Genomic DNA, 72,089 nt, shown 5'->3' with positions numbered 1-72,089 from the left:
TCTTGCTGTTTGACAGAAGAACATTAGGGAAAATGTGGAATTTTTCAGTGGAACTTCAGGGGATGTTAAAAGACACATGATTATACACTTATGACTCAATTATATTACAAAAAATCAACTAATACATAATAGATTCCTTTTGTGTAGGGTCCCGAACTATGTTCTGCTGGATAAAAATATTTAATTTAATATATTACAAAAAATCAACTATATATAATAGATTTTTTTTGTAGGGTCCCAAACTATGTGCTGCTGGATAAAAATAGTTAATTTAACATGATTTTATTCCATTAATTTAAGAAATAATGCAATAATTCAGCAAATGCACTTCTTTTAAAACAGACGTAGGAAGAGATCCCTTTTGAAAAATAGGGTTTTTTTGGTTTTTTTTTTTTTTCTGGAGTTTTGTAGGTACTACCGATGGTATTGGCAATATTATCGATTACATCAGCGATATTAGCAAATGTATCAACAATACAGTGTATTTATTTCAGAGGGTTGCCATCGATATCACAAATATCAGCAATATTATTGATAATATCAACTGAAGCAGTATTTTTTCCTGTATTACTAACCTGCAATACAAAAAATATCAGCAATACTATTTCATCAACCAGCATGATGAATGCACATGTAATCCGACCTGAAACAGTGGGAGTTTGCCTATTATTTTCAGCATCTGATCATGGGTTTAGATGTTGTACATAGGGATGGCAGTTTGGCTATCATTTTTGAATTGCATGTGTCAGGCAAATTGCGGGCGTAGTCAAAATTCTTCATTTGCTTGGCCTGGCACTGGCCCGTTGCCATTGCCTTTCTGTAAAATGACTGTGTTGTTTTTTGACTAAGCATTTGAGGACATGGGATAATCAAGTTCCATGATCTTCCTTGTCAAACCATCTGACTATCTGTATTATATGGTCAACATTCCGTTGAAGCGAACGAGGAGGCCGATGAGATGATAGGTGAGATGTTGTGAATGTCAACAACTGAAGCACAAAGATAGCATCTTCACATATTAGTAAGGACATCAGAACCTACTCTAATATCACATCCTAAAAATTAGCTTTTAAATGCTTGTGGGATTGATATGAATTTACATAAATCTCAAAAAATGCCTTTCAAGATGGTGGTCTTTGTTACTGTGAGAAGTTAGGTGGAGAAACAAAATTGCTCAAGTACAATAAATAACAACACAGATGAAAAAGATGACTCCTGCTAACATGAGGTGGTGTCAATATAGCCATTCTGTAGGCTGATAGCTCCATCCAATTCTCCTCGCATAGCAATCTGCCTCATTTCTGACTGATTTTCATCTAAAATATGCAGGTAGATCAAAGGTACAAGTGTTGTATGCTCCCCGCGATTTTCGAATTGAGGGAATGTCTGCTCCTGAGTGGAACGAAGCAACGGTGAAGTCAAGCACTGAGGTTCAGTTTCAGCCTATAGGTTCAAAGAAAACCGAAAAGATCAAGCTCTCCTCAATAGTTTCGATGTCTTTGAGTGCCTGAGAATCTCTCCCCTACACCCTACCGTGTTGGTATGTGAACTCCAACTGCTATGGAAGATGTTCTGTTTTTTCATATTGCCTTGAGATTATTTTTGTCATTATATGTGGGGAAATTTAGACCTATATGTATTGCAAAACATATTACCCAGAAAGAAAATATATCTGTACGACGTATACACTGCTGCAACAATGGAATTTTGGTCCCGAATCAAGTAAGATTTGAAGGCCATCTGTTGCAGATTTTAAGGTGTCCAGAATGGCCTTTCATAGTCTCTTAACTTGATTGCTGTTGGTTTCTCTGTTCGTCTATCTTCAACAAGGTGTTCTGTATCCGTTACGATACGCCCGTAAAGGTTAATATGTATAGGTAACGGTCATGACCATGATGTGATACGGGGTAGTTGATTTTTTGGGACCGTATCGGCCTTTACGGTGGACGTAAAGGCTGTTACGGGGCATAATGACCATTACCCTTGTAGCGGTCGAAAAACAGCCACTTTTTTTTTCTCCTACTCAAATCTATTTTCTCCCCTTTTTTATACTTTTCTCATTTCAAAAACTCTCCTAAATCATTTTACAATAGATTTTGACCACTCTTACTATAGTTTTAAATATTAAAATCGTAGATTGAAGTGATTTGGGCGAATAGAAGCTCCAATGGCCTTTTTTAAAAAAAAAATTTGAAAAAATAGTATTTATGCAATTTTTCTTATTTCTAGTTTTAATGCTTGATTGTGATGTGTAAACATTAGATACATATAATCATGTTTACAAATTCACTAGACAGCCCGATACAACAGTCCCACCAAAGAGTGGACCGTTACACTACCATAAACATGTTCCATACAAAAAATGAATACATATTTGTAATATTTACATTATTCTTGATTTTCTAAATATTTTTTCAGAATTTTTCGGGCAAAAGAAAATTTTCAACCATTATAGTGGTCGTAACAGTCATTACGCTCCCATATCGGCCGTTACAGCCGATACCCATATCAGTAATGGTGGTGACCGTTACAGCCACCGTTACGGATACGAAATACCTTGATCTTCAACCACATATATTTGTGATTTTGCCCTCAGAACTGTGTTCCTTTTGTTCTCAACTGTTGATTAGATAGTGTCACTGTCTGTGACTGGTGACGAGTTTCATTTCTGTTGTCAAATATTTCATGCTTATTTCACATTCAAAACACACGATTTTCCTTCTTTTTTTCCTGCTCCTTTAAACGTAGTATCTGCTCCCTCCGTCAATGATTGGATTGAGCATTGCTGGCAACTGCTCTCTCATAGCTGTTGATGAATATCTTGTCATGCTTTCAAGTTTGCTATCCACCCAGGTTCTGTCTTTCTCCTTTTCGTTTTCTTTTTTGTCGGATTTTGTGGAATTAATGGGGAGAAAAAGCGGAACATCAGATAATTATTTTCAGACTAGCTTTTTTGGGACACTGGGACACCACATCTCTCAAACAAGAGCCCACTACCTATGGCTGCAAGTACACCTTAATTCCTCTGATTAAGAAAATGAAGAACAGAAAATCGTATAGGACGTCACACTCATTTAACTAAGTTATCAAGCTCTACCTCAGCTACATGTTGCATTTATGTATGTGATCAACATCATCCATCTGTGGACCGGGGAACTACTGACATCTTAACACCCACACCCACACCACACATACTCATACACCACATGGGCACTCGATCCCATGATCTCAGTGTTGAAACAGTCTGTCTACCATTGAGCCATGAAGCCGGACCACACAACATAACCAGTTGTAGATGAAAAATGTGCAACTAGCTACTTGGGCCCCACCATGTTGTATGCATGCCATCCAATCCATCTAGTAATGTTGTCCCACCTAGAAAATGGAATGCCCAAAAATTCATTCCGATTGATGGTGGGATTGGCGTGATTTTTGAGCATTCTATTCTCATTATGGGGCATCCCTCTTGGACCGATTAAATGTTATAAATAACGGGGGAGGGCTACACCACAAATTGTTGCACTTGCAACTATTTGCAAGTGAGACATTCCAATTTTCTATATTTCCTTTTTTGCATCTCGTGGCTGAAAACACGGTACAGGTGTCTGTAGGTGATTTATGGGCGATCAGTCCTCCCAATTAACGGGTACAATGGTTAGAAAAACCCTGTAGCAAAAATAGTGGCATAGTATAGGTGTCCGTATGTGATCAGTTACCCTCTAAATTTGAGTCCTTAGGCTCATTGTAATTACCATCAATAAGCTTTTTTTTTTCCTAATTACTTTTGACAATACAAGGTGTGGCCCACTTGAGTTTTGGATCGGACCAAATTTTAAAATCAAGAAGAAAAACAGAGGGTGGTGCACCTGATGGACGTGGTGGATCTCATGCCTTACCCAAATAAATGGTGGTCATGACCTGATGCCCTGCGAGTTACACTAGCTTTTTCTAGGTTATATTGATACCATGCAGTAGTTGGACCATAAAAACTACCAAGTTGGGTGAACGCCGTCTTAAAACATTTTTTTTTTTTTTAAAAAAAGGCTTGAAACCCTCCCATTTGGTAGTTTTTTATGCAGAGCCATTACTCGCATCTTATCAACGTTTGGATGACTGAGTAATTGTCCCAATTGTACAATATTTCCCATATTTTAAATTGGGTCCATCAGGTTCAATATACTTGTTGAGGCCGGATCCTCTGCAACGTTTGTAAAATAAGGGTGGGCCCAGTTCAGTGTCGGTTGCATCAAACCTGTCCGAAAGGGTCACTAAGCGTATAAGTGGGACACCACAAAAATCAGACCAATACTATCACGATGCCAACATGAAGTCAAGTTAATAGGTTTTTGGATGATTGTGCATAGTTTTCTATGTACCCACCTAATGATCGTATGGTCATTATTATTTTAGGAATCCGATCATCATTGTGGGGCCTAGTTCATGTTTGGCCCACATTTCAAAATCCGTGAACTGTACCCCTATTGATGAGTGAAGGTGAGCCCCACTATTATAAAGGAACCCACTCAAACTCAAAAGCCATTTTGAAATTTAGGCGGGCCACAAAAATATATACTAGGTTTGGGCGTGATTGTGCTTTCTTCCTTGATGCCTTCCGCGAAAGCTTTTCGTAAGGATGGTTCTTGGGATGTTTGGTGATCATCAGGTGGCGCACGAGATGTATGCTTAGGATTGGATACGGATTGGGTGCTACCACCCCCCCCCTTTCTCACCTCGGAACAGGCTGGGCCTATGAAGGGCCCACCGTGATGTATGCGTTTATCCACACCGTCCATCCATTTTTCCATCTCATTTTAGATATGGCCCAAAAATTCGAAAAATGAGGTGGATCTGAGGCTCAACTGCACCACACAATGGGGATTAAGCTCCCACTTTGAGGGCTGCAAAAGCTCCGGATCAAGCTGATATTTGTGTTTTGCCTTCATGCAGGTCCATGTGACCTTATGGACCGGTTGGATGACAAATAAACATACGGTGGGCTCTGGGAAGGTTTCAACAGTGGGCATCATTATCACCACTGCTTCCTGTGGTGTGGTCCATTAGAGCCTTGGATCTGCCTCATTTTTTGGGTTTATACCATCAAATGATATGGAAAAATGGATGAACAGTGTAAATAAACCCATATACCATGGTGGGCTTCTCAACGCCCCTGCTGGTCCCCAGCTCGAGACAGGCGAGTGTAGTACCCAATCTGCGTCCCTTTGGGTCCATGTATACATAATGGGCGAGCCTCACAAAGCTCCAAGGGATCAAAGCGAGCCCCACACAGCTTTTGGACATTCAAGTAGCCATCTTATGGGGGTAAAATAGTAGAAAAATCGCTACAAACATAACTAAATAGTATTATTTTTTGAGTTAGCAGATATTTAAAAGTATGTTCTGACGTATCAATAGTAAAAAATAAATAAATAAAAAAAGCGGCAACGGTTTTGTAGAAAAAATCTATTTTCTTTTATTATTATTATTTTTAAAATTCGACAATATATTGGTAGTGTTTCTTCATATCAAGACTAGAAAAAAAGGGTCATCTTTGTTTACAAAATTTTAAAAAAGAAAAGGAAAATAAAAAAACAGAAGAAGCTGTAACCATCAACGCCTATCTGCTCGGGGCGCGGATTAGCTACTGACAGGTTGAGCAGCGAGACTTGCTACTGAAGTGAAGTCACGAAGTTCCGTGGGCCCCACCATGATGTATGTTTTGTATCCACACCTGCCGACCATTTGAAGAGATCATTTTAGGACAATATCTAAAGGCTGAGTTAAATCCAAAGCTCCAATGAATCCCAGCACAGGAAACAGTATGGATAGTGACACCCACCATTAAAAACTTCTAAAGGCCACAAAAGTTTTAGATCAAGCTGGTATTTATGTTTTCACTTATTTAATGTCTTTTTGAACTTTTGAAAAGGTTGGATTTCAAATAAACATTATGGTGGGCCTTGGGATAGTTTCAAGGGTGTGAATCACTCACACCCACTGTTTTCTGTGGTGGAGTACATTACAGACTTTTACCTGACTCATTCTTTGGTCATGTCTTAGAATGATATCTCAAAATGTACGGATACAACACATACATTATAGTAGGGCCCACAGAACTTGGTGACGTTACTTCAGTAGCCGACTCGCTACGCAACCTGTCAGTATAAAATCCGCATCCATCTGCTCGTGGGTGTACTGAATGCTTATGGCCAGCTGGATAATGTGTTGGAATATTTGGTTGAATTAAATAGACTATTAAAAATCGAGAATCAAAAAAGGAAAATAAATTTTGAGAAAGAAGAACTTATTGAATTGAGTCGAGGCGTGACTGAATCACTCGGCTTGAAATCGAATTTGCTCCCCTTGGACAGCGTCCCAAGTGCAACAGGTTTCCAGAGCAATCGACCTCCAGGATACAACAACTATGACCCGGTCCCAGCGGTGCACTCACTGTACACGGGCTCGAACCACTTGCAGTTTAATCCGAAAGTGCTGAGTTGACTCAGCGATGAACTCAGTAGAAAATGCTTAAAACCGAATATCAGAGAGCGTTTTATAAGAGAAGAATTTTTCGTATATATAAAACTGGAATCGGTTGTCTTTATATAGACTCCGAAGTGGTGCATAAGCACCCTTTTCAAAAGGTTAGGTCCGTTGGGTTTAAACCCAACAGAGGCGACCAACCGGAAGGGACGCATCTCTCTGGTTTAAAACGAAAAGGCGCAAGTGCGAGTACACTCCCGCACATACAATTCTGCGAGTATCCATACACACACCCACACGAGTACACACATCGCACCGCACGCATCGCGCCATGCCCCCGCCTGGCCCGTCTCGTCTCTCGGCTCGGCATGCGCACGGACACGGACTCGGCTCGGCTCGGCATGGCACGACATGGCACGGCTCAGCTCGGCAAAGCTCGGCGCGCGCGCGCGTGTGTGGTTAATGGCATAGATTAGAGCTATTGGCATAGCCCCCCTACAGGACCAAATTCACATGCCCTCTGAAAGGGGCTCAAGCCCTAGGCAAAAAGACTATCTTATAAACAAGATAGTTTACTTTTTCAAATCCGATGTGGGACAAAACCCACAACACAAAAGTACTACAACTTTTCAAAATTGGAGGAAAATTACCAAAAATTTGAAAATTCAAATTTTAATGTTATTTTAAAACAAAATACAACAATCCCCCACATGTTTTAAAATAAAACCCTTTCGGATTAAAGCGTAATAGTTGTGCAATGGTGCCGGTGTCACCATAGACTTGAACCGACATTAGAGTAAGCAAGACAGGTCTACAGGAATTAGGTGACACCATAGTCTTGAACCTGAATCCTTTTAATGTAGATCGCAAGTACATGCCACTCACACAACTCTTCCTCTGCAAGTGATTCTGCGGTTCGGTGCGTTTCGGCCATACACCATTACCTGGATTTCATGAGTACTCTAGAGAATTCGCCTAGATTCTCATAGGAAGCGGCCTCCACCTCCACACCCATATAGGTAAATTCCATCAAGTGTATGCAGCAACTGTATACACCACTAAATATATGGCTTATTGATTCATTAAGAGTTCTAACAACTCATCCTTCTACGTTGCTGCTCGCACTGTACACCATAGAAGGGGCTCATACAACTCAGTGCAATCGTCTACCTCGTGTCTTGTTGTTTACCCATTGAACCTATCTCATGGGATCTCCACTTGTATAGGTTGGGTTGCCGACACTGGCAGCTCATATATTAGGCTCAGCCCCATTCCCTTCGATGTATCATTGACTAACCTTTTAGATAGTCCTTTGGTCAGAGGATCTGCTAGATTCTTTTCTGACCTCATATAGTCAACAGATATGACTCCATCACGCAACATATGTTTCAAGTCCGCACCTTAAGCGAGGAAAGAATAGCCGAACTGATTTAGACGAGTTGCCTTCGTCAACGGCGCAAGAATACCCTAAAATAAGGATAGAAATGAGATACAACAACACCAAGTCTAATCTAAGCTCTAACACAGGTTAGGGTTAGGTTAACTTACCCCAAAAGAACTCAGAATCGTCAGAGGAACGAGTCAAAGTGAAGATTCAAAGGTGAAGAAGAACAAGGAAGAATCAAGGTGATTCACCAACCAATCTCTCTCACTTCCTCTCTCTTTTCCACTCTCTTTCCAAGCTAGGGTTAGAGAAAATTCGTATGGAAATGAGAGCTAGGGTTTAAGGACTATATATAGGCCTTAAAATGATGGAAATAACCCCAGGGTCAAGGTATACTTAGGTTATAACCAAAGTACGCCTTTCTCGATCCAACGAAACACTTCTGGTGGGCCTATAACCACGAAAGGTCGGACTTAAGCTCACTGACCATGGATCTAGGTCAGGCTGAGTTTTCGTAGGCTCTTCAGATCACCCGTGGCGGACCACACTCAATTCAACGGTCCCCGAAATCGATCAAGTCCACAAGCACTAGGATATGCCTGGGCCAACCATCCGTTCGAGGGTGAAATTGGGTCGAAATCCAACGGATAGATTGCTCAGCGCAAGCGACACGACTCAATTTCATAAAAAGCTTATTAAATTCCAACCGTTCTCACACTCTTCACTCGAACTCAACCAAATCGACCAAGTCCGATCGACTTGATTTTTGAGGTGAAGACCAAGCCCAACTCGGTGACGCAACAACTTAAGATCATCGCCATCGGACTTTCGACGCGCGGTCAGTCCGATCCAGATCTTCCAAAAATTCCCGAGACCACCTGGATTTAGCGATGGATCCCGGATCTGAGTAACGTAGCGCTCACTAATCGCACGTTTAGAGCCATGCAGATACAATTTAAAGTGATTGATGCGAATTTCACAAGCAATCAAATAAAGCGCTAATTACCCCAAAAACAACTACTTAAGGAAAGATTAGCACAAAATTCCAAGGTCGTTACAATCTACCCCCTAAAGAAAATTTCGTCCTCGAAATTCATACCTTCATATAATCCTCGAGGATCGGAGGGTAGGTCTTCCTGACCTTCAGATTCTCAAGTAGCCTCTTCTACGCCATGATGCGACCATAACACCTTCACGAGAGGGATAACCTTGCTACGCAGTACCTGCTCCTTCCTATCCAGAATACGCGTCGGTCGCAGTACATAAGTGGCATCCTCACTTAACTGCACTTGCTCCCAACTGATAATATGCGAAGGATCAGGAACGTACTTCTTCAGATAGAGATATGAAATACGTTATGCACGCCCGCAAGAGGTGTGGGCAAAGCAAGGCGTAGCTACCGCTCCCACTCGATCCAAAACTTGAAATGGACCAATAAATCTCGGCGTCGTTTCCTTCTTACCGAACCGCAAAACTCCCTTCATAGGAGAGACCTTCGAAAAACATGATCTCCCACTACGAACTCAAGCGGTCGACGCCTCGTATCGGCATAACTCTTCTGCTGCTGCTGCCGCTAGAAGTCGACGCCGAATGATGTCAACCTTCTCTCAAGTCACCTGCACCAACTCGGGGCCAAGCAAACTACGCTCACCAATTTCCCAACAATGTGGTGCTCGCACGGCGACCATACAACGCCTCGAAGGGAGCCATGCCGATACTCGCCTGGAAACTATTATTATACGCGAACTCGACATACTGGAGACCATCCCAACCGTCTTTGAAATCCAAAACACAAGCTCGCAACATATCCTCCAGACTTGATTCACGCGCTCCGTCCGCCCATCTGTTTGCGGATGAAACGCGATGCTGAACTCCACACCCATCGCTTCCTGGATACGAGTCCGGAAGATAGATGTAAAACGCGTGTCTCTATCGACACAATCTCCAGGGGAATCCATGTCGACGCACTATCTCCTTGATATACAACCTAGCCAACTCGTCGCAGAGTAAGTGACTCGATCGGTAAGAAATGCGCCGACTTCGTTAATCGATCGACGATCACCCAAATAGAGTCAAATCCCTTCTCGTCCTCGGCAACCCATAAATAAAATCCATAGAGATGAAATCCCACTTCCATTCGGCTATGGGCATGGGTAGCAACCCAGAGGTCGGCGATGCTCTGCCTGACCTGCCGGCACGTGAGACAACGAGAAACAAATTCAGCAATCTGACCTTCATATTGTCCCACCAATAAGACCTCTTCATATCCCGATACATCTTCGTGCTACTGGATGCATCGCAAGCTTAGAACTATGGGCTAACTCGAGAACCTCACGCCTCAAGTCAGGGATGTTAGGAACACATAACCGCCACGAAAACGTAGGCCCCCATCGGAACTAACACTCCAGTCGGAGTTCCCATCTGTACCAACCCGCCGCCTCATCTTCACCAAAAGCTCATCATCCTGTCCTGAGCCGCAACGATCCTCTCGTCGATAACGGCCGTACACGAATGTGTGCGATAACCTCATACGGCTCAACCACCGTAAGCTTCGCTCAAAATCGCGCACGAACTCCAACATCTCCCACTCTGCTATCATCAGCGGAGCCGCAAACTCCAAAGCCTTCTTGCGACTCAACGCATCTGCCACAAGGTTTGCCTTACCAGGATGGTAAGAAACATCGAACTTGAAGTCCTTCAATGTTTCCATCCATCTGCGCTGCCTCATATTCAAATCACGCTGCGTGAAAATATACTTAAGGCTCTTGTGGTCGCAAAAGAGCTCGAACTCCTCACCATAAAGGTAATGTCTCCAAAGCTTTAATGCGAAGATGACAGCTGCCAATTCCAGGTCGTGCGTAGGGTAATTCTCTTCGTGTTTCCTTAACTGACGCGAAGCATAAGCAATCACCCTGTCCTTCTGCATAAGGACACAACCCAGGCCAACGCGAGAGGCGTCAGTATATATAATATACTTAACCCCTTGCTCTGGCAATACTAGCACAGGGGCGGACGTCAACTTATCCTTTAGCTCCTGAAAAGCTAACTCCGCCTGCTCACTCCAAGCAAACTTCAAATCCTTCCGTGTCAGCTGCGACAACGGTCTGGCAATCTTCGAGAAGTCCTGAATAAAGCGTCGATAATATCCTGCAAGGCCAAGAAAACTCCTCACCTCAGTAACTGAACCAGGCTGCTTCCAGTCCTGCACTGCAGCTACCTTGGCAAGGTCGACGGCTATACCTTCCTTGGACACCACATGTCCCAGGAACTTGACTTCCTCTTTCCAGAAATCACACTTCTTGAACTGTGCGAAAAGCTGATGCTCCCTAAGAGTACCCAAAACCGCTCTTAAGTGCTCCTCGTGCTCGGCCCGGCTCGCCGAATAAATCAAGATGTCATCAATAAATACAATGACGAATCGAAACAGAAAGGCCGAAATACCCTGTTCATCGATCCATGAACACGGCCGGTGCGTTCGTACGACCGAACGACATCACAAGGAACTCATAATGACCGGAGCTAGTCCTGAGCGGTCTTCTGCACGTCCCCATCCTCGACGCGCAATGATGATACCTCGATCGCAGATCAACCTTCGAAAAGTACCTGCCCCCTTCAATCGATCAAACAGATCATCAATCCTGGGCAAGGGGTACTTATTCTTCACAGTTACCAAATTCAACCTGCGATAATCAATACACAATCGCAAGGAACCATCCTTCTTCTTCACAAACAAAACAGGTGCTCCCCAAGGAGACACACTGGGCCGAATAAAACCCAATTCTAGCAAACCATCTATCTGCTTCCTCAACTCCTCCATTTCACTCGGAGGCATCCGATAGGTGGGTAAAGAAATGGGCGCCGCACCAGGCATAAGATCGATAGCAAAATCAATCTCACGCTGAGGAGGTAATCCAGGAATCGACTCAAACACATCTTCAAACTCCTGAACTACCGGCGTACTAACCAACGCCGACTCGGCCGAACTCTCCAACAGAGAAGAATAAAAATCAATACGAATAGGGTAACTGACCTGAACTGGGAAAGTAACAATCTCGCCCTCAGGTCCATGGATCGTCACTGATCTAGCTTCACAATCAATCTCAGCTCGCATCCTCGTGAGCCAATCCATACCCATAATAACATCGTAGTGATAAAGCGGTGCGACTAGCAAATCAACACGGATCGATCCACTTCCCAGATCGACCAAACAATCCATACAACGCTTGCCCAAGGCAGAGGACATCCCCGTAGCGGTAGTAAGCGTCACTCCATGTATAGGAACAGATCTCAAACCCAAACGCCTAACTGCCGCATAAGAAATAAGAGAAGTAGTGGACCCTGTATCCACTAGCACAGAAACGGGAATACCTTCTATATGCGCTGTCACCTCAAAGGACCTCGGCACCAAGTCAGACATGGCGCTTCTGCCGAAAGCGCATGAACACGAGCTGCTGCTAACGATTCGGCGGAGGAACCATGGGCCGCCGAGGTGGCCTGAAACCAGAACTGCAGGTCCGAAGGATGGATGAGCTGGCGCCGATCGAAGAGGAGGAGGAGAAATAACCGGAGGCATCGGACGGCTAACCCTCTGCGGTGGAGTAAAACCACCGGCTCGCATAGGGAAAACCGAAACGGTCCAAGTGCCCAACCTTTCCACAATAAGAACATCTCAGATCGGCTCTCATCTGCTGAGCGGGCGCCGCGCCCAGGAGGAGAATCAACACGCGGCCTCTTGCCAAGGAAAGGTGCACCCGAAATCCGGTCTCGGCCTAGGAGGCATCGGTGCTCGCATGCGGGACGCCCTATCCCCGTCCTGCTTCGCTCGCAAGGACATGCTCACTAGCTCCGCATATGAAGAATGCTGGCACAGCAAATCTTCGATCGGATCTCAGGTCGCAGCCCCTCATAAAAACGCCGCATCCTCATCGGCTGATCACCCAGGATCAAAGGAACATACCGACATAGCTCAGTGAACCGGTTCTCATACTCCGTCACCAACAACCCTCCTGGCGGAGGCGAAGGAACTCACTCTCCTTCTCATGTCGGTACGTAACCGGGAAATACTTCTCGTGGAAGCGCGCCTCAAACGCCTGCCACGACCACACGAAGTCCTCCTCGACAGTGCGAAGCACACTGTCCCACCACAAACCGGCCTCCTTCTCAAACATGAAGGTGGCAAGCTCAACTTGCTCGACCTCAGAGTGAAGCGGCCTCAAGATCTTAGAGATGCGGTCAATCCAATACTCGGCCTCCTAGGAGGTCTCAAGCCTGGAATCGCTCGAATGTGCCGCTGGCATAACACTGGCACTGGCACTCCCGGATGGAGGCATAGGTGAAACAGTTGGAGTCGCCCCTACACTGAGCAAAGATGCCGGCCATGGAGGAGAGGAACTCCTGCGCGCTGCTGCCGCTGCCGATCTGCTGCAACAATCGCCGCATTGCATCAACAACATCATCTCGCTCAAACCTATCAACAGTGAAGCGTGAAGAAGGTGCATGGCTCGGCTCGGGAACCGAGGGTGTGACCGGAGGAGCCATAGGTGTCGACTCCAACACCAAAGACGAGATGGACCCGCTGCGGATCTGAATGGCTATCGCTCAAGGGAGGAACCCCCTCAAGTGACTCAATCAGAGAAAGACGGGCCGAAGTCTTCGAACCCTTAGGAGGCATCCCTACATTAAATCAAAGGATGCAACATGTCAGATTCTAAGTCACATAATCCATCCACACAACAACAACACTGCACATCACCAAAACAAACCACATGCCTTCCATTAACCAAAATCGTCGCAATACAAGTAGTGCAGAGCAATACATGAATCACGACTAGGACACCATGAAAACAACACCAACTACCACATCAAACACCCACAACACCTACAACCACTAACACCTACCACACTACAACAACTCCAACTATAAGCCAACAACGGCTACACACGTAAAGAAACACCAAACAAAGCAAAGACGGCCACGACGATGCTACTCGTCGAGTCGGAGACGGAGGCGGAGCACCCTTATCCTCCAAGCAACACAGGATAGACTTCAAAGTCCGGACATCTTCTTGAACTTGTGCTTAACCAAGCCTCGAAGATCCACCATCTCTTGGCGTAAAGCGGCTTGCCCTTCTTCAAGCCGTGTAAGACGGGCATCTCTCGCAATCTGCTCTGCGGCTCTCGCACCACAGGAGGAGAGCGATCACTCGAATCTTGTGCCCCAATCTCTTCCTCGACTTGCACAGCATCTTCCACAAACTCCGCACCACCTACACCATAACTCAAATCATCACTCTCAGACCGGCCTCACCCGAAGAGGCAAGCCGACTAGAACCAACCTCCATCAGCTTAAGGGTCCTCAAGTTGATATAGCGAACAGGGACCGGCTTCTCAGCTCCAAGCCTATAGCCAAACTCATGTGCGATCTTGCAAATGAGGCGGCCAAAGGGAAGAGACTCGGTCCGTCTACTCGAACGAGCGATGAGAATAATCTGACGCAGGACGTACGTCGGCACACACAACTTCGCATCCTGCCCCACCTGATATAGAAAATCTACCATCAGGCGCGTACACTCGCTGCGGTTGCTCCACCTGGGATACACATTGAACGTAAAGATGTGGTGAAGCAAACGGAAGTCGTCCGTCATGTGAGAAGCCAAAAGACTCCTATTCGGCTGCCATTCGACCAGACGACCACACAAGGATCGGGTGCGACGATCCCTCTCGCGCACACTGTCCACATTCTTCTCGCTGGCATGCACTTCCCCAAGTGGCACCTTCAAGAGTCGGGATATCAAAGCAACATTGACAATTCCAACTCGACCGCTACCACAGGGAATCTTGAACTGCAGAGGATCCAGCGAAGGCTCCAGAATGTTGGCATAGAAGGCCCGAACAGTGCTAGCATTCGCGCGATACTCGCCTTCGAACAAGGGACCCCAACCAGCCCCTTCTAGGCGCTCCAACAAAAAGAACTCACCAAAGAGCCGCGGATCAACATGAGCCTCAAAAAGGACTCTACGCCCCTCATAGACTCCATGCGACAATTCCGCCAACAAGGTCCTACTGACAGGAGCTCGAGGATCGAGGTCCCGCTTCGTCTGGAACTCGCGCGTGGCGGACGTGCTAGCGGCGGCACCTCTCGGCCTCCGTGCACGGGTTGGGCGGCTCGGCCCGGCTTCATCCACGGGCGCTCTCTTCTTCCCCATCAAGGAAAGAAGGGAAGAAATGGAAAAGATGGCCGTCACAATCTCAAAGAGGGCCATGAGAAATGAGAGAAAGAGAGAAATAGGAAGATGGTGAAGCTTCCACACAACTATGAGCCAAAAAAGGAATGAAAGGGCTCAAATGAGAGGGAAAAAATGGAGAAATCAGCAATGGAATAGAAGATTTGAGAATGGGGTGATGGGTTTGCACGAAAATGGAAGGAAGATGAAGATTTGGGAGAGATTTGAGAGAGTTTGGAGAGGTTGTTGAAGAAAAGGAGAGCTTGGAAGAGGGTTTTGTAAAGGAAATAGGTAAAAGGAGTGGTTTTAAAGTGAAACCCGTGGAGGGGTGGGCCACACAAGCCTCATGGACGATCGGCCCGCGTCGGCCCGGCCCGCCGACCGGCGATCCCTCGCCGAACCGGCGATGGCATCGCCGGTCTCTGGACATATCGGCGATGCCTCGCCGATTTGGCGAGGTCCTCCTGGTCCTCCTTGGTCCAAATGATGTGGTTCCCCCGGGTCCCACGGAAAATGCCCCGATTGGCCCCTTGTGTAATTTGAAGTTTATCGGGTCATTCTGACAGAAATCTGATACAAACAGCGATTTCTGGAAGGTTTAAAAATGAATAATGGGAGGGTAGACCATCTACACTCATTAATAGAGGGTCTAGAACAGGTTTCGGGTCGCTGTGTGTGATCAGGTAAGGGTACAGACTCGATCTCGGCAAAGGTTTTCAGGAAACTTTCGCCGATAGAAACTACGGAGCACAAACACAAAGCGATGATAGACCCGCACCCAATTACACTATAGTGGTGACAACGTGCGGTGTGTGACCATAACCCAGGTCCGGTTTAATCCAGATCATGATGATTACCTTTTGTAACGCCCTGAAATTCGGGGTCGAGCATAACTCAGCTCCCGAGTTCCAAAACATCACTTATGCAACATAATTAATGAATGATGTATGTTGACTGTATTAGCACAAAAACATGGGATAGATTAAGCCAAAACGCAGATATGATTCAGGGGTAAGTGAATAAAGCAAGCGAAAGACTTATAGTAAAATATGTGTACAAGTGTAAGTCCCTGAATTACATATACAACCAGATCGTGTAAAAGTGTTATTTATCAAAATTATAAGTACAAGTTACATCTTTTTAGATCCCAAAATAGTAATCCCATAGGTCCTGCAATCGGACCGAGGCTCGAGAACCCGTCAAACGCATATAGGAGAAGCGGCCTCGTCGTCATCCGGCCTCGCTCGCCTCGGCGTCGCATCCACATCTGCAACATCGGGGCCTAAGACAGTCTGGTGGGTGTGAAACACCGCCCGAAACGTGGGAGTGAGTGATCAACTCGGTGGAACAATAAGGCATTTGGTTAACATGCTTATCGATTCAATCAAACAAGAATGATAAAGCAGACAATTAAATAAATCCTAAGTACTCTTGTTAATGCAGTATGAATGCAATATGATGCGTGCCCTCACGCGTACACCCTCAGCGTCTTCATCTTACGTTACGCATGACATCGCCTCAAAGTGCGCCACATCTACAAAGCACATGCAAATGCGGTGCATGGATATGATTACCAAGTTGTTATTAGTCCAATTCATACAGGAGGATTGGGAAGCTAAGATACCTTCCTCATATCACCATCCAACAGTGATCCATACTAGGGTCGTCAATCCTAGACATCTCATACGATCATATAGTTGAGGTCGTAGCAAAGGGCTCGTCACCAATCAATGCACGCCTTTCATGCCCTTACTACCACAGATCGGCTCGTCACCTCCTTGCGGTATCCAGGTATACTCGAGGTCACTCAAAAGGGCTCGTCACCAATCAATGTAGGCCGACAACAGCACGAATATAGTGTCCCATACCACCATAATCGGCTCACGAGTTTAGTTGCTCACCGGTCACTACGGGAAGGCCCGTCACCCAGCGTAGGCCGAGCTAGACCACGGTGTCCCATACCACCATGTCCGGCTCATGAGTCTTAGCGGATCGTGTACCATGGTTATTAGGATTTCACTGGTAAGTTCGGTACCCTAGATTCAAGCGGTAGCGTCCATACATGGTTAACATACACTGGACAATCGGGTTAGTTGACGAACTCGACTAGCACGAGCGCACGTTGAATTGAACGACATAGAGTGCGCAAACACTCCGCGTGGCCAAACCACTGCCGCCAACTCTAATACGACTCGGGTTCGTCTAATGCGTCTCACGTGGCGAAAGCAATCTCAACCACGACCAAAGGGTCAATTACCGATTTCCTGGACTAAGGCATAGTCCCAAACATCCTACACTACGACAAATATTCATATGGAATGTAAAACAGTAATGGAACAACCACTCAAATCATGGTGCATACACATCTGAAGAATATCAATTTAACATAAATGTAAGCATAGGAATGCTTGAATTTAAATAACTTGGAATGTAAATGCATAAGGGAAATCATGCGCATCCATAGAAGTATTGAGAATCACTTCTCAACGCCTGCACTTAGTGTAATCAGTTACACGTAGGTCATTCATGCATCTCTACAAACACTTAGCATCCATGGAACAACATACATGACGCATGTTGAAATACATGCACTTAGACAATTCCTTCTTCCAAGGAGTTGTCATACATGCATCTAGCATACATACATGACCAAAAATCATGGCAAACATAGGTGCGTATTTTATACGTATACGGTACTTTATAAATACACTTAGAATACACAAATCTCAACATAGCACATGCATATCAAGAAAGCAATGTAAACATAACATTTGACATGTGAAATCTCATCCATAACAAGAATAAATCACTATCTGGGATTGAAAGCCTTGAAAACCATAACCTATACACTTAAAGTCCGCACCTTAAGCGAGGAAAGAATAGCCGAACTGATTTAGACGAGTTGTCTTCGTCAACGGCGCAAGAATACCCTAAAATAAGGATAGAAATGAGATACAACAACACCAAGTCTAATCTAAGCTCTAACACAGGTTAGGGTTAGGTTAACTTACCCCAAAAGAACTCAGAATCGTCAGAGGAACGATTCAAAGTGAAGATTCAAAGGTGAAGAAGAACAAGGAAGAATCAAGGTGATTCACCAACCAATCTCTCTCACTTCCTCTCTCTTTTCCACTCTCTTTCCAAGCTAGGGTTAGAGAAAATTCGTATGGAAATGAGAGCTAGGGTTTAAGGACTATATATAGGCCTTAAAATGATGGAAATAACCCCAGGTCAAGGTATACTTAGGTTATAACCAAAGTACGCCTTTCTCGATCCAACGAAGCACTTCTGGTGGGCCTATAACCACGAAAGGTCAGACTTAAGCTCACTGACCATGGATCTAGGTCAGGCTGAGTTTTCACGATCGGATTTACAGATCACCGTGGCGGACCACACTCAATTCAACGGTCACAAAATCATCAAGTCCACAAGCACTAGGATATGCCTGGGCCAACCATCCCGATCGAGGGTGAAATTGGGTCGAATCCAACGGTCGATAGCTTAAAATCGTCCGCAAGCGACACGACTCAGATTTCATAAAAAGCTTATTAAATTCCAACCGTTCTCACACTCTTCACTCCGAACTCAACCAAATCGACCCAGAACATCAGATCGACTTGATTTTCGAGGTGAAGACCAAGCCCAACTCAGTGACCGCAACAGCCTAAGATCATCACCATCGGACTTTCGACGCGCGGTCTAGGTCCGATCCAGATCTTCCAAAAATTCCCCAGAACAACTGGATTTAGCGATGGATCCTAGATTTCAGAGTAACATAGCGCTCACTAATCTACACGTTTAGAGCCATGCAGATACAATTTAAAGTGATTGATGCGAATTTCACAAGCAATCAAGTAAAGCGCTAATTACCCCAAAAACAACTACTTAAGGAAAGATTAGCACAAAAATTCCAAGGTCGTTACAACTACATATACTCCACTATTGTCTATGATTAGGTGGCTATACATACATCAAATACCCACATGAATAATGGGCCAAACAGGTATCTCACACCCTCACACCACAAGAGATTTTTAAGCCACTCGGCTTCTGATCCAGCCTTTTCTAAGGCAATAAACTCGGATTCCATAGTAGACCGAGCGATACATGTCTGCTTGGTAGACTTCCAAGAGTGTGCGTCTCCACCTAAAGTGAAGACATATCCACTCGTGGATTTTGTCTCATCTGAATCACTGATCCAGTTAGCATCACTGTATCCTTCTAATACAGCAGGAAAACCACTATAATGTAAACCATAGGCTATATTGCCTTTTAGGTATCTCAAAATCCTAGATAAAGCATTTCAATGCTCTTTTCCAAGGTTATGTGTATATCTACTTAGCCTTCCTACTGCAAAAGCTATGTCTGGTCTAGTGCAGTTTGTTAGATACATAAGGCTACCAATTATTCTGGAATACTCCAATTGAGACACACTATTTTCTGTATTCTTCATGAGAGTCACACTATAATCATAAGGAGTACTGACAGGTAAACAGTCAAAATGGTTAAACTTTCTCAATATCTTCTCAATATAATGAGATTGAGATAATATAATAACATCATTTTTCCTGGTTACTTCAATACCCAAGATTACACTAGCCTCTCCTAAGTCTTTCATGTCAAACTTAGATGACAAGAATTTCTTAGTTGTATTAACTAATTTAATATTAGTTCCAAAAATAAGCATGTCATCAACATAAAGGCATATAATAACATAATCATTTTTAAAAATTTTACTATATACACACCTATCTATATCATTTATATGATAACCATTTGATTTTAAAATACCATTAAATTTTCATGTCATTGTTTAGGAGCTTGTTTTAAACCATATAGTGATTTAATTGGTTTACATATTTTATCTTCTTTACTTAATATCTTATAACCCTCATGTTGCTCCATATATATTTCTTTTTCTAAGTCTCCATTTAGGAAAGCCATCTTAACGTCCATCTGGTGTACCATTAATTTATATATGAAGACTATTGTTATTAAGACCCTAATAGTTGTAATCCCAGTTAAAGAAGAATATATATCAAAGTAATCTATTCCTTCTTTTTGTTTAAAGCCTTTCGCTACCAACCTAGCCTTAAACTTATCAATAGTCCCATCTGGTTTTAGTTTCTTTCTAAACACCCATTTACAACCTATTGGTTTATTTTCAGGTGGTAGGTCTACAATTTCCCAAGTGTTATTAGATATAATAGATTCTAATTCATCATTTATTGCTTCCTTCCAAAAGGTTGCATCTGGAGAGTTAATTGCTTCTATATAGGTTGTAGGATCATCTTCTACTAAGAAAGTGAAAAAACCATCTCCTAGGTTAGTTTCTCTTCTAACCCTAGTACTTTTTCTTGGTTGTATCTCTTCTACTATTTTCTCGTATGCATTTTTACTAGTAGATGCAATATCTGATTCACTGACTTCCTCTATTCCTATAGATTTAGATTTCATAGAGAATATGTTCTCAAAGAACTCTGCATCCCTAGCTTCTATAATTGTATTAGGATCTAGAATATTATCTTTAGTTTTTAAAACTAGAAACCTATAGGCCGCACTGTTTTGTGCGTAACCTATAAATGCACAGTCAGTCGTTTTAGGACCTAACTTTCTTTTCTTAGTTTCAGGTAATCCTACTTTAGCAAGACACCCCCACACTTTAATATATTTGTAACTAGGAACATGATTCTTCCATAGTTCATATGGTGTTTGTTCAGAAGATTTAGAAGGAATCCTATTTAGAATATAACAAGCAGATAGAATTGCTTCTCCCCACATATTTGAGGGTAAGCCAGAACTATTTAACATATCATTCATCATCTCTTTTAGAGTTCTATTCTTATGTTCTGCTATTCCATTCTGTTCTGGTGTATAAGGAGCTGTAGTTTCGTGAACTATTCCATTCTTTTCACATAATTTTCTAAATTGAGAAGATTCATATTCACCTCCTCTATCTGTTCTAAGTCTTTTAATTTTTATATTTAACTGATTTTCAACTTCAATTTTGTATTTAGAAAAAACATCTAAAGCTTCGTCTTTGTTCCTTAACAGATAGACTCTAGTGAACCTAGAGTAATCATCTACAAAAGTTATGTAATATCTTTTTCCACCTCTAGACATGTGATTTCTAAAATCACCTAAGTCACTGTGTATTAACTCTAATAGAACAGATGATCTTTCTATTTGTTTAAAGGGTTTTCTAATGAATTTTGATTCGACACATGTTTCACATTTGTCAAATTCTTCATTAGATATATTAGGTAATAAACCTAATCTTTTCATTTTCTTCAAAGATGTTATATTCACATGACCTAATCTACTATGCCATAGATAACAAGGTTCAACGGTATAAACAGAACTGAATGTCTTCTTATTATTATCATTGGATACATTTATAATGAATAAGCCATCGCTACAGTACCCCTTACTAACAAAAATTCTATTCTTAGTCATTACAAGCTTATCTGAATCAAATACTAACTTAATACCAGCCTTATTGAAGAGTGAACCAGAGACCAAGTTTCTTCTAATGTCGGGCACATGTAGGACATCATTCAACATCAGAGTCTTTCCAGAAGTGAGTTTCAGAAGTACTTTTCCTTTCCCTACAACTGGAGACGTTCTAGCATTACCCATGAACACCTGTTCATCATCTCCTAATACTTGATAGGAGGTAAACATGCTACGATCCTTACACACGTGCCTAGTTGCACCAGTGTCTAGTACCCACTCCAAGTTGTTTACAAGGAAGACTTCTGACACCACAGCTACTATCATGTCAGACTCATTGCCTGTTTCTGTAAGATTAGCCTGCGGCTTATCTTTGTTTTTCTTAAGCCTGCAGGTTTTGACATGATGCCCAGACTTTCCACAGTTGTAGCAGTTTCCCTTTTTCTTGAATTGATTGTTTGCATTCTTCTTTTTGAGCCTGCATTCATTTACATAATGTCCAGGTTTGCCACAGTTATGACAGTTGCCATTTTTCTTATTATTTGCCCGACTTGATTCCACAAGATTCGCCTTTGAATCTATCTCATTTTTATTTTCTTTTTGGTCCCTGATTCTATTGGCCTCCTCTATTCGTATGTGTACGATAGTGGTTTCCAAAGAAACACCATTCTTTTTATGTTTCATTCTATTCTAATATTCTTTCCAGGAGGGCGGTAACTTTTCTATTAGTGCTCCTGACAGAAATACTTCATCCAACTTAATTCCTTCTGTCGATAGTTCATGAACTAGACTTTGAAAATCATGAATCTGATTTGTGACAGGTATATCGTCTGTCATTTCATAATGAAGGAAATTAGCAATTGCATGTTTCTTAGCGTTTGCATCTTCTAATATGTATTTCTTTTCCAAAGCAGTCCATATGTCTTTAGCAGACACGTAAGAAGCATACACGTCATATAGTTCGTTGGATAAAGAATTTAGAATATAATTTTTACAATTATTTTCATCACATTCTTCAATTTGATTTCTTGGATCTATAGTAAATGATTCGAGATAATATGTATGAAACTTTCGGGGTGGTCAGAGCGAACATTTCTGTTTCCACCGTTTAAATGATTGTCAAGTAACGGTTCGATTTTGGCTAACTCGGTAGAAGCATTTACACTATAGCCATAGTCTATGTAATTCAACAATTTCGATTTCAAGATTGTTGGAATATTTGGTTGAATTAAATAGACTATTAAAAATCGAGAACCAAAAAAGGAAAATAAATTTTGAGAAAGAAGAACTTATTGAATTGAGTCGAGGCGTGACTGAGTCACTCGGCTTGAAATCGAATTTGCTCCTCGACGGCGTCCCAAGTGCAACAGTTTTCAGAGCAATTGACCTCCAGGATACAACGACTATGACCAGGTCCCCAGCGGTGCACTCACCGTACACGGGCTCGAACCACTTGCGGTTTAATCCAATTTTATCGAGTTGACTCAGCGATGAACTCAGTAGAAAATGCTTAAAACCGAATATCAGAGAGCGTTTTATAAGAGAAGAATTTTTCGTATATATAAAACTGGAATCGGTTGTCTTTATATAGACTCCGAAGTGGTGCATAAGCACCCTTTTCAAAAGGTTAGGTCCGTTGGGTTTAAACCCAACAGAGGCGACCAACCGGAAGGGACGCATCTCTCTGGTTTAAAACGAAAAGGTGCAAGTGCGAGTACACTCCCGCACATACAGTCCTGCGAGTATCCATACACACACCCACGCGAGTACACACACATCGCACCGGCACCCGTACCCGCGCCCATGCCCAGTCCAGCCCAGCCCGTCCCGTCCCGTCCAGTCCCGTCCAGTCGCGTCGCGCACGGACACGGACTCGGACTCGGCTCGGCTCGGCACGGCACGGCACGGCTTGGCTCGGCTCGGCTCGGCGCGCGCGTGCATGTGTGGTTAATGACATAGATTAGAGCTATTGGCATAGCCCCCCACAGGACCAAATTCACATGCCCGAAGGCAAAAGGCAGCAAAAAGACTATCTTATAAACAAGATAATTTACTTTTTCAAATTCGATGTGGGACAAAACCCACAACACAAAAGTACTACAACTTTTCAAAATTAGAAGGAAATTATCAAAAATTTGAAAATTCAAAATTTAATGTTATTTTAAAACAAAATACAACATAATGCTGTTGCCGGTCAACGTCCGTAGCAACTGCCGCCAATATCGAACGTGTTGATTTTTTTTAAGCAAAAGGACCAACCTTACATGTTACTACTGAAGCCACGTGGCAAGCAATTGTCTCGCCACGTGGACGGATGCCAACAGCTTGGTATAGGCATCTTGGCCACCACCAATTTTACATGGACAAAGAAAAGACATCGCATGCGAAAAAGATCTAGATGACGTGTCAGCTCCATCGCTCCTCGTGTTGAAGATGTTTGATGGACGGCAGCTATTGCTCCACCTTAGCTCCGCTTGCGAAATTCACCATCAGTTTATTCAGTTTCTTATTGCTGATTCGTTGCTCGAAAATCCTTGAATCCTCACAGCTGAAACATAATAATTATAAATTATTTATTAGTATTTTATTAAAATAATCATTTCCTTTGAAAACGCCTGGCCCTTGTTTTAGAGATCCAGACCGTTGATGTGATGGGATCCACCTTCTAATAAACATCCGATCTACGGAAACTTTTCCGATTCTTCTCTATTTTATTCTCAGTCGTCTGCTTATAGGCCAGCGATCGAGGAGCTAAGATCATTCAAGGGGCTAAGCAATCACAGGTGTATTTTAACAATTTCGTAGGGAAACAGGGAGTTTATGTGGTGAGTGAATGGGCGGAAGTAATGGTACCTGGGGGGATAGGGCGTCACAGCTGTTAACATCTGAGCGAGTTTAATGGCGGCTTCGGGACGGTTGATGACATTGTTAAAGCAGAGATAACGGCCGTAAGTTGACGGATCCTCGAATACGCAGATGTGAGCGTCGACGAGGAACTTGACGTCTACCGTTACGAACACGCCGTCCTCGTACATCTCCGCCGCTCCCTTCAGATACGCGTTCGCGATCGAGAGATCCGGACCCGTCATCAGCCCCGCGTTAATCGACACCATGTTGATGCCTCTGTCCATGGCCAGAGCCCATGCTGTTTTCTCCGCTAGCGTCTTTGACAGCGCGTGCCATAGCTGTAGTTAAAAATTTTAAAAGGAAAAAAGTAAATTTTCTGCCATGTGGGCAAATGAATGAATCGGGAGACCCGTTAGTGGGCTGGGGCCAAGCTAAATCCGCAGGGCGTCCAACTTGGGTTAGAAATGCTATGTTATCCGTTTTAAGTAAACGGGTCCGGCCCAACCATAGAGCTAATCAATGGGATGGGCCAGATGATCTGCGCAACCCAAAATCCAAAACAAGTTAATACATATGATTCATGTATGTTTGTCTGCATGTATTTACTAATTGGGCCGGGCTTCTATTCTTAGACCTAATTGCTCATGCGGGGTCGGGTCTGTCAAGCCCGGCCTAACTGGAATTAAACGGGTAAAGCGTGGGCTGAACGAATTACCCCTGCTAAATGTCGAAATTAACCCTGAATTTATCAACATGGTAAATACCTTGAAGTTTGTACAGAAAATGGGTTCGCTCCAATTTCTCTCGTCAAAATCGACAGTTTGTTTGCGATTTTCTCTCCAAATGACGGCCGTCACGGAGGACGTGAAAACGACCTTTGCCACCGTCTCTGTCCGCGCGCACGCTTCCAAGACGTTGTGCGCTGCTCTAACTTCCACCTCCGCCATGTATTCCTGCATCCGTATTAGTATTAGTTACGTTGCGCCTGCAGCGTAATACGCATCACCCATGCTTTCGTACTAAAACTTGAAGCTTGCACATGACACGTTCCAAAGAGCACTGCGCTCAGTTTTCTGTCAGACTCGTGTCACAGAAACAGCTAAGGCTGCCAAGATGGTCCTTTTTGTACGGCAGCACTAATATTGCCGATTTTTTTACTTTAAAAAAAAAAACCTCAGTCGCGAGTCGGGTTCGTCGACATTTCTCGCGGCATCGCGGGCCACATGATAAGATGGACAGATGACTTGGACCGTCCATCTTCTTTGCACTATCAAAAGTAAGCCATGTTTCCATGATCACGCTCCAGTTGTGATCCTGTCCTCTGACTTGTCAGGTTAAATCTGGGCAACTTAAATGGTGGTCATGAATCATCAGCTTTTAGTAAGCTTTTTTTTTATAATGATGATCAGAGTATCATAGGTCCAAAACATAGGTGGTCCCGATCAATGGACCATCTCAACATGTGGGCCCGTGATGGTAAATCTGAGCCGTCCCACAGGCAAACCAGACTTGTTTCTAACCTACAAGTGCCTAGATTAGGCGGTGAAGGTTTACCACGCTAGCAGTGGTATGGTAACGCGGGCTAACTTTGATTGGTGGGCTGTTTGCTCTCAGAGATGTGCTGAATAGCCTCATCTTTAACATCATACGAATCCACCAATCAAATCTCGCTACACCACCACTAAGGTGGACCAACCATCACGTGATCCTCTGAAATGGCCTCGTGTTCTGTTCTCGATAGCACTAAAGTGTTACTAGTTGGATGGGTATACATGGATGGTTCCATCAATTAATCTCACCGGTCCATTGAGTACAAAACACTACTCATAGTTAGCCATGTGAAAATTGAACTGATCCAATCATCCAATTGATATTGAATTGGCTTTAATTTTGTTTTTCTAGCCACTCTTTCCAAGTCATCGATAGTTTGGATGGCTAGGATCGGCTAACAAAGCAATTCTTTAAAACAATCCATGAAAAGCTCTAACAAATAGATAAATTAAATTATGGGTCGTTACTCTTGCTCTGGCAGACTCCGAGGAGTTGCAACACCTGGTTAAGGGTTTGAGTATCCACAGGTGATGAAATCCCGCTAAGGTGTTGAGTGTGTGCGTGTGTTAAAAAAAAAAGAAGAAGTTAAATTAAATTATATATTGTACTTATTTTTGCATAAACAATCTCGACCTTTCATATTAAGGGCTATTGATCAGACGTTTAATAATTCAGAAGCTTGAATGGTAATCAAGGAAATATGCAGTGGCCCTGATGAACAGTCTAGATCAATGGATGTACTGTCCTGTGTCGCAATCCGACCAGGAACACAATACTTATAGTAGCAATATTCTTAATAGAGATAACGAATGCTTACGTCGTAGCTTGATTGGTATTTGGGAGGCTCGAACGTGTAGAACAGACCCGAGCAGCCCTTTATGGCATCCATGATACTCTGATAATCAAAGGGATCCGAATGGAAGACCCGAAGGCTCTTGTTGTCAGACGAAAGTCCCTTGAACAGCTGCAAATCCCCTACACACCCATGTATAAAAATCACATAAGAGTGGGCCAGAATATCAATACCATGAACATGTATGGGCAAGAGAACCAAATAAAAATTAAAATTTAAAAAAGAAAGAAAAAAAAAAAAAGAGCCAATAAAAGGGCAGGAAGGAGAGATGGTATTGCTAACCATGGTTTTGGACCGCTGCATGGACGGTGTAGCCTCTTTGTAGCAGCTTCTCCACAAGGCACGTGCCCAAGCGGCCCGATGCATCCATCACACAAACGGTTTTTGGGTTTTCATGGGGAGAAGCTTCTGGTGCCATGAGAGAGAGAGAGAGAGAGAGAGAGAGAGAGTGTTGGGGTTGGGGTTGGATGAGTTAGGAGAGAGTGTTTGTATTTAAAAGAGGCTGAGAGAGAGGTAGCATTGAAAGAGCGTGTGAGTAGACGGGTGGGAGGTGGTTGTTAGCGAGAGGAAGGTAGGAATTATTTGATCCAGGGGTCGAGGATTTAGGTAGCATCATCCACCCTAATCTTTGTACTTTTGACAAGTGGAGCCCATGGGTCAATGATCCAATCCGTTGATCTGAATTTCCTTACTTTGGACTATTGACCCCACAAAATCTCGCAGATTGAACCATCTTAATCCTTGTATCGGTGGTTTGTAAATAGAACGGTTAACAAGAAAGGTTCACATTCAATTTAGAAAAGTCAAAGATCGTATGTACATGAGCTTCTAATCTGGGAGGGTTTTCGGAATCAACGGTCTTGATAACCGTGTCATGGGGCCCATCTGTCCCTATTCAAGGCTGGAGGATTATTGTGGATGTCCTCGGGTCGAGGGTCTGATAATTCGACGAGGGGAAGGTAAGAGCGTGCATTCAATCGAAGAGGTTTTGGTAAGAGCATGTGTTGGTTAGAATAGTCGCATTGTTATAGTACCCCCACACAAGGGAAACGGATTGGCTACTCCCTCTGGCTGCTGGTCGATGCTCTGTGGGCTCCACCATGAGGTATATGTTTCATCCATGCCGTCCATCTGTTTTTATAGATCATTTTATGGTATGTGAAAAAAAATGAGATATATCTCAACATCAAGTGGACCACATTACAGGAAACAGTGTTAAATGAACGTTGACCATTAAAAATATTTTGGGGGCCATAAAAGTTTTGGATAAAGCTGATATTATTTTTTCCCTTCATCTGGGTCTTTATGACCTAATCAACAGATTGGATGTCAAATAAACAGTACAGTGGGCCTTATGAGGATTTTAATGGTAGATATCCAATCATTATTGTTTTCCTGTGGTGTGGTCCACCTAAGATTTATATCCTTATTATTTTTTGTACCAATATTAAAATGATCCGTAAAAATGGATGAACGGAATGGATGAAACACATACATCATGGTGGCGCCCACAGAGCACCGACCATCGGCCACGGGGCTGGTGTAAGGGGAAGTAGCGAATCCGTCTCCCAACAGAAGGCTCAAGTGGGCCCCATCTTCTGCCTATGAGTGAACAGCGGCTACCCTTTTCTTTTCTTTGAGTGGGGCCCACTTAAAAGATCCTTTTCTTGCAATGCTCCCCTCACGCACTTAGCTGGCCGTTCACATTCCCGCTCAACAAGATCCGTTGCCTGTTGAGGCATACGCCCATACTTATTCTTATGATCTGAACCATTCATTGTTTATCTGCCACCGTGGATAGGAGATTACATAAATATTCTGCTGAATCGTTGATTATAACCTTAGATATTTTACTCTTGCATGATGACTGTTAAAAGAAAATTGTCAATGGTTGAAGATCAAATTAACAAATCATTTGTCAGAATCATCTTTTCAGCTTGAACAGCTGATCACAGCCCATCATGGGTATATTCCAGAAGATGAACGGTGTTGATCGTCCAAATATTTGTGCATGTGGGCCTCATGAGGAGATGAATCCAGGTAGCCTATGAGAAGCGACTTACACAAAACAAGATTGCATCGAAACACATTAATGGTGCATCCGTCTAGGAGCAAACAGGGCATTTTATTGGTACAGCTGCAGATTAATCAACCGCAACCAATTTCTTAACAGATGATGGGACCCACAATCAAATGCATTGAAGAAAAAAAAACAGAAGTTTTACTCAAATACATCCAGACGTATTACAACACCATACGTCATGACTTTGATCTTTGAATCTGGGTCATCTTCCAATAATCCAAACCGTTTATACGACAAGTTTCACTTTTTAAGTTGGAAAATCAACAAATAAAAGCTATCAGCTGGATGATTTGAACCTTTGATGAGTTGGTTCATTTGATTTGAACATGAACGGTCATCGTAAAGTTCGTATGATCAATCGATCGAAATACAGTCTGAGAGTTTTCTTGAGCATCCACCATGCAAGGGGATCGCTATAAAATGAACGGCTTTTGCCATCGATAAAGATCAAAATTCAACGGCTACAGTCCGATGTAGGTTGGGATATATTCGAGCAAACCGCAAGAGAAAAACCAAAATAGTTGACATTGTTCTTGGACTTTTCTTAGGATTAGCTGAAAGAGAAATACCGTGATACTCCGGCAGACTATGATGGATGATATGCAGGCAGTTCGAAAATACTCGGAAATTGCTTATTTCGCATGTAAATCATTCAAAATGAACCGTCCAGATTATGGGCAGTTGTTAGTTGTATATGGGAAAAAAAAAAAAGTACGGTTATTTCTTTACTGAAATATTAGATTGCTGGACATTTACCAACCGTTAGAAAGGACAAATATCCAATAGGCTTGTTTCAAAAAAAAAAAAGTGTACATGAATCAGAGGTTAGAATTATTTTTTTAAAAAAAAAACCTTAATTTTATATTTTGAATTTAATACAGTGTGTTCCAAAATTTAGACTGTTTAGTTTGGGTTAAAATATTCCATGTGTTCCATATCTCAGTGCCTGCGTATCAAGCGTCATACCCAACCAGAGTATCAAAAACTCCCCTTGCTGAAATTTCGCTATTTGGACGGACGCAGATTCCTTGCGCAAGCCTTTTGCAAGTCGGTTCGAATCCGTCGCATTCTTTTCTCCACTGTTTCATCTTCTCGTATGGCCCACTTGAGTTTTGCAACCTCCTTGTTTTCGGTAGCATGCCCTAAAATGAGCTAAAAAATGGATGTACGGATTAGATTTCTCATAAACATCACGGTAGACCCCACCTTGCATAGCGTCCCTGATATAGTACATAACAAAAAATGAAGGGGTACGGAATATGTCCACGTGGCACGCATGTGCAGGCCCGCCATGAGCTCCCCTCACCACAAAAACCAAGGTGGGCCACTCATCGCTTGAGCCGCACATCAAGTTTTAAAGGATTGCCAGCTCTCACACACCCTCTCCACCTGCCAAGGCTCTTCATGTTACACCCACCCAATGAATGGTTGGGATCGCACGCTAGTGTCCTGTGTGGGCCCGCTCTGAGTAGCCTTTTCCATCTCTGTTTGCGCGCCTCCCGTAGCATAAAGTACTTCAGTTTGAGAACATCATCAGGTGGTCCATCATGGATGGCTAGTAGCAAAGAATATGATAGTTAGGATAGCTGTGACCGTCCAATCCCAGTCATAGATGGCCAGTAACGAAAACTATGATAGATCGGATAATTTTGACCGTCCAATCCTCAACTACACGAAGGAAAAAAATAATCCGACCTGCCGGATTCGAACCAGCGACCTAAGGATAATCTGCATGATTTTACAACTACAGTCCTCCGCTCTACCAACTGAGCTAAGGTCGGGAGTTGATCACCTACGTTTTCTATATTATAAATTAGTGATTGTCTCCTGCCATTAAGATCATCTGAATTCACTGAATAGTCGGGGTTCAGAGGCGAAATTTTTATTCGATAAGAGCGCTTAGTTCCATGGTCCATCTACAGCATGGCCCACCACTTGGACTGTCTAGATTCAGAATTAAAAATCTAATTCGATCAGAGGACCATCTACAATATGCCCCACCACTTGGATGGTCCGGATTGGTTGATCGTGTAACCCGATTACTGCTGATTGACCACATAACACAAGACTGTTTGGCTGCGCAGCAAACTCATTTAAAATTCCATTGACTAAAACAGAGAAAGAAATTTAATAACATCACATTTAATTCGATTGGATATGTATCGAAACTTTATGTTATGTAAGTCTACCTAAGTTGTTAGAGAGATTTATATCGCATTCTAAAGTCTACCAAGTGGCTGAGGTGCATGGGCGTGCCTATCTATACCATTCATTAGATGGGACATCTCTTGGATTGACTATGGCCAATAAATCACATAAAGGAAATGATCCTAACCACTCACTTAATTTGCTCCACTTTCGTCTATATTAAAAGTCCATAACACATTTCCATGACAGACGATCGTATGCCAGGATGTATGTTGACTTTACATCCAACAATTTTATTTTACACGGATGTATCAGTGCATAACAACATCCAATCTGTGCAAAAGATGGGTCACATCATAAAGTTTACTTGGGATAAAAACAATTTCAATCGGACGGTCTGACATGATGCAAATGTGTGGCCCATTTGATGTCCGTGGATTGTTACAACTTCCCCTCCAGTTGTTCATTGTACGGTCCATTACTTTCACAGCTCAGGTGTTTGTTGTAGCGACAGACAGGTGGAAATTAATAACGTTGCTGAGGTACGAAGTTGCATGTGGTTATGTCACTAGTTATATATATTTTACGGAAGCGGATTGGCTGCTGTAGCACACACCACCAACCATAGCACACACCACCAACCTGGTTGGTGTGTGTACGTGCCGTTTGAAGGCTGTTTGAACGGTTCAAAGGAGATCAAAGTTACATGGGTACCATGTTTTTATCATATCCTCACCGTTCATCTATTTGGAGAGATCATTTTAGAACATAAGTCTAAAATACTCGTATCAAAAGCTCAAGTGGCACACACCACTAATAGCGGACAATGATTCATCGATCGTTTAGACATCCATAGGGCTCACTATAACATTTATTTTCCATCCAATCTGTTCATAAGGTCACACATATATCAATGAATAGGAAAAACAAATATCATATTGATCCAAAAATTCTGTGACCCAAAAGTTTTTCAATGGTAGATGTTCAATCCTCCACTTCTTTTTTCAGTGTGGTCAACTTGATATTTGGATCTGTTTTATTTTTCCGCTCAATCCTTACAATGATCTCTCCAAATGGACAGACGGTTTGGATATACAACATACCTCACGGTGGGACCTGGCTGATGACATTAACACACCAGCCAGGTCGGTAGTTTGTGGTACCCCCAGCCAATCCGCTTCCATAATTTGCAAGCAGACTGTAAGCCATTCAAATGACAAGATACCAATTAACGGTCCAAGTCAATGAAAAAATGCACTGATTATGAAGACAAGGCATCTTGTCATCATTATATTTAGGGTAAATGGACATCGAACCTGGACGTCCCTTCCATAGGCAGCCTTTTGGAATGGCCCACAAATAAGGAATCACATAGCTTGAATCTGTATGACTTCTATTAAGTGGGTCCCAAATAATTATCGATTTTGATCTGATTGCTAAGTTACTTGAATTGTGTATACCCATTTTGGCCCCTTAGGTAGTTGTGATGAATATAGGGAAATTTGGAGTGGTACAATGAAACCATGCTATCTATGTAAAGTAATTAAGAAGGACATGGATTCTACCTAACCTTTGTTTGGGTTTTGTTTTTTTAGGTTTACAATGTAAATATTTTGTGAATGAATATTAATTATTTACTCTTGTAATTCTCATTAATTAACTTCTTTCACTTGTGTTGATAGCTATTGTATTGGTTGAAAGGCTGTGATGTTAAAATTAAAGAAATGATCAAACCAATTCACTAAAATATGTAGGAGCCAAAAAAATAGGATATGTTTAGTAGTGAGTAATTACTTCTAGTTATGTCCACCTTTGATATGGACAGCCCATCATGTGGGTCCCACTTTCAATGTGGGTCGCCCATCATACAGGGCTCACTTTGGATGTGGAACATTCTGTTGGGATTTGATCTGTGAAATTACACAAATATTGATCTAGCATAACAATTCAAGAGCACCAAGCAATCATAAGAGAACACAAAGATTTAATGTGGAAAACCCTTTCGGGAAAAAACCATGGTACAAAGCGATAGAAATTTATTATGAAAGCATAAATTACAAAGAGAGAGGACTTACCGATTCGAACAACCTCGAATCCCACCCTTGCTATACCCTTTAATACCCTGGAACTCCTTCTAGAAATCCTTAGGGCCAGTTTGAGTAGCTAGCTTAATCGGTATTACGATGGATGGGATTCTCTAGTCCTTGATGTGGCGAATGGAGTGGTGTTTGGATGGCATCCGTCTCTCGGCGTATTAAGAAGAATTGGCACGTGCGATGGAGTTTGTGGGATTTTGAAATCCCACCGAGATACGCGGGTTATCGATTTAAGATGTTTTTTCCTGTACTGGGGCACACAGCGAATGTATGCGGCTTATCCACGCCGTCCATCTATTTTTCCAGCTAATTTGAGGCATTGAGTCGAAACTTGAAGCATATTAAAAGCTCTACGGGACCATACCATAGGAAAGAATGGGAATAATGATTCCCACCGTTGAATTCTTCCTAGGACCCAGAGTGAGATTTATTTGTCATCCAAAGCATTCGTAAGATCTCAAAGACATAAAAGAAGGGGAAAAAAATACATATTAAATAGATCAAAAACTTCTGTACCCAAAAAAAAAAAAAATTCAACGGGAGAAGTTCAATTCATACTGCTTCATGTGGTGTGGTTCACTTAAACTTTGGGTGTGCTTCAATTTTGGGTTGAGCACATAAAATTATCTAATAAAATGGATGGACGGAGCGGATAAAAGACATAAATCATGGTGGGTCCCACACAGTTATCCATACATTGGGTGAAGTTGAAAGGAGTGACGCCATTTCCGATATCCCGCAAAACCCAAACAGTTCACCGGTAGCGCATGGGATAGAAGTGTGCACCAAATGCAACCGACAATCCGCTGCAAGTCATAAATGATGGGATGGCTGTAATTTCATCCCATGTAATCTACCATAATTCACGCGGCTAAACAGGCCCCTAGAATACCTTTAGAATACCTTTTGAAAGCCTTATAATACTTTAAAAAGGCCCTAGGGACTCCTATTTATAGATGGGGAAACCCCACTTACACACCTCCCTAGAAACTGCCTCAAATTTACGCAGTCCGCGCACAAACCGCGCACCGTCTGCATAACCCTCGACTAGTTGAATGAGGGCTTCAACCAGTCGAAGAGACCTTCGACTAGTCGAGGCAGTCCCTCGACTGGTCGAGCACCTCATACCAGATTTAAGACATCTGTTTTAACAATAATCTCCACCAAGTCTTTAATCTTTAAATGTGTACCTTCTTGACCTCTTCTTTTATCTCCGTGTCAAATCATAGCTTCAATTAAAGCTTCTCGTGCACACTCTATCCTTCTTTTACGCCATTGTCAAGCCCAGAAAAGTTGCACAGAACTTGAAATTCTCCATATGAATAACCTTGGTGAGCATGTCTACTGGATTTACGCTGGTATGAATCTTCTCCAGTGTTATACCTCATTCCTTAAACACCTGTCGGATAAAATGGTCATTCAACTAATTACTTTACCCGCTAGTACAAACGAGTAACTTGAATTTGACTTCCTGGAATCCATACTACTTGCATAATCTGAATCCATATAACCAACCAACTTTGTCCCTGTCTTCCCAAAAGTAAAGACGTAGTCTTCTTACCTCGAATGTATCAAAGTAACCATCTCACCACCATCTAATGTTGCTTGCCGGGGTATTTACTTACAACACTGATTACTTGTAAAATAACCGGTCTAATATAGACCATGGCATGCATTGCCAACCGCATTTGAATAAGGGTCATGAAGCATATGTTGCTTTTCCTCATCTGTTTTGGGACATGTCCCGAGGAAAACTTGAAGTGAGCCGCGTAAAGAACGCTCACCGAATTTGCCTGGTCCATCACATACCTACTCAAGGTATTCTACCTGTGATTACTAAAGCATACTCCTCTTCCAGTCTCTATGAATATCACCGCCAAGAACCTTCTTTGCAGCCCCCCCAATCCTTCATCCTGAATGTCCCACTTAACCGAGTCTTTAGTACATTTATTTCGGATAAGTCATGATTGACGATCTACATGTCGTCAACATACAATACCTGACTCACCATAAGCCTGTGTAATCTGAATCCACATACCCAACCAACTTTGTCCCTATCTTCCCAAAAGTAAAGACGTAGTCTTCTTGCTTCTAATGTAACAAAGTAACCATCTCACCGCCATCTAATGTTGTTTGTCGGGGTATTTGCTTACAACACCGATTGCTTGTAAAATAACTGGTCTAATATAGACTATGGTATGCATTATCAACCGCATTTGAATAAGGCTCATGAACCATATGTTGCTTTTCCTCATCTGTTTTGGGATATGTCCTGAGGAAAATTTGAAGTGAGCCGCGTAGGAAATGCTCACCGGATTTGCCTGGTCCATCACATACCTACTCAAGGTATTCTACCTGTGATTACTAAAGCCTGCTCCTCTTCCAGTCTCTATGAATATCACCGCCAAGAACCTTCTTTGCAGCCCCCCTGATCCTTCATCCTGAATGTCCCACTTAACTGAGTCTTTAATACATTTATTTCGGACAAGTCACAATTGGCGATCTACATGTCGTCAACATACAATACCTGACTCACCATGAATGAATCAAATTTTATACCACTGCCTAGGTAACAAGTCGTGCCACCACCTCCTGCAAACTCTTTTTCTCAGACCCTTTAACTTCGAATCGATTTGGTTGCTTCACGAAGAACAACTCTTCCAATTTCCCATGCATAAGTGCAGTCTCCTCATCCATCCTTTTTAGCTCGAGATCGCATTAGGCAACCAGCGCCAATATGAATCTAATAGACACTTGTTATACCACAGGTGCAAATATCTTTGAGAAGCTGATCCATTTTCTTAAAACATAACACTCCACTATCAGCCTTGCTCTGTATCCATGTTGTATTCTCCTGAAGATCCACCTGTATCCAACCGCTTCCTGGCCCACTGAAAGTTCCACCAGAATCTGGTACAATGAGTCTATTACATCATTCATAGTCACCTTCCACTTCTCAACATCATGCTCACCTAGATCCATCTGAATTATTCTCCTGAAGATCCACCTGTATCCAACCACTTCCTGACCCACTAAAAGTTCCACCAAAATCTGGTACAATGAGTCTATCACATCGTTCATAGTCACCTTCCACTTCTCAACATCAGGCTCACTTAGATCCATCTGAATAGTAGACGGATCCCCATCACCTGCAACGAGAACATATGCGATATTGGAGTTGTCCATGTACCTCGTCGATATACTACGATTATGCTTTGTGACTTCTCACATGTGACTGCTCCACCAGCTCTATATCTTTGTCCGCACGTCTCAGCCTTCATACCCTGCCTGCTCATGTGGTCATGCCCAACATGCCACACAAGCGCCCTCTCATGGTGCCCGTTAGGCCCTGCTACCCCTGCTTCACCGCTCGACCTTGCATGCAGTCGTTGCGCTTTTATGATTACCCGTGCCCCCTTAAATACTTTAAGAGCACCATCAATACCTGTGAACTTGCAGCCCATCAAATTCTTCTTTAAATCAGGAATGTGCCGGACATTAGTCAAGGTACGCTCCACCCCATCAAACATCTTAATGTGCACTGTACCAACAGCCATAACATTGCAGGCACTGTCATTACCCATAAACGCTTGTCCACCATCATACTCCTTGTAGCTGACGAACTAACTCTGATGAGGAGTCATGTGAAAGGATGCCCCTGTGTCTAGAATCCACTCACCTCTACGATCATCGTATGACCGTCTGATCATAGACACATACAAAACATCATCATCACATCCACTCGATCCATCTGACGTGGCAGCATTGACCTCCCTGTATGAAGCCTCAGATTCTTCTCTCTTAGATTTAGAATTTGTACAATCTTTCTTCATGTGTCCTTCCATCTCAAAGTTCCAGCACTCTAACTTACTTTTGCCCTTACCCTTGGATTTGGATCTAAAACTTAAAGATCCTGTACTTTGTTCAAAATTTCTGTCTCTCGTAAACAGTGCATCAAAAGATGTCCCTATGTCACCGTTAAGCTTTCTCATGGCTTTCCCTTGAAGGGCTGAGATAACGGTGTTTACACTCAGGGTTTTATTCGTGGTGCACATTGTGTCCTTGAATGACTCATATGATGCCGGAAGAGAATTCAACAACATACATGCTTGTTCCTCATCTTTTATCATTTCCTTCATATTCAGCAATTTGTAAGCCAATTTATTAAAGTTGTTGATGTGAGCCTTCAGATCTCCACCCTCTGCTATCTTAAAGTTATACTACTGACGCTTCAAGTGTAGGCGATTTTCTGAGAATTTTTTCGCATAGACATCCTCTAACTTCACCCATAATTTAGCTTTAGTTTTTTCTCTCATGACATTGTAGAGAACATCATTCGTGAAACATAAACGGATAGAGGATAAGGCTTTTTTATCAAGAGTATTGCAATTATCATCAGTCATAGTAGACTTTCGCTCTTCAAGAGCACCATCTTCGCCTTATTTGATTAAGGAACTAATTATCTTGATATTTTATAACTCAAAGTTATTTTTCCCTGAGTACTTCTCACTATCATAACTAGTGCTTACCATTATTGCTTATCCTTCAGATTTAGATCTGTGCCCCAACGATAGCTCTGATACCACTTGTTGGGATTTGGTCCGCAGAATCACACATATATGGATCTAGGATAGCAATCCAAGAGCACCAAGCAATCAAAAGAGAACACAAAGATTTAACGTGGAAAACCCTTTAGGGAAAAAACCACGGCACAAAGCAACAGAAATTCACTACAAAAGCATAAATTACAAAGAGAGAGGACTTACCCGATTTGAACAACCTCTCGAATCCCACCCTTGCTATATCCTTTGATACCCTAGAACCCCTTCTAGAAACCTTTAAAATACCTTTAAAAAACCTTAAAATACTTTAGAAAGGCCCTATGGACTCCTATTTATAGATGGGGAAACTCCATTTATGCACATATCTAGAAACTGCCTCAAATTTACGCAGTCAGCGCACAAACCAAGCACCGTCTGCGTAACCCTTGACTAGTCGAAGGGACCTTCGACTAGTCGAGGCAGTCCCTCGACTGGTCGAGCACCTCGAACTAAATTTAAGACATCTATTTTAACAACACATTCATCGTTAAGGGACGACATTTAATGTGGATTTTCCATCATGTGTGGCCACCTCGATTTAAGCCATCAATCATGTAGGTCTCAACTTCAATGTCTACTACCAATCATGTGGTGCCTGCCTTTAATGTGAATAGTCTATCATGTGGACTCCACTTTTAAAGTGGGTCGTTCGTCATACTGGCCCATTTTGGATGTGGGCTATTTATCATTAGGAACGACATTTGATGTAGACCATCTATTAAGAGGGCCTATGTTAATATGAGTGATCCATCATTTAGATCATCCTTTGAGTTTTGACCGACTCATGGATAAAATCAGGTTTTTCTCGACCCATGGTGAAATTATAGTCAAGCCCTGGTCAACTAGGTTTACTTCGAGACCTTTTTTTTTTTTTTTTTTTTTTTTTTAGCGTTTAACTACGTTTTAAATGAGAACCATTGATGTACATGACCTAGATGTGCAATTTTGGCCCACTTATCTACTTGTGGCTTGTTGTTCTTGATTTATTTTTAGTATATAGTGTGTACTGGTATGTTAGAATTGATTGTGCAGCTCGATTCAAATAGAACAATTTGACTTCTAAGTTAAGATAGGCATATATGTCAAGTGCGAATCGATTACCTATTTAGTTACTCACAAAATAGTTATTAAAAATATTATGCATTTATCGAAGATTTGGGTTCTTCCTTTGAAGATAGGTTGTACTTTACCTTATGTGCAAAAGAACTTTTATAAATGCAAAAAGCCAAACAAGAAAAATAAAAATACTTACAGGTGATCACGGAAAACAATTATAAAATAACTTTTTAAAAATTGAAGTGATTGCATTGATACCAAAAATAATCCAACCCAAAAGTGTAAACTTAAATTACCTTCCGTATCTTCACGTCTCTCTAACAACTTTTGTCAGTGTCCTCTTTAGCATGCTACTTCTTTCCGCAGTGATATGCATGCGTTCCTGATTAGTTATTTCGGGAATTCAGAAATAAGATACAATACCGCCACTTTAATTCTAAGCTGAACATGCCCTTTTCAGATTTCGGGGGCCCACCATCATATTCTCAATTTCTTCCACGTACGGTAACTATCAACTAATAAGAATGGTACGTTTTGCCTAATGCAGAGACTCTCACGGGACGTCACATGTCGCCCCACGGCCATGCAAGGATGGCCCAGTGAAAGTGATCTTCATATCTTGGATCGTTTTCCATCTTCACATAAGTCATCCAACCCAATGAAAGGATATGGTCCAATAATCATGATGGAAGAATATCCTGACCATTAATTTGTGGACATGAGTGTGCGCAACTGAGAATTTCTTATCATCGATCCACGTTCAGCTAGGCATGGGAAACTTACTGCCGCTCATCCGGAGTGACACGCCAACGGCATGGATTGGGCCATCTTTAGATTTGGGTACTAATAGGTTAGACGTGCTAGTGGAAAAGTGAGTGCACGGGATTGGGTTCTACCCCGATGGTCCATGGCCCAAGAAAATCAAACCGACGGAAAGATCCTAACCATTCAATTGAAATTTATTGAAGATGGACCACTTAAATGAAGGGCTTTTCCAGAAAGTTACAACACATGCTCTAGAAATCATTTTCTCAACCTTCCAACTTCCACTATAAATGGATCAACGACTCGAAGATATCGTGTTCACACTCATCATTCCTTTCGAGCTTTGTTCCTTGCATTGAAAGGCTGACCATGGGGCCCATCATGGTTGAGATTATGCCTGTGATGATCGGTATGATTCGGATTGTTCGTTTGTTCGGTACTACTGTTGGCAAGCAGTGTTACAAAAGCTACGCGGATCAGATGATCCTAACCGTCCGTATCAACAACACTAGATATGGACGGTAGGCAGCTAAAAATAGGCCCAAGCATCATCTTGAAGCATCTAATTCAATAGACCCTGCTATGTATCGCTTCCGATTGTAAAGCAGTATGGTTAGATGATTCTAAATATGTGATCTGGGTCCTAAAAAAACTGACGGTTATGACAAAATGACCTACATCAGAAAAGTTGAGATCATTCAATTGGGTCATTTCTGCATCATTAAATGTCAACAGTGGGATCCAACAAATTGACGGTCCAGGTTGAAGATTGAGTGTCCAGCCATTTACTAAAAGCTCTGGAGGGAAGTCACGGCAGCTTTACTGATCATGTGGTTAATTATAAAGCTGTACATGAACCGAGTTAGCTTGGTTAACTCGTTTGCTTGGAAAAGCTTGACTCGGATTGAATATAGGTTCAAGCTGAGTCGAGTTGATTTTTTGAGGGCGGAATATGTTCAAGCCGGGTACATACTAAACCGAACTCAACTCGACTGGATGAAGTTTACTTAGTTTATATATATATATATATATATATATATATATATATATATATATTTCTTATATTATAATATAAAACCTAAAGCATATACCCAAACCTGTGTATAACCAAAAAAGAAGAAGATGTAAATTTTGGTTACCTCCAGCTGCAATGGCAAATCCATCCCCAAATATCAATACAAAAGAAAACAATAGGGTGTGTGTCGGGTGCACGTGTAAAAAATAACAAAAAAAAATAACACAAACTTGAACTCAAACACTGCTCAAAAGATCAAGCTCAAGCTCATCTCGAATTTGGCTTGAGCTAGCCGGATGTTGACTGAGTCAGAGTTGAGTGGTCCAGTCAAAGCTGGAGGACTGATCCAAGTTGAGTTTAAGCTGGGGTCGCCTGTTGGCCGAGCCGAGCGGAGCCCAGACTTACATTGACTTGTGTACAACCCTAATGCAAAATGCTACTTATGACACTTTGCAATATAGTAATCAATCGTCAGCTATTTATGCCCCTACTCCCTATGGGGCTTGGCCAGCCTGGATGGCTAGGACCTATAAGAGGGCGGGCTAGGTGAGATCCCTGACTCTGCGGCTCTTATTACCATTAAAAACTTCTTAGGACGTACCATAATGTTTTTATATTATTTATTTGCCATCCAATCTGTGGACAGGGTCAGTTAAGCCTGGATGAAAAACAAAGCTTGATCCAAAACTTTTTTAGCCCATTAATGGTCAATCACTAGTGCTTCCTATGGTATGATCTGCCTGAAAATTAGATCTACTTCATTTTTGGAATAATGCTCGAAGACGATCTAAAAAAACGGATGGACAAGGTGCATATAGAATACACACATCAAAGTTGGCCCCAGGGCAAGGTCCTTTGCTCCCCTTTTAGGGTCAGGGCCTAGGCCCCTAACCTTGGTTGGAGGGTCGGACCTAGCCCGAAATCAAGGGGAGAGGATTAGGTGAGACCCCATACTCACCCAGGAGGGTGTGGCCCTTATTAGAGGCCCACCTTGATGTTTGCCATCCATATGTTTTTTTCATATTATTTTTGGGGCATAGCCTCAAAAATGGGGTAGATCCAGCGTTCAAGTGGACCAATACTTAAGAATAACGTGGTGATTGTCCATTAATAGGTCACAAAAGTTTTGGATTAACATGATATTAGTTTTTTTTTTCCTACATCTATATTTATGTGACCTTATCAATGGTTAGATGACAAATAAACATTATGAAAACGTTACAGTGGCCTCAGGAAGTTTTTAATGATAGGGCCTTCAATCAACTCGTGTTTCTTATGGTATGATCCACCGAGTTTTGTATATACGCCATTTTGGGGACGGCTCCTTAAAATAATTTTCAAAAAATGAATAGACAATGTGGATATAAAATATATACATCAAGGTAGCCCATGGCAAGGGCTGCACTAATCTGCCCCTGAAATCAATGCCTGGTGTTATGGCCAGTCCTACCATCAATTCGGCCAATAATACGATTGAAAAAATAAATAAATTTAAAGACGTGAGGGGTTTAAGTGTTACTCGGGTAATAGCTGAGTGGGTGTTACCATTACTGTGTGGGTCCCATCTTAATAAATATGTTGTATATCCATGCTGCCCATCCATTTTTTTCTGCTCATTTTAAGAAGTTAACCAAAAATTTAAGCAGATCCAAATATCCGGTGGACCACACCATTGGAAAAAGTGCTTTATGACCATTTAAAACTTTTTGCAGGCGACAAAAGTTTTGGATCAATTTGATATTTGTATTTCCCTTCATCCAGGTTTGTTTGACCCTATCAACGGGCTGGATGGCAAAAATAAAATAAAATACTACAGATCTTACGATGGGCCCTGGGTTGTTTGTAATGGTGAGCGTCCAATAACCACTGTTTCCTGTCGTGTGGTCCACTTGAGATTTGGATATACTTAAATTTTCAGAAAACCGTTAGAATGTGCTGTAAAAATGGAAGGACAGCGTGGATATACAACGCATCATAAAGGTGGGCCCCACAGTAAAGGTAACACCTAGGGTCATGTTTCACTGTACATATAGTTTAAAGACACGTCCAGGATCCGGGTCAAGTTTCAATAATCCAAATCATTTATATGACAGGGCTCTTGGTAGAAAGAGGAAGTACAACTAAACATTAGACTATCGTATGGACCCGGCCCAACCAAAGCCTTTCCAATCTGGTTTGACCAGAGCCAGGGCTGAGATTGGGCCTGGTTTAACCTTAGAATGGCCTATTTCCACCCCTAATAGGCACCCCTAGTCCTTATTAGGAATAGCAATGGCCTGGGTTTGAGCCGGGCGAAAATAGGAATAGCCTCAGCTGACAATTAAGATCCAAGATGCAAGCCTGGATTGACAAAAATTAGTTAGTCCCAGATCCAACCTAACTCATCCATATATCAAGCCAGCCACACATGCAATAAAACCAACATTCCGCATTCAAGATGGATGGTTGTGTCACCAAGGATTGAAATGGTATATTTATGGGTTGGGTGAAGATGACTTGAGCCCAAGCCCGACTCGAATATTGGCGTAGCCATGCATGTGAGGCCCAACCCATCCACAGACCAACCTACCATGTCCACAGATGCAAGCCTGGCTTGACAAAAATTAGTTAGTCCCAAATCCAACCTAACTCATCCATATATCAAGCCAGCCACACATGCAATAAAACCAACATTCCACATTCAAGATTGATGTTGTGTCACGAAGGATTGAAATGTTATATTTATGGGTTGGGTGAAGATGACTTGAGCCCAAGCCCGACTCGAATATTGGCGTAGCCATGCATGTGAGGCCCAACCCATCCACAGACCAACTTACCATGTCCACGGATGCAAGCCTGGCTTGACAAAAATTAGTTAGTCCCAAATCCAACCTAACTCATCCATATATCAAGCCAGCCATACATGCAATAAAACCAACATTCCGCATTCAAGATAGATGGTTGTGTCACGAAGGATTGAAATGGTATATTTATGGGTTGGGTGAAGATGACTTGAGCCCAAGCCCGACATGAATATTGACTTAGCCATGCATGTGAGGCCCAACCCATCCATAGACCAACCTACCATGTCCAAGCCTGACCCAAAGCAAGGTCAAGTGGGATACCCGGCCCATTGCCACCCTTAGTCTCTAGGTTTTAGTTGATATCAACGTCTAATAATTTCATTTTGCCTCTGTCTCGACTCACTCGGGATCTAATGAATATTGCTGCCCTCATTCTATACAAGCCACAGTAAACAACTTACGCTGAACGGCTGATATATCATCACTATCTATAGTTGAAGTTATACTAACGGAAAGAGAATCTTCATTGCTCACATTCAAATATAAAACATCATAATTTAGGATCGCTAATCAAAGCATGTTTAGGATCACTAATCAGATGTGATCGTGGGATAATACCTTTACATGGTAGCATCTAGAATATGGACGGCTTAAATCATGGGACCATCTTAGCAAGTGGGCCAAGTGAACTGTTACATACTATGATTCCAAGTCGACAGGTGCAAAACAAACTCTCGTTTTTTAGAGGGTTGCCTCGAAAGGTATTCAAACCACCCACATGCATTCAGCCACCACACGCTGAGCGAATATAGGGCTTAGGAATATACCTAGAACTTGTTGAGCCAGGGATTGGTCTTTCAGGCCAGACCGTCCAAACTTTGAATTTTGCTGGTCCAGTCGCAGGCCATTGACAGCCTTAAGCCTAGATTACCTTGTCCTATACTTAGGCTCAACTCTTTTCACTCGTGTAATGCAATATTTTCTTAAATTGGGAGAATAAGTTATCTTTATAATCTCAAGTCATTTTACCAATGATTCTACTGAGTTTCGACACCCCTCTTTCATCTCTCTGCTAATCTCTTCCAACCCTTGGTATCAATAGTGGCAACAAAAGGTGGACCCACATTATGTATGGTCTAAATCAATCATTAGACCCCTATTATAATCAATATGTATCATTTACTTTTAAGAGGGCTTTATTTAAATGGATGATATTGAATTGCAAATGTTTGATTAGGTTGAAATTATAGATGAATGATATGATTGGCCTATTACTAAAGATGAAAGATTTGCTATGACTAATGTTTAATTCAAATGGTTCTTTTTGAAAGTTATTAAACATGAATAAGCTAGTTCAATCTGATGGGGATTTTCTCCTCATGGCTCGACCAGTCGAGTGCCCTGCTTGACCGATCAAGGGGTGATGCTCGACTCAAAGTCGAGCAAGCAAATTGGTTTGGGACTCCGAGGTGCTCAACCAGTCAAGAGAGGTGCTCAACCGGTCGAGTGGGCAACTCAACCGGTCGAGGACCCTACTCGACTAGTCGAGGTTATGCAGATTCATGTCTGAATTTTGTATGAACTGCGTAAATTTGAGGTGGTTTCACAAGAGGTGCAAAATGGAGTTGCCTAAACTATAAATAAGGGTACCTAGGGCTTATCTAGAAAATGCAAGAGAGTTTCCTAAATCTTTGCAAGGGTTTACTAAAGGGTTTAGGGCTATCAAAGGGGTGTGTGTGTGTGTGTGTGTGTGTGAGAGAGAGAGAGAGAGAGAGAGAGAGAGAGAGAGAGAGCTTGTGGAAGGGAGGTTTTGCTCATAAAGGTGATCTACTGTACACTTGACATCTCAACGCTTTTATGTTCTCGAAATCAGTGAGATCTCTTTATTTTTCTTTATTCTCTTACTGTTTATCCACTCCTGCGTGAGTGAAGAAGGTTTGATACATGGGATATGTGCTTGTGATTGGTTGTAACGTTCTACTTCATAGTGGATTGTTGATCTGGACGAGGTCCCGTGGTTTTTACCTATTTAAGAGTTTTCCATGTAAAAATCTCTTGTATCGTGTGGTTTGTACTTTGATTTATTTCATTAATTTATTATCCTATAATTCTAGTGTTTTTGGGAGGCTAAATCTTAATGTTTTGTGCAGCGGCCCCCAACACAATCAACATAGAAGGTGAGACCTTATCTGCTTGAAACCAAAGATTAATGATCAAATTGAACCAATTTAGTAATTCAAGTAGGCTAGTATTAAAGATGAATAATCTAATTAGACTGATATTGTAGATGAATGATTTAATTAGGCCGACACTTAAGATCAATGATTGATTTGGTGGATATTGAATATTAGCAACCTGATTATATTGATGTAAAAGTTGAATAGTTTAAATAGAATGGTATAATAAATGAATGGTTTGATTAGACCAAAATGAAGATTAACAGTCCAATTAAATTAGTATGAAATATCAGCGGTCTTAGTCAGGAATTTAAATAGAATGGTATAATAAATGAATGGTTTGATTAGACCAAAATGAAGATTAACAGTCCAATTAAATTAGTATGAAATATCAGCGGTCTTAGTCAGGAAGTTGAATCTGAATTGCCTAACTGGGCCCATATTGAAATATAACGGTTGAATTTTGAGAGAGTTCAGTGGGCATGTGGGTCATTGGTAGACTTAACAAGGTATTAAGTCTCCTTTGCGATAGACACTCAAATAGAGTACATTGTTATTCATCCTTTCCTGATCTCATTAAAGTTACCCTTGTAAATCTAATCTAGCCGATTATAACCAACCAATCCGTTCCCACCATAGCATGTCTCAAAATTTTCAGCACCAGGGTTTGTCGATGCCATTGAGAGCTGTTCAATATCATCGATAGCTGCTTGATGTCATCAAAAAAATTCTAGAACTTCACAATTGGTTGTTGGACACTTTTAATGTCTTGCTCGATGCTATTGAGAAAATTCAGAAAATCTATGTTTAGTTGTTGGAATGTTTTAGTATTTTGTTCAATGTCATTGAAGATGTTCGATGCCATCCACAATCTGTTGTTGCTATCGAAGTCCCATCAAATGTATCATTAAATGATAGCAGCAAAGTTATACAGAATTGCGTAAATGTAAAATTTGTTTCTTATTTCAATTGTGATTCAACTAGAAGCTATATATATGGGTGTAATTAGGGATAAAAGGTATCTAAGGGCTTTCTAATTCGCTCCTAAAGTTTCAAGGGTGTAGCTTAGGTGATTCGAAGCTTGTTCAAATCGAGTAATCTCTATCTTGTAATTTTATGATTTAATAATGCATATATGTTGTTTTGTGCCATGATTTTTTATTTTTTATTTTTCAAAAAGGGTTTCCTATGTTAAATTTCGAGTTTTTGTGATTTAGCTTAATTATGTGATTGGAATATTTTACTTGATTAATATATGTGTACTTCCACATTCCCCCAACAACTAAATAGTAATCACCGTTCAATGAGGTGAGCCCCCATCAAACCGATGATGTGGATGCTGTGACACTGCCCATCCCATGTGTCTCATGCGTACATGAGAAATGATGAGCCGATTCGATGACAGTAGATTTGAGGGGAAATCGGCAGCAAAACTACGGGGTAGCACACTTATGCAAGATCCTATAAACTCATTTGCGGGCCTGACCGTTCATATTCCCTGGCCCCAAAAATCAGTTTCGGCACATATCAATCGGGCAGGTGCAATGAATATGAAACGATTGTGTTCTCCCTGTGACCGTCCACTGGTTTTGTTTACATGGGGAATAAGTGATGAGGAGACCGCACTATCCATTGGCCAGGGACATTTTCACGGTGGGCATCACCAAATGAATAGCTCAGAATTCATATATCCCGCACGTGTGACTTTGGTGCGTGTGCCGCATACAAAGGTGCGTGTGGTGGGTGGCGCAGGCAAAACTCCTCTCTCTGGGGGCTTTAGATCGCCGAATGTAACGGCGGGTGCCGGGTCCAACACCAGCATGGGCCACGTGTCCCGTCGAGCACCAACGGTCCGATGTGCGTGCATCTTGCCACGTGGACCTAATTGAACCAATTGATGGCCTTGGCCATGTGATGATGCCGCCTGTTGCGTCTTCATTTCCGAGCCTATTTCTCCGATATCACGTGCGGCTTGAGCTCTCCTTGATACGTGTCCTCGTTTTTTTTTTGGTAGGTTCAGCTGAATGCTGTCCATCGCCGGATGTAATGGCAAGTGCCGGATCCAATACCAGGATCGGGCCACGTGTTCCATCAAGCATATGTCTTTTACATGTACGATGCGCGTGCATCTTGCCACGTGGACCTATTCGAACTAATCAACAGCTTTGGTCATGTGTTGATGCCTAACTTGCATCCTGTTTCCTGACATGCCTATTTTCTCGGAATCACGTGCGGCTTGACCTCTCTTAGATACGTGTCTTAGTTTTATTGGGCAGATTAAATAGATACAAACGCTGTTTTCAAGGTGGTACGTGTGGTGAGAATGGCCTCTTTTGTCTCACTTCGCATTGAGATAGGATAGCTGTAGTTGTCGTCCATTAACTTACGTGTTTGACGGGATTTCTCGGACACAGATCGTCGCGATAGAATGGACAGCTCTGATTGATGCATCACCCTGCCAAGTGTACGATGGAAATTTCATCCAGCCATTTGAAAACAGAAGTTGAAAGTGCTTGATGGTCTCTACGGGGAAAGCCAGGGACTTCGATTCAGGATATTATCAAGAAAATCTAGCAGAAAATAAAAATATTTGAAAATATTATATTCTAAAATTATTAAATAAATATAAATTTAAAAAATATATAATTATATAAGTTATAGTGCTGCTAGTTGCATTCGGACACTTAAACACTTTAATCGATTGATTGGAACGGTCCATTAAATTCAGAACATACTTCGTGGTCCACCGTAAAAAAATCACACTGACGGATGATCTAATCCATCTTTAATTTGGCTTTTTTTTTTAATTTTATTTATTTATTTTAGTTATCCTTTTTCCACACCATAAATGGGATGGTTGTAATTGCCTAACAAAATTGATTCTTTAGAATCATTAGCAATCCATGATGGTCCCGATTTCCTTGATGAATCAACTCGTTGATTGGACCTACTTTTGTGTAAATGATCTCGACCCTTCATTTTTAAGGCCATTGATTAAATGGTTAAATTTGTTAGATCCGTGTAATGTCTTTATGATTGCCTATGAATTACATGCATTTGACCTAATAAACAGTCTAGAACAATGGATTGTAGCAAGTTCTAAATACAACTAGGAGCACTATTACTTAGTGTTAAGAGAGCATTATAGCATATCTCTATTGCAATTTTTTTAAAATTTCACGATATTAGTGTAATAAAAACCTTATATTTTCAAATCTGCCCGGAAAATCTCTCCATAATTCTAATTCCTTTCTTATCACTTTTTAGCTATTAAGGTGTACAGATGCATATGGCCATTTAAAAAAACCTTTTAGTACCTTGTTTATCGCCTTTGTATTCGATAACAACCGACTGTTTTGAAAGACGAGCAAAGACCTTTTATTACCTTCACACTTTTCCTTTGTTTAAAATAAACTGGCACGTATGCATGTACACACCTCTTTGACCTGTAGCATACATGTGCCCCGATCCTACTAATCCGGATCGCGGGCCCCAGCGTAGTGAAAGTCACAGTGAAGAATGATTAAGGCCATCGGTGTAATGGTTGGCCTTCTGGGCTTGGTAATATCGGGCTCGATTGGACAACAGGACTAGGCCGAAGGCTAGATCGCGGCCTAAAATTTAATCTTGTTTATTAATCAAACTGGGCTCAGGCATATCTATGAGCCGCCCTGGCCTGAACCCAACCCAACTAAGTCTGTTTAAGGTTTCAAGGGTGGCGTGGATTGGGCCAGACGAGGACCTAGGTCATGCATAATATTCACAGACCGTACCTAGGCCTGTTTGGTTTGGCCTATCACGGGTTTGGATCGGACTCGGACTTTGGTTTTACTTTCCGGGCCGCTTGGCAGACTTGGCTTGGCCCGTTAATAGCCCTAAGGATGACTGTTGGGGTGGAAATGGGCCGAGTTTAGGCCTGGCATGAGTTTTGTAGAGTAGGCCCAAACCCGAGCCCAAAGTATTTGGTTGGACCGGGACCTGACTGGCCCGAGAATTGATAATCCCTATCTCCCACTCGAGTATTCATATTCTAAGCATTGATCAAGTGGGCCACACATGAAAAAAAATAGATTTTTTTAAAGAAATGAAACTAACTGTCTACATTCAAGACATGAATTGCCTAACTGAAGATTGGAATGGCATATTTGCGGGATGCAAAAAATATAGCTATAAGGTGGGGTCATGCTGGGACTTAGCCCAGTCTAACTTAAAAGTTAATCAGACCATGATGCGTAGCCCAAAGCTGGGTTGGGCTCGCCCGGTTGGGATGGTTACCCAGCCCATTGCCACCTTTAAATTGATTGCGTGTTGTCAATTAGCAAAGGACACAAATTCAGAAACGAATTGCCCACTAATCACAGGTTAGGATTGCCCAATTAATTTGATTTTCAGGCCATGACCTTATAAAGTGATACTCTTAAACCGTGGCCCAACTAAGCATCACACTTGATTTATCGATGACCCAAATCAATGGTTGGAATTATACGATGTCAGCGGAGCTGTGTAGACTATCCTAGGGCCTTGAGTCCGTACAAGTGGGGCTCCATGATTTGATTATCAAGACCGTTTCTCTGACGAGGCCCACCGTCAAGATCTTCCTGATGAGCACAAACCTAACCCTTCTATCCCACCAGACATGAATAATATGCCTAATAGAGGACCGCATTCAGCCATAAAGGCCTAAAATTGGATGGCTAGGATTTTCAGTCCTGGGGATTTTTGGCCATGATCCATCCACAGTGTGGCCCCAGGAGTCAATACATATCCTCGGAGCAAGGATCACCGAATTCCCTCAACCCAAGGATCTAATTCCCCCATAAATGGATTTTTGTGGCCATTGAATCTGGACTATTGCTTTATACATTTTTATTTTATTTTTTTAATCGTCAATGGTTATATTCATTCACAGCGATTTTGGGCATCAGGCCACCCATTCCCATTTCCCACGCTGCTTTGACCAACTACTTCAGGAGACTTCAATAAATACTCTACTGAAAATTCACTTTTCATTTTCTCCGGAACAATGTTGTTATCAAACACACCGATAAAGGTTGACAGAGGCTTTGATACTCTTCCAGAGTGTGATTGATGATACACTGGCACTTAGAAATTGCATGTAAGTAATTCAAATTGAACTGTCCAACCTATAGGTCACGATTTAGATATGTCACAAACCAGAAAAAAAAAAAAAGAAGCTTATGTAATTATCTAATTATCAAATTGGTGGATATTCATCAGACGGCTAAAATGAAAAGTATTTAATGGACGTACAAGCATCTGTCCATTATTCAGTTTAATTTGCGTTAATGTTTGCCAAGTGTACATTTTTCGAGTGTTTTGAGTATCAAATAACTTTCCTGATTAGCTAATGCTACATGCATCAAATTGAGAAATAGGCACACATGTATAATGTCCAAGACAGCAGCAGGACCCACGTATGACCTGGTATAAAATCAACCTGGTTGGACAATGATAACTGCGGGTGAAGATAGATGGTTTTATTTTCGGGTGGAACTGGGTTGGATTTATCTCCAAGATGAAGAGGAGGAAAAAAAAAAAAAAAAGAAGGAAAGCTGGAGGTTTCAACGTCTGCACCTCAACTGTTTCCTTCGTATGGCCCACTTAGAGTTTTGGGCTCTCGTACTAACATGTGATGGCTCAAGTGATGGACGGAGTGGATGCCATACACGCATCTCGGTGGGCTCCACAGAGCTCTTTGTTGCACGGCTAGTACAGCAAGCGTTGAGGAAATTGGCTGACCCTCAGGCTACGGACGGCCACTTGGGCTTGAACTACATGCGAATGATAAGGCACCGAAGGAATCGTCTATGTGGCATCTAGATGATGACGTCATCATCACGGTCCCATCGTGACGCGTGGAAAGAAAAAGGCCATTCCACGTTCTGGACAGCCAACGTGGCTAACGCCGACACTCAACAGCCTTTGCCGTGGCTCCAGTCACGTGCAAAAGGACACGTGTCTCAAACTTATATGCCGTTAGATAACGCCGTCATATCCACTGACGCCAGAAGCTGCTGCTATAAATAACGGTCCCTTGAAAGCGCATCCTCTCAGTCGTAGCAGCCTTTCCAGCGATTTTCTTCAAATCGGCCATGAAAGCTGTTCTGCTCAGAACTACTTCGGGTTCGAGTCCGACTCAAGCATCCATCGGTTTTTGCTCGCCGAGGGGATCTTTCTCTGATCATGATCACGGCACCGGAATCTCTTTTTCCGGCAGGAATACCACCCCATCTCCTCGATCCGCCTTGCATTTCGAGATGAAGGATAGAAGCTGGATTCCGACGAGTTTTCGACGAGCTTTGTCTGATACCGACCTGATCCGAACGGAGAAAGCGAGCTCCGGCAGGTTCCGAGCTCTGAATCGGGTCTTTTCCCGTTCGGTTCCGGCACGGATATCAGAGGAACAAGATCTCTCTGAGGAGAGCGTCGATCTGCAGAGTGAAATGGGAGAGGATGAAGGATCTCTGATGTCGAAGTGGAAGAGTTTCGATCTCGGAGTTTCAGATCGGATTTCGGGAATTTCGCACGAGGAATTGGAGTTTCCCAGCGGTGGGATGGGGATGGGGAAGGGGAGGAAGGTCGGGGGAGGTGGCGATGGGACCGGAGATTTTACCAGCGGGAGCGGCGATCAGAACAAGATCGGAGCATATTACCAGGAGATGTTGAAGTTGGACCCTGGGAATCCGCTTCTGCTGAGGAATTACGGAAAATACCTGCACGAGGTAGAAGCTGCTGCTTGAATTTCGATTTTTCTACTCGTATTCATAAAGAGTTTTGCTCGATTTCCTGTCTTAACTTTTTTTTTTTTTTTTTTTTTTTTCCTGTTTTGGTTTTTGGAATATGATTTTGTGTGGTGTTTTGATTATTTGGCGGGAATTTGAATAGTTTCTGTGTTTGCATTTTTTGTGGAAAATGGGAAAAGGTGGAGAACGATTTGGAAAGAGCGGAGGAGTATTACGGGAGAGCGATTCTGGCGAGTCCTGGAGATGCAGAGGTATTGTCTCTATATGGAAAGCTGACATGGGAGACGCACAAGGACCAAGGAAGAGCCAAAAGCTACTTCGATCAGGCAATCCAAGCCGCTCCTGATAACTGGTATGAATCTAGCACCCCCTTTTTATTTTGAATCTTTTTGAAATTTCCTGCGATCATTTGCGAGAGATTTCCTCTTTGATATAATAATAAATGGCGTGAACATAACGGCGCAAGTTAGCAAAACCAACTAGACGAGGCCTGGCTAAGTTCTCTCCACGTCCAGACTGGCATCCTAGCGAAGGATCCAGACTCTCCCGACCCGGCCTGGCATGTATAACCGGATATTTTTTGGGCTGGGCTTGAGCTTAAATCATTTTGGACATACACGGTCCATCCCATCCCAGCTTGACCTGACTTCACATGTGCATGTCTTATATCCTTCAAATCAGCCATTCTAATCTGGACGCGGATTGCGTCCTACCAGCGCCCCGTCTCCAGCTGGGAACGGGCAGAAGCTTTGAGTAGCCACCGTGATGTATGACTTTTATCCACACTGTCCATTCATTTCTCCATAACATTTTATTGATTACGACCATTCATTTCTCCATACCATTTTATTGATTACGACCAAAATTTAGGTAAATACAAGGCTTAAGTGGACCACACCACAGGAAAAAGTGGTGGTAATGATTCTCACCGTTGAAATTTTCCTGGGGCCTACTGTGATGTTTATTTGCCATCCAACCTAATCATAAAGTTACATAGACCTTGATGAAGGGAAAAACACAAATTTCACCTCGATCCAAAGCTTCTTTGGCCTCCAGTAAGTTTTCAACTATAAGAATTTAATCCCCATTGTGTAGTCAACTTGTGCCTTTGATCTGCCTCATTTTTGGTACTATACTCTCAAATGGCACAGCGAAATGGATGGACGGTGTGGATAAAATCCATCTAATTGTACCAGAACAGATCTGCCGGACTATGGACGCATTTAAGAATGAATATAGGGCTCAGGGTACGCACAGATCATGCATTGTGTGATATGTATCTATACTCAATCTTGCATTAGTTTGTTCGGGCTTTTGAAGCGAGTTGGGTCGCATCATCTGGCTGAGTATGATGATAAGCTTTATGGGCCAGCCTATTCTTCAACCGGAGCCCGACCCATCTACTTAAACGGCCACGTTTATTAACCCGAGCCAGGCCAGGTTGGATTATCCCCCCCAACGCACACTAATCACAAAGAAAGGCTATCCAATCCAATCAACGGCTTGGAGTGTCCCGCTTCTTTATGTTAGTCTCTAGCTTCATTTTATCGAAGTTTTCTGAGGATGGGTTTGAAATGGGATTGTGGCAGCTATGTGCTTGGATCGTACGCCCAATTCATGTGGGATGTAGCTGAAGACGACGAGGAAGAAGAAGGTCCTGGAGAAGAAAGAAATGTGGATGGGAAATCCCCGACTTTGGTTGAGGCCTGTTAATGGAGTTTCTCTATCTCTCTGCTGCGGTGGCTAACACAATAATAAGATAATAAATAAATAGTGATTAAGAATATAAATGAGATTAACTCAAAGATGTACAGCTAAGCTATAAGAGGTTAAGGGATTGAAATAGGGGGGAGGGGAGTGTTTGTCTATGCCTTTCTAACGACGTTGTCGTCTTCCATTTTTAAATAAAAAGGGATTTCCATTACCTAAAAATATACTATTTTCCGTTTGGTTGAATGAATTATCTGTTCGTTTGCACTCCTCTCACGCTTATCCAGCCCAACAACTCCCGTGAGAAGAGGTTACTGACTTGACTTTTCGAGTATAAAAAGCAACCTTATCGTGGAGTGGAAATGGGTTGGATTGGCCCACGGGTCAACTTACCCGACCCGATTATGAGGTGGGTTCGGGCCAAACTAAATGGTGGCAGCTGGACAGACTCGGGCTAGAAATATGATCCATTTAAGTAAATGGGTTGGGCTTGGGTTGAACCATACCTGACCCGACCTGCCCATATGTGAACCCACCCGATCTGGTCTGACCTAAAACACAAAACAAAATAGAGAAAACTATAGGTAATTTTTTTATGCGCATGCGAATCCACGGTCAGGAGTAGGTTGCGCGTAGCCTTAAACATAAGTTGGGTCATGGTGGGGTCAGTCATGCCCGACCATTTACAATTAAATGGGTCGGGTTGGGTTCAGCGGAGCTCCATGAATTTTTGAGCGGGTTGGGTTGGGTTAGGTTAGAGAGCAATAGGTTGTGGTTTGGGTTTGGTCAAGTGGGTCAGGCTTGGGCTGGCCCAGATCGAAACCCAACCTGTTGCCACTCCAAATCATATGGCTGCCACGAAGAGATCTAGGTGAGGAGAGATTGCAGGGGATTTGTGGACCTTCATGTGTGATATGTTAGCATTATCCCTTGTGATGGGCCACAATGATATACTGCTATCTGGAAGAAAGCAGTGACATGACAAACATGCCGTGACACGATCACATTATGGCTTGTTTCGGGTTTTGGGCCAGTCCATTGATAAGTTGTATGGGTGGGCCTGGTTGTGTAGGGTTCTACCTGAGCGTGACTAGTTAATTTATAAGGGTTCCATTTTCTAATGCGAGCCTAACTTGCTAACCATATAGCTTTGCCCAAACACTGCTTCTAAAGCGAGTTGGGCCAATTGACCCATGGCCGTCTAGAGCCATCGCCACCCCTATGACGAACCACCTGTGTTCAATGTACCTGTATGAGTGGACCTCTGGTCAGGGAATTGAAGGGATGTCTCGGGCTAATAAGTGGCCTCGTCCTGCAGATGTCCTCCATGGACATTCACTGTTGCCTCAGGAAATGGCGTGAAGATTGCTTTTCGTAGACAAAATCCCAAACATGGATGCGAATTTTTCAGATCCATGCCATGCATCCAACAGCATACTTGTGAATATGCAAGTCTCTGCCCCATTAATTTGAGAACTGATCACACTCCACCAGTAGTAAGCTGCATGGGCCTTCTTAAAAACACTGAGTGCAGATCCATATTCTAGGGGTAACCTCCACTTTTCCACATTCCCTTTCATGAGACAGTTTTACCTGCTTGGATGGTAAAGAAAGCCTTGAAATCCACCTAACCTTTTCCACTGTTGGCTAGGAATGGTAATGTGCCGGGTTTGGTCCGGACCAGGCTTGGCCCTATCCCGGCTAAAAACAAAAGAGACGAGGCCCGAGCCCGGACCCAAGCTCAGCATGGGCTTATCATAGAAGGCCCAAGCCCGAACCCAAATTTTTGGTTGTGCCTGCCCAACCCAACCCGGTCTGTTCCTAAACTTGATAAAATCCTGTTTCCCACTGATCGAGTGGATCACACATGCATTAAAATAAATATTTAGATGAATGAAACCAACGGTCTACATTTAAGATAAATACTTATCCAACTGAGGATTAGAATAGCATATCTTTAAGATATAACACATACATTAAAGTCGGTTTGGGCGCCAGGCTAAAATGAATTCAAACTCAGCCCAAAAATTGATGGGGCCTTTCTGTTAGGCCCAACCCCAGATCACAATTCATTGCCGCCATTATTATTGGCACAAGATCAAAGGTGAATATCATCCGGAAAAATTAAAAATTAAAAAAAATAAAATAAAATCCACTTGTCCATTGAACCAAACCACCACATGGAAATTTACCTATTTACAATGCTGGGAAAATGTAATATGGATTGTTATATTGCGGTGGCCTTTGTTAAGGGGACGTTTCAGTGTATCCTATCCAACCCATACACCTGTAGAAGTTGTTGCATAGATACCAACAAAAGGGCTGGTCCGATCATCATTTAAGCCACGCATTCACTCACGTACATTGAATCACATGACCATAGGGCTTTTCTTGAACCGTCCCTTCCTTTTGTACATGTTTCCCATTTGATGATTGGACCAGCCCAAGTTTTTATATTCGGTGCCTCTATATGGTGGGGTCCACCAGACGATTAGACCAATCCCATTTGATGCGCGGTCAATAACACCGTGCATTATTGTTATGTGTACCCTTCGATGATTCACTTTGGAATTAGTGGTGAATTATCAATTTGGTGCCCAAAGGAGGAAGTTCGGGTTGTTGGAAATTGAAGATGGGGACAGATTCCTCCACGCTTGTAAAACAAGCTTATCCCACAAAAATGGTGTGAGGTCCTCAATGATTTTCGAATGACATCCAATCTGTCCATCATATGAACCCTCGTGTTCTCCATAGATCCAAAAAAGTCTGGTCAATGAAAAACTCAGGTGAACCACCACGCCTTTGAAGCTCTAAAATCGTGTGGGGTGGCCCACCTCAGTTTTGGAATGGACCGAATTGTTTATTTACCACTCATCCTGGAGTGGTACAAGCAGGCTACCCACATTACAGTGGACCCACAAAAGACAGGAGTGGTACAGGCAGGCTAGCCAAGATAAAACCACACACAAAAGACAGTAGTGGTATAAGCTGGCTAGCCAAGATAAAACCAGGCATGTGGGTCTGCGGACCGCACGGTTCTCTACTAGTTTGAACAAATCTCCCTGGTCAATTCTTTTAAACCGAATGAGAAATGAAATATACATGGAGAGAGAGAGAGAGAGAGAGAGAGAGAGAGAGAGAGAGGTCCATGGTTAAGTATGAACACTGACTAAAACTATAATTGACACCGGAGAACATTTTTGCAGAAATAAGGGTCAGCCTGGCCACGACTTCAAGCTAGCCAGAAACCCTTCAGCTTCGGCCAGCACAACCTGCGAGCTGTGTTCAACCTGCATTCCATTTTTATTTTTATGCTTCAGTACATCCCACATAGCAGGAGACCCAGTTCGTCACAGCTGAAGGGCAATGCAGACGAGCTTCGATGACCATTAGTGAGGGGCTCTATGACTTGCTCTTGCTCATCAGCGTTGGGGTAATAGAGACTACCCCAATGAGGAAAAGCGTTGCGATTGACTGGAAATCATACAGGTCACCCATCGACCTCAACTCCCCTAAAGCGATTCCAGCCTGAATGAATGAAGAACACGAGAGCATTTGTTATTAGTTGTACGAGGACCCAACATGTAAGCCTGCAAGGAAAGGAAAAGCTTTTGAGGTGTTCATTACCCGGACAGTGACGTAGGCTGCCGGAATGAGTCCAATGATGGTAGCCAGGAAGAAAATGTGGTAAGGAACATCGACTATGGGTGAAGCTACATTGATGAATGTGTTTGGCAGAGTAGGGGTGACTCTTAGGAAGAGCATGTAGTTCAGTAGGCTCTCTCTTCTTTTAGCCACCTGAAAGATGTAAACCAGTCAACCACAGTTAATACCACAGTCCCACCATTAGTTGATCCAATCAATGACAGTAGTATTGAGGGAACAAAAAAAGAATGAAAAAAAGAAGAAGAAGATAATCAATGAACAACCCATTTCTGTATCCCTCGTGAGTAGAGACCATGGATTTAAATAGTTTCAGGACACTCACCCTAGTACTGAAACAAGTACGACCCACCACCCCCAACAGACCATCTCAGTCCATTTTGGTTCCGTGCATCGGACTGACCCCGATTTGATTGGGTGATACTGAGTCATATCATATGATTTTTCAAACCATGGCAGAGAACTTAAAAAATGGCTGCTCCCACCTACATACCCCAAGATAGGACTAGTCCAGGCAATCTCACTGTAATAAAGGTTCCTTGTTCTTCTACTTTCAGAGTGTCATATTCAAGTAGGGTTCTGGTGAGTTTGAAGCATTATGAGATCTTGATCTAGAAATAATATTTAATTCAAAGCCCAATCATTTGAGGAACTGGTCCCTGAGCTACCGCTTAAATGCATGACATTTCTTATGAAAATTACAAGCATGACAAATGGGCGGCCTGTATTCACCTGCGCCTGGAAGAAACTGAGCTTATCAGGCCACAATGAAAAGACAAGGGGCCTCCCTATGAGCTTCGATAGGAAATAGCAGGAAGATGCACCAGCAGTTGCAGCAAAGACAACTAAAGCTACCCCTTTGAGGACTCCAAAGAGAGCTCCGGCAAGCAGAGACATGAATATTGTTCCTGGAATCATGAAAGTCTGCATGAAAATGTAGACCATGCAGTAACCCACTAGAACCTGTATAGTGTAGTCACTTGCATAGCTCTCAAGGTGATCCCTACAAAGAGAGATCACAGATAAGATATAATGGCAGTTGAATTTGTTCAATATTACCAAGAATCACAATGCTAGAATGTAAACTTGATTAGTTGTATATGTCAACAAACTGTGCAGCCATAAATGGGGAAATATAATACAACGAAGACAGAATAACCAAATAATGTTTTGCCAAGATATAGGCCCAACCAGCTGAGTCATGAGGAAAGATGGATAGTCACACTCTAACAGATGCACTTATGCTCTCATTTATACACCATTCATTAAATTTGAAGTTTTAAAATTACCAAATAATAATAATTGTTAGTGAGTATATAGACTTGAGTACGCCTATGGAGCACTATACCAGATAATGTTCATGAACTTATGTTACACCTGAAGAGTAACTTAATGAGATTTGACATGGTCATGAGACAACAAAGAACAGCCAGTATTCCTTATCCTCTGTAAAAGCTGTTTTAACTTATCCTATGTAAAACCACTTCTTTAAACAGACTTGCAACAGGGAGAAGAGAAGACATAAGAAATCACTCTTCCTTTCATCATATGTTCCTCTCTATCTTTCATTTTTCTATAATAAAAATAATAAAGACGACAAGGCAAAATGATGCTTTTCCTTTGTCAACCATTAATAAATAGAACCAGGCAACAAAAGAAAATCAAGACTAATTGTGTAACATACAAAATGATGCTTTTCCTTTGTCAACCATTAATAAATAGAACCAGGCAACAAAAGAAAATCAAGACTAATTGTGTAACATACGTAAACATAAAGAACTGTGTAATGGCTTAAGATTATGGACGATTCAATAATGTGGCTAAAGTTCTAAACCCACATCCCCTTATAATATCAAATGGCAGAGTTACTCCAGTACAGGAGTTTAACATTTCCTCAAGGACATCAGTGTTCTCAAGGAGGCCGGGCAAAGTGCTCTGTTTATATTTTGTTGAAGGACAAGACATCTGTGCTTGAGATCAGCAGTCATCTAATGGGATCCTTTTGCTTTAGAGAGGGTGCATCATATCCTCAGATTAATTTTTTCTTTTAAAAAAAGAAAAAAACAAAACAAAAACAAAAATCCCCAACTTCTCATTCTCAGGTTCTTTAGGAGATTGGGCCCAACATATATGATATTATTGAAATCTAGCAACAACTCCATTCAGAGAAACTCCCAAGGCAAATCAACAATAGATGCCTAGTGTCTAATAAGAATAAAGAGCAGCCAAGAAATCCAACTTTGGAATAGATAATAATTAAAAAAAAATCTAGCGTAATCAAACCACTTGAAATCACAAATTCTTCATACTTATAAGAATGGTTGCTACTTCCATCACTGGCCTAAACTGGCCATCAAATGGTTCCGAACAATTTGGGGTTGGAGTGGGTGATGCATATAAAGTAGAAGCTAGTAGGTAAGTCCACCTCTAGAAGTCAGGTTGGAGACTTGAAGATGGAGAATCAATATATGACCAGTTAAAGGTTGTCAATCACAGCCATGTCAGTTTTGCAAGCATAATAGAAAGTGAGTAACAATTTGGGGTTGGAGTGGGTGATGCATATAAAGTAGCAGCTAGTGGGTAAGTCCACCTCTAGAAGTCAGGTTGGAGACTTGAAGATGGAGAATCAATATATGACCAGTTAAAGGATGTCAATCACAGCCATGCCAGTTTTGCAAGCATAATAGAAAGTGAGTACCACACGGATGGCATGAGATGCACAAGCTGGCAATGCTTATGTAACTACAGGAGTCAAGGTTGTGACATCATCCAAAGTTAGTATCATCATCATCATCATCATCATCTAAACTTTATCCCAACTAATTGGGGTTGGCTACACGAATCATGTTCCACTATTCTACTCTAAGGCAATAACTTCAGTTAGACCAGAGGTCCGTCTTTTCTTACTATCTTCATGCATATCCTTTTGGGCCTTCTCCTTGTCCTTTTAGAGCCTTCAATCTGCACTAACTCACTGTTGGGCGCTTCATGACATCACATGGCGTTAGTATATATAATAAAAACTGCGCCCCTGTGTCATAGGTGTTATCGGCACAACAACCTGATATGACAATGATCTCAGAGTGCCTATATCAATGTTAAGCCTTCAGTTTGATTTACTGCATTGAGAGAGGAATGCAATGCATAATGCCAAATACTATTTTCCCATAACTGCTTAACAACCACTGGATGAACAAAGAGGTGACCGTCTAAAGCCATGGGGAGCCACATAATGATACAGCCCATAAACACTACTAACTATTGGTAGCCTTTTACCTTCTCAGAACTCCCACTCGGCTGACACCACATTTTCTGCTTTGGACCTAATAACTTCAACATAAGAGAAGCTTTGCTTTCTTTCCCACTTCTCAATCTGCATGTCCCTTCATCATAATGATAACTTCAAATTCCAGAAGCCTACCAAACTTGCTGCCCCACAGCAATCCCATGAAGCTTTTCATCATCACAGGTCCAGCAAGGAGTTCTCTCCCTCTTGACTCTTGACAAATTCATGAATGAAATATTCAATATCTTTTTTCTAGTAGGAATGTCAATAAACCAGCCAGGCCAAATCAAAATTTTTAATCAGGCTCACCCAACTGGTCCAGACCAACCAGTTCAAAATCCTTGATGAAGCCTACTCTAACCCCAGCCCATTGACAGCCCTATATTTGAGTTAGATTTCCTGTGGCTTCGGTAATCAAATTGCAGACAGCCATGCATATACAATGCATTCTTAACAAGCTAAAAATTCAAAGTGAAATGGCAAATTATGGTTGCATTCAGCTCTCATATTCAAAAAAAGTTAGTTGATTAATTTTATTGAAAATGCAAAAAATGAACCCAGCAACAGAACACAACAGAGTATGCGTGTGTGTGTGTGTTTGTGTGTGTGTGTGTGTGTATAAAGAGTGCATTGACCTCTAGAACAGGAGTATCTTCACCAATGTTTGGCTGGAAATTTCATGATAAGAGCATAAAATCATGAAAAAAAAAAAAGGTGTAAAGTTCCAGAAAGTGTACAAAAAATCAAATTTGTGTGCCGATCCCTTATATGACTGGCAGAACTGAAAGAGACTTCGAACTTTGAAAGATAAGTATGTGGATCTTAAAATATGATTAAAGAGAACAAGGAAACAGCTCCAGTGAAATTACATTGCTGCTTCAGAAACGGTAGGGAAATTTTCTGTTCTTGTAGTTAGAATAGAATCTTTGACAAGGTTTTTCTTTTCTTTTTTTTCTTTTCTTGAAAGGCATCTTCGACAACAATTGCCCCTTCTCAGCAAGGGAAGCAAGCCATACCTTATGCCAATTGGGAACTTAAGAAACTCCTATTGTGCTCATGTTGACAAGGGCGCTTGAGGTGCTAGTGGCTGGTCATTAACCAAATGCACATTGTGAAATGTGCAGAGACCTAGTCATGTCCCTCTTGCATCTTCTACCCGACTTTACATGCTGCAGGACATATGCATGCATGCACAGAGAGACATTGAAACAGCCCTTGCACATACCCCATGCCTAGAATGGCACATAACCACTGTGGATCAGCTAAGTCATATGCTTGAAGGCATAAAGTCGTATCTTCCACTGTGCACATTTGCCATTTGTGCAATACCCTATATGTGTAACCAACATAAAGCATCCATCACAACGACAAAAGCTACACAGAATGGGAAAAAAACAGTCTGGAGCCAAATGCACCAACAGTTACCACGCTTATCATGTGGTCTAACCCAGTGTTTTGAATAGCACCGTAGTGTAGCTACGATGCTACATAGCATTAGCAAATAGTGTAAATCGCGACAGGGGTCATAGTGTATGCATAGCATATGTAGCGTGCGCATAGCATATGTAGCATACACGTAGCGTATGTGGCGCACACTAAACCTTTATTTATTTATTTAATAAATGGTAATTATATTTTGTATTTTTTAAAAGGTAATATTTTATATTTTGTACTTAATACTCTCAACCTATGGGATTTCAATTTCTTTTCAACTTGTGACTTGTGGTTTCAATTAGGCATTATCAATTATAATTTTCTTAAAAAGTTGTTGATATGATAATAATTTGATTCGGTTTATGTATGTGGTTTCAATTAAACATTATGTATTGGACATTAATAATAAATGATTATTAATAACTTGTTTGAACATGCTTGTACTTGAAAAAATGAACCATCTTTTAGGCATATATATATATATATATATATATATATATATATATATATAGTTTTTTCTTACTATTTATCATTTTTTATTTTTATTTTTTTAAATTAAAAAATAGAAATATCTAGTAGCTTATGCTACACACTATGCTACTTGCGCTCTATGCTACAAAGGGTTGAATGCTACGCAACACGCTACCGCTATTTAAAATACTGGTCTAACCTAATCCCTTGCTTCAATAATGCTAACATGTGTGTGAGATCTGACCTTTCCATCAGGTGCAATACACCCGCGTTGCATGCTTCACAATGTGACATGTCACATATTTGTGAGATTTGAGCTTTCCATCAGGTGCGATACACCACATGGGTGCATGTTTCACAATGTGACATGTGTGTGAGATCCGAGCTTTCCATCAGGTGCAATACACTGTTTAGATCTTCTGGCATAACAAGCACGCGGTTCCACACCTCAAGTGGGCCACATCATATTCATAAAAATTAATGGCCGGAAAAAAAGAATTTTAACCATCAATTTACATTCTACTTTGTGGCCCACCTGAAGAGAGAAATTGTCTGAATTTTCAATCAGACAATCTAAGCATTATTCCCAACCTTATAGAAAGGTCAGATCTCTCACAAGTGTTTCATATTCGCATGTCTGCCCGTGTGTGGATGCATGCAGCTGCTCTCCACGCGTGTGGAATTAGCAAACCACTGCTAATCTCCGTTGCCCATTTTATTATTGTTTTTCTTCTGCATTTTCTCTTCTAACACTCAACCCTATCCTGACAGCAATCTACAACCACCAAATGATTTTTTAAAAAAAAAAAAAAAAAAAAACCCAAATTTCAAAATTTTCATCAAAATAAGATAAATTCAATAAATAATTTCAATTTAATAACAATTTACGGAGGTGAATTCGACGAAAACAGAACATGCAACCGAAAACCCATACCGCAAATCCCTATTTCTGATAAGGCAACACTTAGGAACCGAAATCAAACTGCAAAGCTCTAAATCTCCTCCTGAAAACTATCTGAAAAAGAAACAGGAATTCGAGAAAAAGAATACCGGAGGATCTGCAGATCTTCGAGGCTGTGGGGAAGCTTGAGGAAGCTGTAATCTGACGCCGGCATCGTCAGGTAAACGCACAAAAGCCCCAATCCAAAACCTAAAACGACCGTAGAAGCGGACGCCACCTCCCAAGCGGTCAAAGGGAACTTCGATCCGCCACTGCCGCTGCGACTGCTGCATTCAGCTCTCGTCTCCATCTTCTCCGACGAAAACCTTAGGGTTTTCAGGAGCCTCCGCTCAGCTGTAATCGGAGAAGATAGAGGAGGAAGAGGAAGAAAAAGACACGAACCCCAACCCTAATTAGGGTTTTATCTTCTTCTTCTTCTCCTCCTCGACGAAGAAAAGCTGCAGATATTCGCTGGCGAGCAGAGGCGTTTTTTGTTCGCTCTTGTGCATGGAGGGCAAGGGTCGGTTTACCGTTCGAATATAAAGGTTCGAATATTCTTGCCACGTCAGCCACGATAGCCACGTGGACAGATAGCGCCCCGCTCAATCATTACCGTAGAGAGTAGCCGCGGCCCGTGCACTCCGCTCGCTTGCATCCCTCCCGACCACCGAAACTGAAATGTAAGAGGAACAAAATGACCAGAAGCACCTCTTCATTAAAAAATATTCCTTCTGCGTCCCGTCAAGCTAAAAGACGGAAACGCTTGGCTTTCGTGACTTTCGCTGACTGTTTACGGAAGGAATTGATGTAGATGAGATCCAAGCCGTCCGTTAGGTGCGCCATCCTGTGTTTGGACTGGATCCCAATAATCCGGTCGATTCGCACACTTACGTGGGTTGCTGGGAAAAGTTTATATGGGTAGTCCCCCACCATTAAAATCCTTCAGATTGTGTGTGCGTATAACATCGTTTGCATGTTTCTTCCAATCCACTCATCTGACGCTCTCCACTTGAATGGTTGGATTGAATCAAAATCAGGAGGTTTAAATACTCAAGCGACCCACATCACGTTATCAGGCTTATATTTATATATTCACTTATCCATGTCCAAGTGACCCTATGAACGGGTTAGATGGTGAATAAACCTCAACGTGAGCTCAATAAAAGAATCAACTTTCAATGGTGGATAAATTAAGTTCATTGTTTCCTTTTATGTGGGTCAATTGAACATTAAATTTTTCTAATTTTTTCAGATAAAGCTTCAAAATATTCTAATAAAACAGATGGACGACACGGATATATTATATACATTATGGTGGGGCCCCACAAATTTAAGTCAACATTTTTGGACCGGTTTCTCAAGTAAACTTACTCACTCGTTTCTAAACGGGTGAAATAATATAATAATTACTTTTTTACAGTGATTTACAACAATTTACATATATTATGGAAAACCAAACAGGCCCAAAGTCTTGAATTTTTATGATCCACGGTCAAAAAGTGGCATCTCATCTTGTGGAAAGTAAAATAGTTACTGGTTTGAGTTAAGAAATGAAAAATAAAATATGTTATATTATATTCATGTTTGACCCTTTTTTGATTTGGATGCTTTTGTCATGTGTGGTGTGTGCGGGTGTGCCAGAACCCAATGTACGGTTTGATTATAATCGAACAACCTGATCCCAAAGTGTCAATACATGTAGATATGATGACTGTGAGCATATATATAATCGAGTTTTAAGTAGATCAATTACCTATTTAACCACTTATAAAATTATTTTATAAAGTGAATTGACAATATTCAAAGGGCATGGTTATTCTTCTAAAAATAAATTCTACTTTGTCCTCTACATTAAAGAACTTTTCTCATATCTAGTTGTTATTAGAGTTGGGGATAGGATGACTTGTTTAGAGCCAAATGGGTGAATTGATTTGAACCAAGTAGACTTTTTCCAATATGAGCTCAAAACAAGCCAAGTTCAAGTCACACAGTAACTTTACTCAACTCAATAGAAATCTAACCCGCAATCGACTCGTACATGTATATTAAAAAACTCAAATCTGGCATTTCAGATTTGAGATGGCACATAGTTGAACGGAGATGTTGCAATTCTGGCAAATACACTTAGGTTTTGAGTTGCGATTTCAGCTCGTGGATGATCGAGTATAATTACTTTGAAAGATAATTTGATTAGTTTGTTTAGCTGGTATAAAACGATGTACTCTAATGATTTATTTTTTCTATTTATAGACTTTTTTGCACTAATATACTCTATGTATAAATCTTTATTTACTGTAACTATTAAAGATAATCTTACATAACCTTATGTCGTCCCTTTGTATTTTTCATAACCGTTACTCTTTTCTCTACCACTTTTCACTAATTTAGGCTTCTCAGCCCTGCCATATCATCACATGACATGCATTGTTAGCCGTTACAGCCGTACCTTCCTAAAAAGGGCTTCAAAGGGCTTAGATTGCCTTACAACAATAATTTTCACCGATGTTTTTCATTTTACTCCCTCCACAGCTGGTTTAGCAATTTGAATGGCCTAGATTGCCTTACAACAATAATATGCGTACGATTGGAGAGTCACCACCATCAGTGGCCTTGTTTTTTCTTAGGAGAGGGGCGACATTATGATGAGATGTACTATGCTGGAAAAATCTCTTGAAAGGACAATCCCCGTTATTCAATTTCTCACATGCAGAACGGCAATCAAGAGGAGAAATACACGAACCGTTCACATTCAAATAAAAAAAAGTCAGCAATTGGCGGTTGCCATTATCCCATGTCGGTGATTTTCGAGGGATGTTACATCCGGTGGGTCACATCTAACCAACGGTCTAGATTAATAAACCATATGTCCTCAACATGTACAAAATGAAAACCCGATGATATAACGTGAATATCATCCTTAGGTATTACTGTCCCATGATTCGCTATTTCCTGATCTGAACAGTAAACAGTGGTACATGTGCTTGATATCTTCACCGTTCATCAGCAGGGCTTGTTATAAAGGTCCATATCAACCAGTATCAACTTCCCACGATCGGAAAATAAAACACTACAAGCAACGGTCTACATCGATTGGCAAAGGTAAGGCCCCCCCAACGAAAAGTAATGTATAGCGTTAAGGGTATTTTCGTCATGTTGATAAGTATTCCCCTCAAAGCGTGAGGTTAGCAAGAGATCTTCGGCAATATTTTGCTTTACGCAAGCGGTATCATCCGTAAAGAAGGACGTCACCTTCTCTGACCTCGCTGCCTGGGAGCGGATTAGGTGTATTGCTGGCATCACCTTCGGTCCTTACCTTGGGGCCCTATATTATATATCCACACCGTCCATCCGTTTTTCCAGATGATTTTAGGGCATGACACAAAAAATTTGAAGCAGATCCAATTCTCAGGTGGACCATACAATAAGAAACAATGATGACTGACTGATGATGGGCCACACGAGTTTTGAATCAAGATGATATTTTTTTTCCTTAATCCAATTTTATTTGACTTTATCAACAGTTTGGATGGAAAATAAACAAAACGGAAACATTAATATGAGCCTTAGGAAGTTTTTAATGGTAGGGTGTTCAATAACCCCTGTTTCCTATAGTATGGTCCAACTGAGATTTGGATATTCTTCATTTTTATAATCAATATAAAAAAATATGGATGAACGGATGGACGGAGTGGATATATAATACGTGTATCAAGGTTGGCCCCACTTTAAGGGTCGCACCGTCTTGGGTAAGGACGCGGCCGCACCTAATCGGCTGCCGACCGACCTTTTATCCACAATGAAAACGCCTGAAAAATAAAAATAACCTACTTAATAAATCTAATATTATTTACCCTTGTTTCTAGAACGTTGCAAAACGCTTGCGTACCGCGCGCTAGATCCTTACGGAGTTCCTTTATCTAATGTGTTGTAAAATAATCAACGTGCATGAAATCCACACCGTCCATCATGTACATAACCCATTTTTTGTGCCTGATACGAAAAATAAGACTGATTTAAATAACACTTGAGTCATCCCAAAAAAAAAAAAAACCCTAAAACCTTTAAATTCACTCAGTATTGTCTACTTGAATTTTTTCATCCCGATGAGTCATTTAAGATGAATAGATTGGATGCCTTAAAATATCCACGGTAGACCCTACAAAAATCTAACGGTAGATATTACATAAAAACTCTATCTTGTAGTGGGGCCTATCTGAGTTTTGGGTTATCATTAATTTTTTTAAAGGCATAAAATGAGACCTTGTACCTGGTGGACGTGGTGGATCTGATAAAAGTTTCATCAATTTTCTTCAGCTACGAAAGTAACCCCAGTAGGTACCAAGCGCGAGGTACTCTGGACGGTTATATCAGCGGGAGGTAGTATAGACGTGTGTGATTTTCGCATTATTTAAGAAATGATGGTGACTCTTTGACCGTGAGTACGGGGTAGTTGTCCAGAAATCCAGGCGTAAGCATGATCTGAAAACTGAACGGAGAAGATAACAAGTGAGAACTTAACGTTAGCCATCTGATTTTTCACTTCAAGTTTGGACCAGCCACAATTCTACTTTTAACCGTCCATTAGATAGTCACTAAGTGAATGGCAAGGATTGCTCTAAAAGTGTAGTTTTAGACGAATGCGCCATGCAAAATACGAGCTACAATTTGGACGGTCTGGATAGCTGTATATCGGTGCCACTTGTGAGGAGATTAAATTGCCACTGTCTTTAAATAGTAATAAACTAACCTGCGAGTCCTTTCAACCGGCAAACAAACCCTTTTCCGGACCGGAATCGTCGACACCAGCTGTTTTTAAGACAGCTACGTAAGACGTCCAGCCTCATTGGGCCCACCATCTTGTATACGCGAAATCCACTCCATCCATCAGGTGCGCTCCTCAATACTAACCCATCTGATTAAAAATTAGCCACATATATAACTCAGAATAGCCTACACGTAGAAAAATGGGGACGGAACGCCAACCGTAGGTTTGTGTGTAGGGCCACCATAATGTGTATCTTCCATCAAATCCGTTCATCAGATGTTAGTCATTATGATGAATGTAAGATTAAAAAAGATAATAATAAAAAATCAGCCTGATCCAAAACTCATGCAGGCCCTACGATTGAAGTTAGTGGTTTTGAGGAGCAATCTAAAATTCTTCTGATTGGTGTGGTCCAAATGAGTATTTGTATTGTGATTATATTTTGTATGTACGGTGGAAATGACGTTTGTCACTTGATGGACCGATTGGATTCCGTTATCGTGAGTCCGATAGAGCTTTGGTGTTTTACACGTTTCTGAAAAAAGTATTTTTGATCATTCCGGATTCTCCTTTTCCACAGATTTCCGCAGAAGGTAGGCCAAAAATCCGGTCAGCTTTCACACGTACAAGTTTTGACGGACCAAAAGGCATCAACCGCAGGGGATACGATACGGTAAGGGCCGTGGTATCGGAATATGGTAGAGCCATCTCTACAAATTAGACGTGGCATTGATATTTATTGATCAGGGCCGTTCATCCGGTGATTCATATCATGGATGGACCGTACTCCATCCAGAGACAAAAACACTATATGATTTTGCATTTTTCCACACTGAAAACCAACCGTTAACCATTATGGTTTTATGAGGTAGCTTTGAGCGGCTGATAAGATGGATAGGAGCATCCTTCCCTGTGAATTTTCTAACGTTTGTGATCCACAGCAGGGACAACTAAATGGACGGTTCAAAATCATAAGTTAATCTGCCACGTCTACGGCAGAGATTTGGCTTTGCTGTATTCCGGTTGTCCTGCCTCAATCTTATCATTGTTCCAAACGTGGAAGAGAAGTTGGCCTAGCGAAGAAAAAGAACATAAGTGACTTTTTATATTCCGCGGGGGAGTTTGTGTGGTGCTGGCACCACCATCAATATAGTGGGGCCCACAATTGTCGGCCAATAAATTAACAATTCTATACAGGTCGACGGTGGACTTACGTAGGACCACCGTCCGATTGGAAGCGGATTGGCTGGCGTACCACACACCACCGACGCTGGTGTGTTGACGTCACCAAGTTCTGTGAGTCCCATCACGAGGTATGTATTATATCCAAACCGTTAGTCCATTTGGTGAGGTCGTTGTAAGGCTTGAGCTGAAAAATAAGAAAGATCCAAAGATCAAGTGAACCACACTACAAAAAGCAGTGAGGGATTTAATCGTCTACCATTAAAACCCTTTTAATGTCACAAAAGTTTTGAATGAATACGATATTTTTTTCCTCTTCATCCAAGCCTGTGTGTCCTTATTGGCGGATTGGATGGAAAATAAAAGTTACGTGGCCTTATAAATGTTTTAACAGTGAGAATCACTGTTGCACTTTTATCTGTGATGTGGTTCAATTAAGCTTTGAATATAACTCATTTTTGAGACCATGCTCCAACATAATCTCTTCAAATGGATGAACGGTGTGGATATAATAAATACGGCTTGAGGAGCATCAGCACTTGTCTTCTCACTCCCCCACACTAGTTAGTGGTGTGTGGGTCTGATCACGAGATATGTGTTATATCCAAACCATTCATCCATTTGGCAAGCTCATCTTAAGGCTTTAGACTAAAAATAAGACTGATCTAACAATCAAGTGGACCACACTGCAAAGAGCAGTGGGAGATTGAATGTCTACCATTGAAATCCTTTCAGGGGTCACAAAAGTTTTGTATCAACATGAAATTTGTTTTTCGTTGTCATTCAGGTCTTCGTGACCTTATGAACAGATTGGATGGAAAATAAACCTTATGGTGGGCGCTATGGTGAAAATCATTATCTCCGCTACTATTTTTGGTGTGGTCCATATGATTTTTGGATATGATTCATTTTTTTGGATAATGATCTAAAATGATATCTAAAAATAGATGAACGGTGTAGATATAATAAATCTATCATTGTAGGGCCCATTTAACTTTAATCTCGTTTGAACCGTACGTAACGTGTCTACAGCAGCTATATAGTTGGTGTGTGTACACCAGCCAATCCGCTTCCGATTCCCATCCGATTGTGATGTCTCATTGGTACCATGGAAACCTCGTGCTGAGTGCTGCAGGACACTACTCGGGAGCACGGGATTTAAAGGTGCTCCGCCGTGGCAGGGACGTTGCAGCAAGGCCTGTTAGATGGAAATTATGATTGCACGAGATCTTATCATTTCGCGAGGAGAGGAATGATGGCATCGTTACAGACGCGGGTTGGACACTGACACTGCCAGTAGCACGACTCACTACCGGACGGTGCACTATGGCTCCAACACGCCTCCTGTCCATTATGCCAACTCATTTCATAGCATGAGCTCAAAAATGAAGCAGATCCAAATGTCATGTGGACGACAACACATGAAACAGCGGTGATTGAGCTCAATAAACTTTAAAGGGGGCCCTGAGAAGTTTTTCTTGATAAGCATTTAATTATCACTGTTTTCTATAGTGTGATCCACCTAAACTCTAATTATTAGATACTTGTTTGTTGAAACAGGACCTTGAGTAGTTTTCATTTTAACCGTCCAATATTTGTCTCTACTCTGGCACATCTACAGTATAACCTTCTAGTCAGATTGCTTGGATGCAGAAGGGGCAAGGTCTCAGCACGCATCAGCATTCCTGGAGATAATCTCATGCAGCGGAAAAAAAATAATAATAATCTGTCACTTATGGGAGGAAATCTTTGATATTTTGGTAGGACAGGATGGTTGATACGTAACACTATGAAATTGTACACATGGCAAATAGGGTTGTACATGAGTTGAACTAGGCAAAGCTCGTCTCGACTTGGCCACTAGCTAACCCGGATCGAACTCAGCTTGGCTCGGTCCTCAAGCCTGACTGTTCAGCTCGATTCGGTCAGTAGCTCAAGTAGAGCTGGGCATCGGTCCATGTCGGATCGGATTGGGTCCAACTCGATCCGATCCAAAATCTCAATGGAATGACCCGAACTCGATCCGATCCGGGACCGGACTCGATCCGATCCGGGATTGAGTCCGGGTCACCTGACTCGGACCGATTTGAAATTTGCATTGGCTGATCCAATCCAAGTCCGACTTGATTAAGAAAACCAAATCAGACCTTCAAACCAAACTCTAACCGGATTAACGGAGCCCTGAAAATAATAAAATAATATTAATAAAACCACCGGAACAGAAATGAAATGTGGGAAAGGATCTTCAAACCAAACTGTAAATTAAAAAAAAAAAAAGAATTGAATCTGATGATGGTGGGTGATGATGATCATTTGGGGTAATGATGGGGGGCGTGCCAAGCAAGCTGGCTTGCTGAAA

At 41.8% G+C, this 72,089-nt stretch overlaps 4 protein-coding genes and 1 non-coding gene across 5 annotated transcripts in view; 2 read left to right on the top strand and 3 right to left on the bottom strand.

Moving 5' to 3' along the window:
• Positions 1 to 1,807, top strand: part of LOC131248016 (uncharacterized) — a 12,192-nt gene extending 10,385 nt beyond the window's left edge. The window contains exon 7 of the mRNA XM_058248047.1: positions 1,330 to 1,807. Within this exon, the coding sequence (XP_058104030.1) occupies positions 1,330 to 1,511 (182 nt within the window). The 3' untranslated portion in view covers positions 1,512 to 1,807. The remainder of the gene's footprint in view (positions 1 to 1,329) is intronic.
• Positions 1,808 to 23,751: 21,944 nt separating this feature from the next.
• Positions 23,752 to 27,272, bottom strand: LOC131248015 (cinnamoyl-CoA reductase-like SNL6). Its single transcript, XM_058248046.1, has 5 exons — positions 27,074 to 27,272; positions 26,756 to 26,913; positions 25,152 to 25,340; positions 24,394 to 24,725; positions 23,752 to 24,088 (listed from the first exon to the last, which is right to left on the bottom strand). The coding sequence occupies exons 1-5, from the start codon at positions 27,207 to 27,209 to the stop codon at positions 23,992 to 23,994; spliced, it is 912 nt and encodes a 303-aa protein (XP_058104029.1). The 5' UTR covers positions 27,210 to 27,272; the 3' UTR covers positions 23,752 to 23,991.
• A 3,291-nt stretch (positions 27,273 to 30,563) lies between these two features.
• Positions 30,564 to 30,655, bottom strand: TRNAY-GUA (transfer RNA tyrosine (anticodon GUA)). Its single transcript is given in 2 exon segments — positions 30,564 to 30,599; positions 30,619 to 30,655. It is a non-coding gene; the product is annotated as a tRNA-Tyr (tRNA).
• A 20,928-nt stretch (positions 30,656 to 51,583) lies between these two features.
• On the top strand, positions 51,584 to 54,218 carry LOC131248012 (uncharacterized). Its single transcript, XM_058248044.1, has 3 exons — positions 51,584 to 52,258; positions 52,459 to 52,631; positions 53,869 to 54,218. The coding sequence occupies exons 1-3, from the start codon at positions 51,629 to 51,631 to the stop codon at positions 53,990 to 53,992; spliced, it is 927 nt and encodes a 308-aa protein (XP_058104027.1). The 5' UTR covers positions 51,584 to 51,628; the 3' UTR covers positions 53,993 to 54,218.
• A 2,747-nt stretch (positions 54,219 to 56,965) lies between these two features.
• On the bottom strand, positions 56,966 to 64,306 carry LOC131248014 (uncharacterized membrane protein At4g09580-like). The gene is made up of 4 exons (XM_058248045.1): positions 63,894 to 64,306; positions 58,385 to 58,655; positions 57,617 to 57,787; positions 56,966 to 57,517 (listed from the first exon to the last, which is right to left on the bottom strand). Exons 1-4 carry the CDS (start codon positions 64,091 to 64,093, stop codon positions 57,392 to 57,394), a joined length of 768 nt encoding a protein of 255 aa, XP_058104028.1. The 5' UTR covers positions 64,094 to 64,306; the 3' UTR covers positions 56,966 to 57,391.
• Between the last annotated feature and the right edge of the window lie 7,783 nt (positions 64,307 to 72,089).

Source organism: Magnolia sinica, chromosome 6 (genome assembly GCF_029962835.1).
Source record: "Magnolia sinica isolate HGM2019 chromosome 6, MsV1, whole genome shotgun sequence".
NCBI lineage: Eukaryota > Viridiplantae > Streptophyta > Magnoliopsida > Magnoliales > Magnoliaceae > Magnolia > Magnolia sinica.
The sequence above is the reverse complement of the archived record's forward strand: the minus strand, read 5'-3'. Positions and strand labels throughout refer to the sequence as shown.

What these genes read in the sequence shown, in the direction of transcription:
- LOC131248012 (XM_058248044.1), top strand. Translation starts at nt 51,629, where the DNA reads ATGAAAGCTGTTCTGCTCAGAACTACTTCGGGTTCGAGTCCGACTCAA. An exon ending in ACGGAAAATACCTGCACGAG is followed by an intron (nt 52,259 to 52,458) that starts GTAGAAGCTGCT and finishes AAATGGGAAAAG; the next exon opens with GTGGAGAACGATTTGGAAAG. An exon ending in CAAGCCGCTCCTGATAACTG is followed by an intron (nt 52,632 to 53,868) that starts GTATGAATCTAG and finishes GGATTGTGGCAG; the next exon opens with CTATGTGCTTGGATCGTACG.
- LOC131248014 (XM_058248045.1), bottom strand. Translation starts at nt 64,093, where the DNA reads ATGGAGACGAGAGCTGAATGCAGCAGTCGCAGCGGCAGTGGCGGATCG. An exon ending in TCAGTTTCTTCCAGGCGCAG is followed by an intron (nt 57,788 to 58,384) that starts GTGAATACAGGC and finishes TACATCTTTCAG; the next exon opens with GTGGCTAAAAGAAGAGAGAG. An exon ending in CAGCCTACGTCACTGTCCGG is followed by an intron (nt 57,518 to 57,616) that starts GTAATGAACACC and finishes TCATTCATTCAG; the next exon opens with GCTGGAATCGCTTTAGGGGA.
- LOC131248015 (XM_058248046.1), bottom strand. Translation starts at nt 27,209, where the DNA reads ATGGCACCAGAAGCTTCTCCCCATGAAAACCCAAAAACCGTTTGTGTG. An exon ending in AATACCAATCAAGCTACGAC is followed by an intron (nt 25,341 to 26,755) that starts GTAAGCATTCGT and finishes ATACGGATGCAG; the next exon opens with GAATACATGGCGGAGGTGGA. An exon ending in GTGACGCCCTATCCCCCCAG is followed by an intron (nt 24,089 to 24,393) that starts GTACCATTACTT and finishes ATTATGTTTCAG; the next exon opens with CTGTGAGGATTCAAGGATTT.